This window comes from Primulina tabacum, chromosome 15 (genome assembly GCF_025594145.1).
Source record: "Primulina tabacum isolate GXHZ01 chromosome 15, ASM2559414v2, whole genome shotgun sequence".
NCBI classification, from domain to species: Eukaryota; Viridiplantae; Streptophyta; class Magnoliopsida; order Lamiales; family Gesneriaceae; genus Primulina; species Primulina tabacum.
In genome coordinates, this window is record NC_134564.1 from 1,481,494 (window position 1) to 1,553,582 (window position 72,089).

Genomic DNA, 72,089 nt, shown 5'->3' on the forward strand with positions numbered 1-72,089 from the left:
TAAGGTTTTCATAATCGGATCGATGATCAAACTGATTTAGCTTAAAAAATGTTCAACGGTCGGACCAGTTGAACCGATGATCGGACCGAAAAATTGTTATCATATAACATAATAATATAATATCATTAATAATATATTTAGATTATAAATATTTTAAATGTGTATACAAATATAAAAAAGATATAATTATTCAATTTTAAAATCTAAACATGCATATAAAATATATAAATATACAAAAAAAATTATATTTACCAAATATTAAAAACTAAATAACTAAATACATATATTAAAAATACCAATTATAATTATATATTTTTTAAAAACAAAAACAGTAAATTATATTATTATTAAAATAATATTTTCAGTGAACTCCAGATTTCAAATAATCATGTATATATATATATAAAAATATATTAAATTTTAAAAAAATAATAAAAAATTGAAAAACCGGTTCATAGCAGGCTCTATCGGATTTTGACTGGGTTTGACCTGTTAGACCGCTAAAACGATTTTTAAGGTGTTTCGGACCGGATCCGTGATCGGTCCTCGGTCGAACTGGCCGATCCGGTTCTGAAACATTGGTTTTAAGGCTTAATGAATAGAAATTAAGCAAAAAAGAGATGGAAAAAACTCAAAAGATTGTTACATGCGCCAGGAGAGGCGCTGAGACGCCAGGAAAGGGTAGTACAATTTCTTTTTTTTTTTTGTCATTGTTCTTACAAATTACTTAGTTGTATTTGCAAGATCAGTTGTTGTATCTTGAGAAAGACTTGTCATAAACCGAAAACTAAGGCGGGACATAATTCTTTTTAATGAGAAAGTATTCAACACTTACTTCAACTCTTAACTTCTCCAGATTCCTTTGTCATTTTCAAGATTTCAGTTAACACCTATCCAAAAAATACTCTAATAAAAAAAATTAAAAATGTGGAAAATAATAAATTAATTTGTCAGATTAAGGACACATTTTGAATAATTAATTAATTCCTAAAATGATATATATTTTTTATCATTATTTATTTTTTATTTTTTGAATACAACTGTGGTGGAGGCGGGGAAATTTGGGTGAGTTTTCTTTAAACAGGCATCCCACGTTTTTTTTTTTTACGGGACAAGTTACATTATATAATAAGGTTTATGTATTATATATAATACACGAGGGGAGACAATTGGCCCCGGACCTCCGCCGATGATTACTAAAATATCACTCTCTTCTTGAAAATCTGAACTCAGCAACGTGGACTAATATAATTTTGATTTATTATTGACAAAATAAAAATAAAAAAGTAATAATTTGCTATACAATTATATCATATTTATATATATATATATGAAATTGTTCGGATTTGAGGAAGATATATAAGTTTATTAACAATCATTGTTTTATCTGATATATGATTCATATTCTACAAATAGTTAGAATTATAAATCGTTATATTTTTCATATATATTGATTTGTCATCTATATAGTATTTGTCGTCGTATCTCACGAGCGGAACAAAATTTTAAAATATAATTCTATTCTTCATATTTCTGTTTTTCTTGTACTGTTGAGATACATGTAAGTTTAGATTTCACTAATTGATATATAAGTTGACCTAATTCTTACGCGAGACAGATGCACTGTACCACTATATATTATATATTATACAGTTTCTGACGTTTAATAATCAATTTCTTGTTTGAAAAACATAATTAAAGTTTGAGTTTAAAAATTGGAAATCATAGGATCATGCACGTTCCACGGTTCCCCATTTCTTCCATTGTATGCAAAAAACAGGGTGAGCCACAGGATAAAGAAAACACGGTAGGTGAAATATATATATATATATATATATATAGGTTTTGATAGCTGCTCGTACATCGTGTTCATCTATATATCATTATTGAGGTGATACTTATATTTGACGTAAAATTTTTATATGTTTGAAAAGTGAATGTAATCTCCACGATGACTGTGATGGATGGACACGGTAGATAAAAATATATCAAAATGACAAAAATTTGTGTGAGACGGTCTCACAGATCGTATTCTTGTGAGACATATCTCTTATTTGAGTCATCCATGAAAAATTATTACTTTTTATACTAAAAGTATTACTTTTTATTGTGAATATCGTAGGGTTGACTCGTCTCACAGATAAAGATTCGTGAGACCGTCTCACAAGAGACCTATTCTATCAAAATTGTATATATTAAATGTCATGTTATATCAAATTGTATATATTAAATTTCATGTTATATATATATATATATATATATATATATTGTTTTACAAATTAAATATATTATAAAATATTAAATTTTCAGCACACTCTATTATGTTAATTAAACTAAATAAATGGATTAACCAACAACAATTCAACAAACAAAATATAAAATTTTAAAGATTATAAGATATAAGAAAACATATTTTTTTTTGAATGGCAAAAACTTGTGTGAGACGGTCTCACTGGTCGTATTTTGTGAGACGGATCTCTTATTTGAGTTATCTATGAAAAAATATCACTTTTTATTGTGAATATCGGTAGGGTTGATCCGTCTCACAGATAAAGATTCGTGAAACCGTCTCACAAGAAAACTATTCTTTCTGAAAATTTCTAATCTAAGAAAAATTGAAGCTAAAATGTGAAGAAAAATTTTGATTAGGACAAAAAATTCACAAAAAATTAGATTATTTGGGTCTCGTATTTTGTTAATAATAATCATCCAACTTAATAAAGTAATAAATAACTGCATCACAAAAATAATAAATAATAAATATTAAAAATATAAAATATATCTTTTAATTTATTTATTTTTACATAAATGCATTTAATACTAAAATATTATATTAAATAATAAAATAGCATTAAAGTATTGCCGAGTCAAGAAAAAGTGGATGAGGTCTTTATTTGAGCTTATCGTGATCCGAATAAGAGCTACGAAGAAATGGGTCCCACACATTTCGCCCATATATTAAAATTCAATTTCATTCGCTCTTTACCAAAATCCATTGCGAAATACGACACTCAAATTTCTCCATTTTTTGATCAACGCTCCACCGGCTGCCATTTGCCCACTATCATCTGCCACCAAAGCTCGCGGAGAAACCCAGGAGAACGAAGAATCGAGGGCTTTCTAGGTGAACGAAGCAATTTTTTCCCTAAATTTTGGAATCAATGCTGTTTTTGGTTGTTGATTCGATGGCTTGTGCTTTTTTAGGCGATTTGATATGATTCAAATAGTATTTTGTTGTGTTATTTGTAAATTTTCCTTCGGATTCTGGGATTAACGATTCAAAGTATTGAATTGTGAGTATCGCGATGACAACAACGACTTTGATGCATAATTAAAATTTTCTATTGAGTCTTATAGATTATAATTGACTTTTCAGTCTTCTTGTTAGCTGTCCGGAAAGATACCTTTCTTTATAGCTGTTTTATATTTGGTCAAAATGATGAGATTACATTGATTTGATTAAATGGTGACTTAAAAGTATTGGGCAAACTGGAAATTCATTTAGTATGAAATATGGATATTTTTAGCTTAATCGACGTTTCCCTCTGTGCTTCTATACTATTTTTGTAAATCAAGTGGCTGAATCAAGTTTTGTGTGTCTGATTGTCTGCTTGAAAGTGGAAGTTGATTTTTTGCAAGATTTAATTGCATATTTATGTACAATTTACATGTAAAAAATTGACTTGCTACCCTTTAACAGAGTTCGATACATTGAAAGTTGAAACATCTCTTTCTTGTTCAGTCAAAGTCTTGGTTCGAACAGAAGAGCTATGCATAGGAGTAAAATCTTTGGTTCTACTGTATTTTTAACTTCCGTATTTATTTCAGTCTTAAAGAAATGTTTACAACTTTCTTGTGAATCAAACTAAATAAGTCTAAAATTTAATCAATTGTTTATTTATGATTTTTTTTTTCAACTTTTGTGGTGTGATGATTTCAAAATCCTGAGTTATTTTTCTTGGTTTTGTGTTTCAGACATGAGAATGAAGGGATCCATTATGTCTGAGGTTGATTTGATTAGCAATCTACCTTGTAGCATAATTGAGAACATTCTTGGGTGCTTGCCTCTACGAGACATAGTCAGAACGAGCATTTTGTCGAGAGAATGGAGGTATAAATGGATAACATGCCCTGAAATCGTGTTTGATTTCTGGTTTGACCAAATGTTTCTCGGAGGTCACAAACTCGAGACCCTTGTTCACCAAATTCTTAAACTTCACAGGGGGCCTCTGCTTAGATTTGCACTCCAAGTCCCCGATCTGAAAAGTAGCCCCCATATTGATCAATGGATCCATCGGCTTCCAAAAAATACCCTCCAAGATTTAACCCTCCATGTATCTAGGGGAGAGAACCATAAGCTACCTTCTGATATATATACTTTCCAGAACTTGAGAAATTTAAAGCTCTATAACTGTGCATTCAATCCTCCCTCGGGTTTCAAAGGATTTAGTAAACTCGAGAACCTTGATCTTCAAAATGTTGTACTAGTACCCGAAACTTTTGGAAAATTCTTTGCTTCCTGCCCCGCAGTTGAAAGACTAAGGTTGGTTCATTGCACTAGCTTCGATTGTCTCGAAATCGTCGGGCCGAAGTTAAAATATCTTCAGTTTCATGGTTTATTCAGATCCATTTCTTTTGAGAAGTGCCCCCTTCTTAAAGATGTTAAAATATCTTTCTCCTCCATGGATTTCAAAAGGGAAAACCGATTCTCCATCGATTTGGTTAAGTCCCTAAGCTCTCTACCTGCACTCGAGGAGCTACAACTGCAGGCTTACGCCTTGGAGGTGAGGAAATTTACAATGTGTTAGTTGACACAAAGTTTGAAAATAATAATAATTAAGTTAAGTATTGTGTGTGATCTTAATTAATGAACTTTTCTTGGCACATTTATAGGATCTTGTCGAGTATGGTGCCCCGAGGAAACTGCCAGTGGCCTTGAGAACCCTGAAAACTCTTCACCTTTCAGATATGTATTTTGAAAAGATTCAGGAAATCGCTTGTGCCATTTGCTTCATCAGAAGCTCCCCCAATCTACAAAAGCTTAAAATTACTGTAAGTTTATATCTAGTTCTGGAATTATTATTATGTTTCCAAAATTTTCAATCAAGAACCAGTTTTGATGAAATTTCTGTTATCCTCAGGCCTTCACCTCAGATGTCGTGGATTCTGTCTCGGAATTTCTCCGATCCCAGAAAAGCTCGGATACATTAACACACCTTAAAACCGTTACTATGCAACTTTTCTCTGGCAACGAGTCTGAAATGGAGTTCATAAAATATCTATTGTCATCTGCTACTGAACTCGAGGAAATGGCAATTGCCCACCATTCAAGTAGTGTTCTTGATGGAGGTGAGTCGATATTAAACGAACTCAAACAGTTTCCTCGAGCATCTCCGAAGGCGGAAATCATTAATTCTGACAAGGAATAGTTTTAAGCGCCATGAGCTTGCATTACTTTTGTAAATAATTTAGCTTGGTTGTTAATTCTTCTCGATTTATGGCCTTGGTTTTTAATGGCTGTATGTGCTTATAGTTCCTGAATTTAGTTTCAATAAATATGGAACTAAGACTTGTCTAATAATATTGATGCGGGGTGTTGTGATTTGTGATGGAGAAGGATAAAATGATATATATCTTATTCGGTCTTTATTTCATATACCCTTCCCACGCTGAAAAATTACTCCACTTCATTTATATTTGTATCCAATGGGGTTTGAATTTGGGTTGCAAGCCTTGCGCTCATCTGGGTTCACCATTTTCATAGTCATAGCGGGAAGAAAATATTATTTTAATGTTGACGATGTGGCCACAAACAATTCACAACCGATCAATCAATATGAGATGTTACCAAGACGAATTAAATATGATTATTCACAAAATAAACTTAGGGTACAGTAATTGGGTGAAAATACGTTTTAATCAGGGAGACTTTTTAAAAAAATCTTCAACAACATATTAGTTCAGTTTCTATTAGATCGAAACTTTCTCTGTAGTTCCTCGTTCACACAAAAAAATGTTTCTACACTCTCTAGACCCACAATTATTTTATTTTTCAGATGAAATTATTGAAAATATGCAACATATATACCATATTGGCAAACAAATTATTTTAGATCTTGTACAAAAGATAAAAATTTGTGTATAAAATTGGAACAACTATATTAATATCAATATAGTTATTTGTGTGCTCAAATATCATATATTAATACTAAATTTGAAAGATTTTATATTGTAATATAATATATTGGTACCACATATTTAATGTCTTATACTGGTTTTCATCCGAAAAACATGTCATTAATATCAAAATTTGTTATACATGTTTGATTACTCAAAAATCATATATTAGTGTCAGATCTGAAAAATATAGTACTCAAATATCATATATTAATATTATATTTTCAAAGTTTTGTACCAAATTTTCATCCGAAAAAACATGTCATTAATATCAGAATTTTTTAAACATATTTGCCTACTTAAAAAATCATATATTAGTGTCAGATATAAAATATTTGATTTTGAAATATAATATATTTTTTTTTTCAAATTTTCAATATTTTGTACCGAATTTCATACGAAAAAACATACATTGGCATTGAAGTACAAAAACATTTTTTTGGATTGGTCAAGGATTGCAAAAAAAAAAAAAAAAAAAAAAAAATTAATTGTCCGATTGAAACTGAATGGACATTTAACCATTGAGACAGATATTTATTGATCATTTGCTTTTTCTTTTTTTATTACTCCACATTTTCACTTTTATTGGAAAAGGATAACATTATATTTCATGAAATCATCAAAGATTTAAATATTTACTTTTTAGGATAAAAAAAATATCTCCAATCTTTTCATTTCTCCTGTTTTGGTATAAAGATCGGATTCTTCTTCGGGTGATGGAAGATATGGTAGCCATATAGTTCAAATCAGTTTTAGGTCTTATTCAACCACACAAATGCAATTTGTTCGAAGGCCTTTTTTCGATTAGGATTGATTGAATTGTTACGTACAAGAAACTGTATATAAGTCTTATTACTCGAAAAATGACCAATTAAATCATGTTTTTCATTTACAAAAAAACTAATTTTATCATCGAGATTTTGCATTACACAGCATATTAGTTCAAGATTTATCTTGTATCGAAGAACAACATCTACGAATTCTCACGTCATAAAAAAAATTCCGTACGACGGAACGAGAGAAAGGGTTATACATTTTATAATTATTGTTTTTAATTAAAATTAAAGTATCCGAGAATGGTTGTTATAGGTGGAGCAGAAAAGTGACACTATAAACGTCACTAGTAACCTCATTCTTCCAACAACTCCGAGATATGAATTGGGCGTAAGCACCATATTATATGTATATCTATATTACCATATTAAATCAAACATTTATTATTTATATAAATAATATCGTGCAAAATAAGTATATATAATCAAAATATAATCATGAATTTAATTTATTGACTGTAATTAAATTATTTGATCGATATTCGAATGCTTCCTTCAAAATTTATATCCATATAGTTTTTACTCCATAAAATTTTAGATGAAATAATTTGATAATCGATATACTTTTCACGAAAGATAAACTCAAATATTCAATGTCAAAGAAATCATTTATATTTTAAAACCTACTATTTCAATTAGTTATTTTTCCTGTAAAAATAATTATTTTATATAAATGTTCAATTTATGTTGTGTAAATTGTATGTAATAGACCCCTTTATTATGTTTATTTATATATATATATATATATATATATATAGACACACATCCACCTCTTCTATAAATACAATGTAATAACTCATATTCGACGATTGTCCTAACTGTACCAAGACGAGTCTTTTCAGCGTGCTTATATCCTCACTCACACACATTCTATGAAACTTCTCAAGTGTCACCCATCCCAGAATTGCTACGAGTCAAGCACGCTTAACTTTGAAGTTCTTGTGTGATGAGCTCTCAAAAAGAAGATGTCACCTTCTTGATATGAGTAATACCTATCAAATCTTTTAAGCACTCCTCAATTGCACAGTTCCATACCTAAACAGTTTTGGAATCCTTCTCCTTCCGGTGTAAGATCTGTTCATTAATGTTCTTTTCGTCTAAAAGTCTGTCCAGGAAGTACCGCACATTGTCCACGCAACTTGATGGCACCGACAATCACCCCGTCCTCTTCGACCACGGGCCTCACACATTTATAACAAAAATATCCACGTTCAACTATCGCATGAAATTACGTTCAACCATCACATAAAATACAGAGAATTTTAGCTCATTAAATACTTTTTACACGATTGTTTTAAACCGTATAAAACACAAAAACTTTTTGAAGATAAACATGATTAAAACTTAACCCAAGTAGAGGGCGGGCCACCAATTGTACTTAGCCACACTATTACGAAAAAGTCTCTAGTTTCTCATTAAAAATATATACCTATTGCATCTCTCACCCAATCTGCTAAATATTTTTGTCGAATCTCCTAAGCCGACACTTGCCCAAATGACTACATTGACAATTTTCCACATAAAGACAAAGCATTCCAAACAAATCAAGAAACAGAAGAAAATCTGCAAATAAATCCAAAGATTAAATCAAAAATTAAATAAATTATGACCCTATTAAGTAGAGTGGTTGGAGTAGTTAAAGAAAGCATGTCCTCTCCTTTGATTCCTCATGCATTCTTCCTTAATAAAGCCATTACAAACTTCTCAAATTATGGATACTTGCAAATATATTAGTTATTTTAAAAACCCATTTTATAAATATAAGTTTCTAGCTAATCCCATTAATATTTAATGATCCTAAAATTTCGAATTTTTTAATAAAATAACAAATTTTAATCCAAAATAGACCCCATTAAATTAAATTTCAGGTGAAACTTTAATCAGACCATACTCGATTTAACATATATATCCCTCCATAGCCACATTTTCCCACACACCAAAAGCCACAATGAGAACCACAAAGTCTCAGCCATGGAGACCCTTAACTTCCAAATGTTGTTCTGCGGATGATCACATTATTTTCCGAAGCTTTAGCCGTTGCCGGCCTTCGAAATCCGAATTCTCCAAGAACATAGCCCCATTGCCTTCTTTTAGAAAGTTTTCGTTCTCAGACGTAAGCCGTTCTTCTTCCGCTAGGATCAACGAGGATCTTGCTCAGTCTTTCGGCCAGGATTTGTATGACTTCCAGCTGAGTGAACTCCGCGGCATAACGCATAACTTTTCGAGCAACTTCTTGTTGGGAGAAGGTGGTTTTGGGAGGGTGCATAAAGGGTATGTGGACGAGAGTTTGCGGGCAGGGCTGAAGGCACAGGCTGTTGCTGTTAAACTTCTTGATATCGAAGGCCTTCAAGGTCATAGGGAATGGCTTGTAAGTCTTTGCTTATACATATATATATATATCTATATATATATATATATTTTTTATATATATTCATTCATTAATCGAAATTATAATGTGTAATATGTTGGATAATTTGAAGGCGGAAGTGATATTTCTGGGGCAGCTAAGGCACCCGAATTTAGTGAAGTTGATTGGTTATTGCTGCGAAGATGAAGAAAGGCTTCTTGTGTATGAATTCATGCCTCGAGGCAGCTTGGAAAATCATTTATTCAAGAGTAACTCTTTAATTCCCAGCTCTCTTCGTTTTAATTTTTTGAAATAATTAAAGAAAGAGTTTTAATTAAATTTTTTTTAAAAAAAGGAAAATTTTACAAATTTAGAAAGACCCAACTTTAAATTTTTTTTAAAAAAAGGTGTAGACTAATTTTAATACCAGAATTTTTTATTATTATTCTCTATGTTGTTTTATTATTAAAAAGTCAATCTATTAAAGTGACTACTTTTGGTCATTATAATTTAAAAGTGAAGGCACAAACATTTTTTTTTCCACTCGAGAATATGTTGACATCCTTATTTATATTTTTTAATACAGGAAAAATCATTTTTAATTTTAATTATGATTAATAACCAAATTTTTTTGAAAAAATGATTAATAAAACTAAAAAATCGTTGTGTATCGACTTAAAATTGATTATATATATGACAGGGTTGTCCATATCATTGCCATGGGGGACAAGATTGAAAATCGCAGTCGGTGCAGCCAAAGGTCTTGCTTTCTTGCATGGTGCTGAGAACCCTGTCATATATCGTGATTTCAAGACTTCTAATATCTTGCTCGATTCGGTACCTATACACATAATTAAACTTGTTTTTTCATCAGTAAATAAATAAATAAAAAGATGATATATTTTATTTTATTTCCTTTTTCGGCAGGATTTTAATGCCAAATTATCAGATTTCGGACTAGCGAAAATGGGACCCGAAGGATCGAATACCCATGTTACCACAAGGGTGATGGGAACGTACGGATACGCCGCTCCTGAGTATGTTAGCACAGGTAGGTGCACATGATATGAATGCTGACATCAATCGTAGGATCGAAAATTAAGATAAGCGAAGGAAATTATAGATAGTTATCGGAAATCCGTAATTTTTTTTTTATATATATAATTTATAGTATGAGACATGATAACCTATCAATTGTATGCTTCCTTGTCAACATGATGCAGGCCATTTAACTACTAAAAGTGACATATACAGTTTCGGAGTGGTTCTACTGGAACTCCTAACAGGGAGAAGAGCAATGGACAAAAAAAGGCCGAAAAGTGAACAAAACTTAGTGGACTGGGCCAGGCCATACTTGATCAATACCCGGAGATTACGTTGCATAATGGACCCTCGTCTTGCAGGACAGTACTCCGTCAAAGGGGCCAAAGAAATGGGCCTACTGGCCCAACAGTGTGTGAGCTTGAACCCAAAAGACAGGCCCAAAATGCCGGCCATTATTGAAACTCTTGAAAGCCTGCAAAATCTGAAGGATATGGCGGTCACCTATGGACAATGGCCTGGATCCCCGAAAACGGGTCGAAACGCGGGCTACCCGAATAAGATGAGGAGGGAAAACGGGTTTGGGTGCAAGAGCGCTGCTACTGTTGCTGCTGCAAGTCCTAGAAGCAAATGAGCTTTGGGTTTATATGAATTTGAGATTTGGATATTAATAATATGTTAAAAAAATTATTAATCTTATCTTTTCTTATATATATATATATATAAAAAGCAGAAAAAAGAAAATATTAGCATTTGAAAACAAGGCATGTATAGTTGCCAGTGTATGTAATTATGTGAATATGAATGTCAAATTGATATATAATATAAAAACCTCCTCTTCTTTTTTTGTTGCTATACATTAATTATATTGAGTGGTCTCATGTGAGATCGTCTCACGGATCCTAATATGTGAGACGGTCAACCCTACCGATATTCACAATAAAAAATAATATTCTTAACATAAAAAGTAATACTTTTTCATAGATGACCCAAATAAGAGATCCATCTCACAAATACGACCCGTGAGACCGTCTCACACAAGTTTATGTCAATTATATTATATATGTTGTCGTTTGCTTGATAAATATTTATTCACGAAATCGCAAAAGATGACTATGGGTTTCATATTTTACATTTCACTTGAAAAAGTCTTTGTTAGATGAAGTGAATTTTCTTGGTTTTTCAGAGAAATGTTGGACGAGTGAGTTTTCAATTCTGTTTCGACCACTTCTTGTTTCTCAAAATTGCAATCCAAACAAAATACCGAGAAAGGAAAGCTCTCGATGACGCTCGAGAAAAGGCCAAATAACTTCCACTTTCCAAATGACTTTAATAATTGAACAGAAAAGTAACGAATGAGTTTTCGTAGACAAACTAGATTTGCACAAAGAACATAGAGCCGAGGTAGGGACATGATGCCAAATTGAAGTCTGAAAGGATGTAGTTGTTGATAGCACGCCACATAAAAAATTTCGCTTTAGGTGGTAGTTTTAAATTCTATAATTAGTTCAACCATGGTCGAAAAGAGAAGAGCACGACGAATGAACATGTGGTGGATCGAAAACACCAACATGAAACTGATATCTCGAACTCACCTGTATCGTCTTTCTTATCCCATTTCCAATATCTCCGATAAGTACCACCTCGAGGGTGAATATGAATATTAAGGATCGACTCCACCTCAAAAAAGGGAAAGCCATCTTAAAGAGCTTTGTATCCCAAGTGTCCTCTGGTCCAATGAAACTCTCAACTTAAATATTTTGCGAAGCTCCAACATTGACAGAACTCCTATCAGAACATAACTGTTTGGACTAAAAATAATTAATTATGGAAGCCCAATTTAGTGTTGAAGCTCATAACACATTAATTCTTATCAATTCAAACCGATCACAGCGTGGAAGGAAAGAAATGAAGATCGTGCGAAGGTAGTGGGAAAGATCATGGGCTCATGGGGGAGTGGAGAGAAAGGGCACAGCGCTGGGAAGAAAAAGACATCGGAAAACACAGAAAAAAGAGAAAACTCAACTCAGCAAAAACTTGCAAATACTCTCCAGAATTCTATTTTCAAGCGTCTTAGTTCTGAAATATTTTTCATTCCATTTTCTAGCATTATAAGATATTTTCGTCTAGATTTCATCAGCCTTCTTTAATATATTGTTGTGTTTTGTAATTTCCTACTGATTTGTTGATACAAATTATGTTAGGGGTTTATTTTCATCAAATTCCAATAGTTTTTCATCGTTTTGGCGTCATAGTTGTTTTAGGAGACTGGAACTGACTGTCGAATTTAGAATTTACGTCGCTTGAATATTTAGAAGTTAGATTTTTATCATTTTCACATAAATCAGTGCATCTTCGTACCTGGCACGCCCGCAAATCAAATATTGTGCAAACAATAACCTTAATATCCAAGCATATTTAAATGCACTAATATTGCTTTCATATCCCACTATCCACTGTAATCCTTTGGCTAGAATTCCTTACTCCACAAAATTGATTGCCAAATAAAAGATGGTCTCGACCCCATTGGTGCATCCATAATGTCCATATTTTTTAAACGCCTTGAGCATTCGTTCCATAAGAGATTCGCCTATTCGGGAAATTCAATTAAACGTCGCACTTGTTTTGCTAACAAAGCTGCTTGATCAAACTCAATCGTACTCCGAAATCCAATACCACCAACCTGTGTTGGCTTACATAATAAATTCCAAGTAGTACAATTCAAGTTTCTTTTTCCACAATTCTGTCTTCACTAGAATTTTGTGTATAGTTGTTCAACTTCTTTTCAAAATGAAGATGAAATTTTAAAACACGACATAGCGTAAGTGGGAATGGCCCTGTAAAACCGATTTGATGAGAACTTCTTTACCTCCTACTGAAAACAATTTTGAATTCCACCCATTGATCCGCTTATATACTCGGTCACGAAGATGTGAGAATTGGATACGTTTGCTTCAGAGAGAAAAAAGTTGGTAATCTAAGATAAAGATCATGTCCTCGAACAATTGACATATACAGAGCTAACAGGTTTTACACAAGATGATAAACCAGAAATCCTTGGCTGATTAGAGGCTCGTCCACGTTCGGGCTGACGCCTTCGATGGGTGTATCTCAAATGTTGCGTTACGTATCTCATAAGAATTAAAAAGGGCCATTAAAATTGCGTGCATAGGAATATATGATAAAAAGTTTCCATGGATATTTTTTTTATATAAAATTGCAAAATTTTGTAAGAGAAAAGTTCATAATATTTTTTTAAATATCTGCAAATGCTACGCATATATTAATATTTATATATATATAAATAAAAATTATATAATTATACCAGATGAGAAATATTTTATTTTAAAGGAAAACCTCAAGACATGGCTTTTCGGGTTTGGTTTGTCGGATCCCAAACCCAGACCCTTAAACCCGAAACTCATTCAGGTTTGTTTCTTGAATCATTCGTGGCCATTTTAGCGTCGCTAACCACCTCGCATGTACTGCACAGAAATATAGATTTTTTCATATGGACGCGAGAAGGTTGACGGTGTCCAAATCCGCCGTCACCACCGCCGCATTACTATTTCAACCTATCAAACGCCCGTTTACTGTCTCTTCCTCAATCGCTCCGCAGCCCTTACAAAAGCCCAAGAAGCCAAAACCCAATTCACAAGAACTGGGGCCATCAAATCCAGCTCCAGTTCCTGCGGCAGCAGCTTCTGATCAGAGTTTTCACGGCAAGAAGAAGTGGGTATCCTCCATTCTTTCAGGACCGCATTTGAGTTATTTCCATTGTAAAGATTTATTAGCCAATTTTACGCCTCACCAGTTTGATGCTCTGTTGTGGGAAATCCATCATTTTGTTGACCCTTCTACTGTATTGAAGTTTTTTTACTTTTCCTGTAATTATTGTGGTTTTAGATTCACTCTCAGATCGTATTGTCTTTTGTTCCACTTGTTAGTTGGTAAGAACATTGATTCTGCGGCACGGTTGCTCTTGATTAGATTGATTGATAGGAAGTTGCCCATCACTATGGCTCATGGTGTTTTGAATACACACACAGAGATTGCGATTGTTTTGGCGGATACATATTCGGGTTTGGCTGACTTTAAGAATGAGACTAGGGCGTTTGATATTTTGGTTCATGTTTACGCGAGTCAGTTTGCCAGTTTGGGATTTGGTGTTGCATTGGATATTTTTAGTATTTTAACGGGTCGAGGGTTACTTCCCTCGTTTAAGACCTGCAATTTTTTTATGAGCTCACTTGTCAAGGCAAATGAATGTGGCAAGAGCTTACGAGGTTTTTGTTATGATTTCTCAGCATTATTTGCCAGATGTATTCTTGTTTACTACTGCAATAAGTGCATTGTGCAAAGGAGGGAGGATCGACGATGCAGCGGCATTGTTTCAAAAAATGGAAAACTCAGGGGTCACCCCAAATGTTGTTACTTATAACAATCTCATGCATGGACTGTGCCAACAGGGGAGTCTGGAAGAGGCATTTCGACTCAAGGGGAAAATGGTAGAGAATAGGGTGAACCCAAGTCTTGTAACTTACAGTGTGCTGATAAATGGTCTCATGAAACTTGAGAAATATGAGGAAGCCAATTGTGTTTTAAAAGAGATGTTGGAGAAGGGCTTTGTCCCGAATGAAATTGTATATAACACATTGATTGATGGCTATTGCAAGATGGGAAATATGATGACTGCGTTGAAGTTAAAGGATGAAATGATATCACAAGGTGTTGTTCCAAATTCAGTTACATTCAATACACTCGTAAGTGGACTCTGCAAGGATAGACAAAATGATCTTGCTGAAAAGTTCTTGAATGAGATGGTAGAGAGGGGTTTATGTATAAATCTCGGTACTATTTCCTCTGTTATAAGCGGTCTCTTAAAAAATTCTAGATTCGACTCTGCACTAGTATTGTTTAAGCTAATGATCTCTAAGAACTTAGGACCTAATGACAGGTTGCTGACAACATTGATGTGTGGGCTTTGCCGGAACAATATGCATTTAGAAGCTTTGAAGCTATATAATATGCTGAGAGATAAAGGATTTGCTTTTAATTTAGTGACCTCAAATGCTCTAATTTATGGGCTGTGTGAAGCAGGAAAGATGCCAGAGGCTAAATCAGTTCTTAAGTTTGTATTAGATAGCGTTGCTGAGTTGGATACATTTACGTATAATGCACTCATTTATGGATACTGTAAAGAGGGTAGATTTGAAAGTGGCTTTATCCTCAAGGAGAAAATGTCAAAGCAAGGAATTTCACCTGACATTGTAACCTACAACTTGTTGACACATGCATTATGTGGTAAGGGTAAAATGGACGAAGCTGTGACACTTTGGCATGAAATCCAAAGAAACGGCCTCGTTTGTAATGTTCATTCATATGGGATCATGATAGACGGTTTCTGCAATGCTGAGAGAATTGAGGAGGCTCATACTTTTTTTAATCTGTTGCTCAAGCAGAAAAATGAGACAAATTTTGTCATATATAACATACTCATTAGAGCATATTCCAGGATCCCTAACAGTGCTAGAGGCCTTTAAACTCTTTGATGACATGAGAAGCCGAGACATTATGCCCACGTGTGTCACTTATTCTTCTCTAATACACGGAATGAGCAATGCTGGGTTAGTTTCTGAGGCAAAAAATCTTCTCGATGATATGAAAAAGGTGGGCTTGCCACCGGATGTTATTTGTTATACAGCACTGATTGGTGGATATTGTAAGATAGGTAACATGGGCGAAGCAAGGAGACTCTTGGTGGAAATGTCATCATTTAAAGTGCAGCCTAATAAAGTAACATACACTGTTATTATCGATGGTTACTGTAGGTTGGGTAACATGAAAGAGGCTTCCGAGCTTCTTCGCGAAATGTTGGGCAAGGGAATTGTCCCCGACTCTGTGACGTACAATACATTGACAATGGGATACTGCAAGGAAGGGAAAGTAGAAGAACCCTTCAACCTTTGGGATCACATGTCGGATAGAGGACTAAATTTAGATGAAGTTGGGTGCACTTCTTTAGTTCACTGTATGTCCGAGCAATTCAGTATCGTTGACGAAAAATGACTAGCCAGGGTACTAAGTCTGTTGAAGCGATGCGATTGTTAAAAGGTAAAAGGTCACCAGGGTACTAAGTCTGTTGAAGCAATGCAAATGTTAAAAGGTCTATTCCTATTCTTCTCCTTGTATCATTTTATTATAAATCCTCTTCAATTCTGTTTTCAATGACCTGTGGTGCTCTATCCACCCTATCAGAGTCCTGAATTTGCTTCATTAATTACTCTGGATTATTATCGCCCTTCCTTCAAGTTTTACAGCTTACAGTCCAAAATCTAGAGAATATGTTACCCATGAAAGATCAGGCATATAGATTTCTGGTTATTGGTTATAATAGCTATTGCTTGATCTTTCAGGAATGTTACTTTCCATGATTAACAAGTGGTCTTGATCTTCATGTGCAGGTGGCCTGAAGATGTTTTTACTGGAGATGTGACTGTCATGGTAATTATAAGTTCATCACATGACAAAAAGGTGAATTCCTTGTGTCAGAGAACAGGTCAAGCCAGGCGCATGGATTTAAGTTCATGCACATATTTTGCTGGAATATACAGTAAGATGATTTTACTTGTTCCATTGTTAAGATGTTTATATATTTAATTTATTTGTCCTTTAACAAAAATTGGCTATAAAATTAGGTGTATTTTTTCCGTTTTCCGTTTCTTCCCTAATGTCAATGAATTTGGGTGTGAAAGAATCTGCATCCATGTTGTTTAGAAGTACTAAATTAAGCATGCAGAGTTTTCTAGAGAAAATTTTGTGCTAGATGATATGGTTTTTTGATAAGAGTTGTAAGTTCTTCAATTCTTGGAATATAAGTGGGTTGAATACTTTGACCTCCTTTATGGTTAACTAACCGTTGAAACACTGCCTTCTCCCTGCAATTTGAAAATTTTCGACCTACTAATTACTGTAACGTTAATACAGAATTCCATCTGCATGCCTTTAGAGCAACAATCATTAAATGTGTAAAAAGATATGGTTATATATAAGACAAGGGTTATAGCTTTTAAATAGTAGGGGAGCATTTCGTGAGTAAGCCTAGCCTGGAAATGTCAGCGGGACTTACTTTTCTGTTATATGGAATCGTGTTCTTGCTTGTTAACAAATTTTTGATGATGTGGTGGTTTACAGTTCTCTGAAAGAATCTTTGCTGTCATTATTTATGCCACAGTCACTAGAAGCGCAGGGCACACTAAGGCTCGTCGGTATTGTAGAGTCAAGATACAAGACGAAGGGTGAGCCCAGCAATTTATTGAAGTGAAGTCCCAATGTCCCATAAATGATGCTATGACAAAATCTAAATATCTAAAGAATAAAGAAATTGCAACATACATTGGAATGTACATTGCCAACCGCTAAATGATGGTAAAACAGATACTCATTAACTATAAACAAAAACGAATGCCTCTTATTTTTCATTTAATCTTGAATTTATTAACCCACGCATTGAAGAAATGCTTAAAAGGTGTCTAGAGTCTTTAAGCGCACCATGGTGGTTCCTTTATGATTAAGGGTGTGCATTTATTGATGTCAAGCGCAACTATGAAGCAACGATATGAATACACTTGCGCGCTCACACTACTGCATGCACTTGTCTCGAGGTGTTGACATGAACAACATGCGTAATTTGTCTTGTTATGTGCAGGGAAAGATCCGACCTGGGAGCGATCGTGCCCTTTCTCGTGAAAAAAATTGAAATTTTATTAAAAAATATTTGTTTCAACCTCCCTTAAATAGACGAAATTACCTCAACCGGATTCCTAGATATATCTCTGGTAATGTGGTCCAGATCTCAAACTTGGCATCCATTGTGAAGGTGAGAAACTACACAAGGAATGATGCATGGGGTAAAATAGGTGAGGGACGCTGCAGCTGCTAGCAAGGAACGTCATTTGTCGCCAAATGAGGCTGAAAAGCAGGTACTCGCCACACTACGTCCCATAACCCAACCTTGGTTCGAATTCTTTATAATTTAATGTCTCATGCACGCGTTTTTCACTTAACAGGTGTGCATATATTGCTATTAATTAAGGCTATTGGAAACTCAGAAGTGAAATTTTTGATGTGTATTTTCAAGTCACTAGGCCATGGATATAACAACTTTCTGACAAGAAACAGGGATCCAAATTGCTCCATTTTCTGGGCACCACCATGGCGGGGCGACTGCTCCGACCCCAACCGCAGTTGTTTGAAAGCCTGGATGCTCTAATTTTCTTTAAAAAAATTATATATAAATTTTGGATTAATTTGATATTAGTCCGGGTAGATCAATTTAAAATATTAAAATATTCTAGAGTTTAAAATTCTAGTCCAGATAGAGCCATATTACTAACTCTAGTTTAATATTAATAATTTGAACATTTTCAATACTTACTTATATTGAATGAGTTCCCTCATTCAATTATTCATTTTCTTAAATCATTTCCGACTAATATAATTTTCACACCTCTTGGTTGCCCCTTCATTTACTCCAATCTGGTTTCATCATTCATTCAATATTAATAGTTGAATTAACATAAATAAAAAAAAAATATTTGAATTAACTTATCACTGTACTATATGATCAATTTATTTATCTATTACAGTATTGATATATATTTTGTTGGAGAAACAAATAAAGAACCTCCAAATGAACTGGAACATTTTATTTTAGTCATGGTAGAAAATATTATTTGGACGATTACATCATATATTCCTGGTCTTTTACATCTCGATTTTTTTAAATTAGAACTTGTCTCATTTCATTTTTTTAATACATTTCGGTAGTTGATAATTCTTAAATTTATTTATATTTGGAGGTGTCTTTGGAAATGGATTTACTACACAAAGAATTACTTATCGCGACACTCAGTCGACCAAGCATTTGCTTTAATGTTACTATCAAATCACTCTGTTTTCTATCAATGTAGTTTAGAAGGTTATCAACACACACTCTATATAATCACATACAATTTTTTAAGAACGTGACATGTCTGGAACATCCGATATGATATTCGACGATCCAATAGCGATTTTATAACATTGTCACATTTATCTCAGTCGTCCAAAATACAATATAATAACTATTGTAGCTAAAAAACGAGAAAGTCTTGATTCCAACACATGTATTGAAATCCAAAATTCGACAATAACGACTATTAGAGAACCCTCTCACTTGATGGAACATAGTTTAATGATGAAAATATATCTTGGAAGTCTTTATGGGAAGTATTTTCGAATGGTTGTAATTAATACTTTCTTGAAAAAAATCAACTTGGAGGGGTGGATGGAGTGAGAAATAAATTCCTGATTTTCTTTATTATGCGGAATCTGGAAATTCAGAATCGAGTTCCACAACATTTGGAAGGGTAAAAGGGATGGGTTTTAATCCTATTGATGAGCATGAAATTTTGAAATTGACCATGAAGAATTTTCTTCAAAAGGATTATTGGTTACCAGTAACAAAAATACCTTATGCTTCCAGGGCTTTGAAAATTTAGATTTTTTTAGGAAAATAATACATTTTCTTAAGTATTTATATAGAAATATTTTTTTTAAAGAGCATAAATATCTTGTAAGTTATATTTATTTTTTCATAAATTAAAATGTTCTTGATATACGTACTTTTTCTATTTTCCATTTGATTGTATGGTACGTGAGCAACTCACAAACCAATCAAGCTTCTTGTAGTTATTGAATTACATGTTTTAAGAGTCGAGATATGAGAAATATTAGAACATATATTTTATCGACAATAATTTTTTTAATATTGTGACTTCTCATGGTAGCTTTCACGTGTTTGTGCTTGTGTCTGCAATCTACACACATATATTAAGAACTCAAATGATAGTGAGAAACTGAATCAGAAAAATTGGATGATTACAAGTGAAATTGATAGCCAATTAATACTACTCATCTCCAAGAATAGATGGTCCTGATTTATTTCATCATATGGTTAAGATTATAGTTAACGAAAATTTAGAAAGTTCAAGTTCAAATTTATTTAAACAATTCTAAATTTTTCTAGAAATCAGATGGAAACAACATAGAACATACAAATATGTTTCAAAAAATTCTTGAAGGCAGAAACCTCAGTCATGCTTTTTAAAAGTATTTTCAAAGGTGGGATGAAGTTGAAAAGATGTCAGAGCTGATAACTTCCTCTCATGTTCTTGCAGTAGTGGATGAAGTTGCAGATCAGAATTGTTGAAATATGAATTTTTTGTTCAATTAAATAATTTTATATTTAAAAACAGAATAATTAAAAGAATTACAAATCAGACATAATTAAAATATACAACTACACATAATTAAATTTTAGAACATAATTAAAAATTACAAATACATAAACGGAAAAAATACAAATAATTAAAATTTGACGAATTCAACTATACTTCATCATATAAACTTCGAATATGTTTGATCAAGTCCTTTTGAAGCATGTAGTAATTAGAAAAATATATATAATTATAATTGGGACCTTTTTCCTATAATTTATTGATTTATTATTAGTTTTTTTGTATTTTTTTTTAAATATTTTTAAATTTTAAATCGTTATTTTAAACAGAATTTGTGATTTCTTTTTATTTTTTATGTCACAAAATATGACGTGAACTCATCACCATGCAGAAGTTATGCTAGACGTAGTCCAACCAACCATGATCAACTACTTCTTCAATGGCCGCTCAAATAACTCCATAGTGATGCCTTTCATCGTATGAACGAAGCGACCGAGGTATCTATCGACAAAATCCCTCCACCACCGATCAAGTCAAGGATCGACTACAAAATGTAGGCAATGGGCAAATTACATTTTTGTCTTGTAATTTTAATTTTTTTTTTCTATTTTGGTCATGTTAACAATACATTTGTATTTTTAGTTTTGTAACTTATATATTTTTTTCTATTTTTTGTTCTCTTTTTAGGGAATTCTACTGTGTTTGCCAATAAAAAAGGACAAAAATGATAACAATACACACGTTACATGATTAAAAATGAAAGTAATAGTTGGATGACTAAATTTGAAAATCCATCGCAACATGATCAAAAATGGTAAAAAACACGTAAGTTACAAGATTAAAAATATACATTCACTTTTAACATGATTAAAAGTGCAAAAAAAAAAAAAAAAAACAAATTAGAAGACAAAAAATGTATGATACCCAAATGCAACAAGGGGTGCCAAAATCAGACACGACCCACCAACTCGATACTGTTCAACCCGAAAAAATCAGGTTTGAGGTTTTCGGATTCGGGTCAGATCGGGTTGGGCTCGATAGCTAATCCGAAAAAAATGATCGGGTTGGGTTGGGTTGGGTTCGATTCAACCCGAGTTGACCCGAAAATTTTAATTTTTTTAAAATATATAATTAATAAATATTGACTATATTTTAACCCGAAAAAAATGATCGGCTTAGAAGAAACTTGATATGGACATTTAACCAGTTTATCTAGTATTTGGTTAGATTTTTAATAATTCTACTCAATCCATTCTGCAAAAGACTAAGTCATATTAATTTAAAGAAAATAAATATATCTCACCTCCTTGTACTAACTAGCATTTTTTTAATCACACCCTTGTTTCCAATTCTATTTCTTCCAAACACAAAAAGTAATTTTAATATAGTACAAGGGTATTTTTTTCTTCCAAAAGTCAAAATATTCTTAATTTATTTCAGAATAAAAAATCATACCAAAACAAATATTATTTTATCACCATATATTATATTTTTGCATCAATCATTTTTTTTATTATTTACGTATTATAATCATTCAATAATCCTAAACGCAGCCAGGATAACACATTGAAATACATGAAGAATGTACAACTCAAATTACTGTACAACTTGAGTCAAACAAAAATTTTAAAATAAAAGCTTACCCAAATGCTGCCTAGAAATTTATTTAACAACAATGTACAACTTATTTCAGACTTCATGCCTATGCCAAGTTAAGTAGAGGTAGCTGGACCATGGGCCTTGGTCTTTCAGAATGGATTGTACTGATTAAATGACTTTGGTATTTGGGCCACGTGATAGAGCTCTTAATTCAAGGCCCAAATGTTTTGCTTATAAGGTTGCTCCCACCGAAACCTTGTTATTGGACTGGCCTGGCTAAAATTCGCCGGCTTTCTTGTTCGTTCAACTTTGTTTGCGGAGACATCAAAATTCTGGTCGTCCAGCTGCTTTCCGCCGCCGGCAGTGTTATTATCGTAATACGATGTAGGTTTTCTGCATGATCAATTGAATTTAATGTCTAATTGTTGTTTTGACTTGTTTGAGATACCTTCTGGATTTGGATTCTGAACCTTACTGGCTTCTGATCGGGAATTGAGTTGTTATAGTTGAAAATTTGAAGATTTTTCTGAATTGTTGTTTGATTAACACGATTCTGGATTTTGGGGGTGGGGGCGTGTGCGTTTTTACAAAAGTGCTGATATTCTGATTAGCCTAGCTCTTCATTTTGTTCGCTTTCACTATGATATTAGCTCTGACTACTAGATTTAACACTTTATTTAAATAGTAGGAAAATACATTAAGAGAATGGTTAGCACTTTTTTTTTTTTTTTTATTAAAAAACAGCACTTTTAAATAAACATTTAGGACCTAATATTCTGAAAAATATAAGGAAAAATCCCTCCTCCACACTCGCTTCACGTAAAAAGCAGATCGTTGTGGAGGGAAGGGTTAACGCCTAGGGCTTGCAAAGGAGGTCCGAAATATTCAATCCAGAAAGCCGATTATTCACACTCGGGGTATTTTCCATCCAGGCGGAGTCCTTTCGAACCTTCTACACTCAAATCTAAGCCCAGTTAAATGTGTTTGTTTGACGTAGTGATAAACCTATATTATTTTTGAATGATATTGCATAGATGTTTATTAGGTTATTATTGTGATCTATGGACTTACGAAGAGATGGCATGATTGGGTAGGAAAATTTTTCTGCAAGTTTCTTTTTGGCATGTGTGTATATATGTGTGTGTTAAGAGCCGCCCCAACTCAAGCCTTGTCGTTGTTTTTTCCCAATCTTCGCCCCTCATATTCAAATTCATCTCTTGTCGGGTGCAGTAAAATTCAGATTTTTTATGGATTTTTCTATAATTGTGTTGTACTCTACAAGATATACAATGAAATTCAGATTTTTTTGTTTGGTGACTTTGGTCTCTCGTTTCTTAGACTTGATTTTGTTTTTTAACTTTTATATGAATATGGAGATTGTTTGGCTTGTTTCAAACTTTGAAACTGCTCTAATCTAAAAGTTTCAGCTGGTCAAATTTGAAATTGAGCTTTGGTACTTTAGTGCAATTTCTCATGAGATCATGGCCGCGGTTATTTGGATCCGTGTACATTTATAGAACTTAGTGCTTTATGAATCATAAATTTCTGTGTTCGATGGGAAGTTAATGGATATTTACTAAGAGATAAAAATCCACGAGGAAATCTTTGCATCTATGTGATCTATGAGGAACTAAAGTACAAAGGAGAGTCTATACGGGTTTGCTATTATTCATTGTCTTCCCTTGTGCTAAAAGAAGTTGTTAGCTTTCAGGCTCTATTTACCAGAATGATAGCAGCAATTTCCTGGGTTCCAAAAGGGGCATCGAAGTCAATCCCTGCTGTTGCTGATTCTCCCTCTAAACAAGAAATTGAAGAGATCGTGAAGAATGATATCTTTAAGATACAGTAAGATTTGTTGTTTTCATCCTATAACTGGTGATTTTTCCATTGAATGGTATTCTTAAAGTTGAAACCAAATCGGCAAAGCTGATTTTAAAATTGGAGTCTTATTGTCTTACATATTTTTCGCATATTTTCAATTTAATGTTATAAATGTCGATCTTTTCTAGTTTTTCTGCCTTAATATATGTATGTTTTTTTTTCAAACTTTTAATCGGTTGCAGCAATGATAATGGAAGTGATGAAGAAGATCACGATATGGATTCCAATGCATCAAAGAAAGATGATGAACTTGTCAACGCGCTAGCTGCCGCTGATGCACTGGGTAAAGCTTCCAACAGCACAAAGATGGAAACTGATGGCTTAACTGATGCATTGAAGGAACTTGATATGGACAATTATGACGAAGAGGATGATGGTATCTTTTGTTTCCCTTGATACCATTCAATCTAACATCGACTTGATTATTGTTAAATGTTTACACCGTAAAAATCCTGAGGAAGATCTGTGGTTGGGCGTCGTATTTTTTTATGGATGTTTCAAAATCTTATCTGCTTTGAGATGAGGCTGCCTTATTTAAACAGGTGTCGAGTTGTTTGGTTCGGGCCTTGGGAACTTGTATTATCCAAGTAATGAGATGGACCCTTACTTAAAGAATCAGAATGTACGTTGCTTCACCATGCTCTAGCTTCCTTTAAAGGTCCTTTGTGCTCTTCTTTATTGAAAAATGAATTTTGCCATGGTCTACTTTTTTCACTTGTTCTCTGAGCTTTTTACTTATCTATCCTTGCGCTATTTTTGCACTTTCAGGATGATGACTCCGAAGAGGAAGATGATATGACTATAAATCCAGAGGATGCAGTCATTATTTGTGCTCGTAATGAGGATGATGTCAGCCATCTTGAGGCATGTGACTGAAGTAACTTTTAAAGACTACAAATGCTTCACATTCTGTTCAATTGTGGCCTCACATTAACTGGTGAAATTCTCATCCCAGGTTTGGATTATTGAAAATCCCACTGCAGGGGATGTCAACATGTATGTACACCATGATATTGTCATCCCAGCTTTTCCACTTTGCACAGCCTGGCTTGATTGTCCTATCAAAGGTGGAGAAAAAGGTAAAGATGCCAAATTCTTATGTTGACTTCTAATATCGGTGTTTCCTCACTGGTTTTAGCCTTTATCATTCTTTTGTAGAGTTCTGAAATTATTAATCTTTCTACACCTCGTTTCTGTTTCCTTTTCCTTCTTAATTTGATCATGTGAGAATGATACACGTGGAGACTAATAGTTCTCCGTCATATGTTACTAGTTTGTCATTGTTATTGTGATTCTCAGAGTGAATGTGATATTTGAGCTATTTTTGCAATTGAACAAAGATAATAACTTATTGCTTTGGATGCCACCACTGTGTGTCTGTGTCCTTTTAGAGTAAGGATACTCTTTCGAGGAATAGTTACAGTGTGTACTTTCTTCTCTGGTATATGTTAACAATCCACATTAATTGAAACTCAGTTATTCGAATAATGAGGATATTTTAATGACTGCCTGCATCCATACATGAATTTGCCATTCTGACATGGGATGAAAATTTAGGTGAGAGTTGGAAAAGTGAAAATATTTGGATATGTTTGTATATTTTGCTCTTAAAAGAAATGTTTGTGAGTTGATCATGTAACACTAAAGGTATGTTTGGAGAGAAATTTGTCATTTCGGGATACATAAATTATTTAGGGATGTCCCATAAATAAAAATGGTAGAGCAAGTAATACACATGTAAACTGCAGCTTGTATGTGCAGTAGTGTATGTGTATTTAACATGGTTCACGTTCAACGACAATATTATTTTTGTTGGTTGTGAAATTTGTAGACTATAAATTATAGATCATTGTCTCTCATTCGATGATTTTATTGTTGTATGGTATTTGTGGAATGAGTATAGAGTATGTACTAAATGATGTGAAATTGCAATATTTGTAAATAATCATACAGAAATGATGTGTATGTATAGACTGTAAACTGTAGATAACTTTCCCTCCTTCGATGATTTTATTGTTGCTTAGTATTTCTGGAAAGAGTATAGAGTATGGATGGAATGATGGTGGTGAAATTGCAGAGTTTGTAAATAAATTATCATGCAGATGTGTTGTGTTAGGGATCTTTAACCTCATTTTCTTTAGCAAAATTCTTCAACTTAGTTTCTCTTAAACATTACTAATATGTATTTTCCACTGGAGAAAGTACTTCAAAGGTGGCGTCTTTTTACCTGGCTCTCTTTGGATGTGAACTTTGCTTGATTCTATATTGTTTATTGTTTTCAATTTCATCAATTTATGCTTCCTGATAGGCAACTTCATTGCTGTTGGATCAATGGAACCAGCCATTGAGATATGGGACCTTGACATTGTATGTAGTTTTTTGTCATTTAGTTCTTATATCATTGATTCTTGAGTAGATGAACAGATTTAATGGATCTCTCCATTCTTTTATGCTTTTAGATGGATGAAGTTCGCATGCTCAAAATCCATGATACTGTATGTTCTGCTGTTTTTCTTCTCGTGTGGTGTTAGTAGATCATTACTATTAGGTTTTACTTCATGTCCATGACCACTGCATCCAGAGAAATTTTTTTGGGTCAAATCCCTTGACTGTCCGATTTTAAAAATGAGTGTGTACCTTGCAATTGGCAATTTTGATGTGAAAGAGAGAACTATTCCAAACTCCAAACTCCAGAGTATATTATGGATGGGAGCAGTTCTACGCTTGCAATTGTCTCCAGAACATGATAATTATAAGTTTCTTACATTGAACAAGTAAATCAAACGGAGCTCTTCAATCTATATTTTTCATAAAATATACTCTCTTTCTTGATGGGCAGAAATCTGTTAAATATAAAGCTGGCAGTCATACCGATGCAGTTCTTGGACTTGCTTGGAACAAGGAGTACAGGTATTTGGAGCTTCTGATGATCTTTAAGTGTTCAGTTGGGATAGAATTCTAATGTTCTGTATCGCTCAAATTATGTATACATCCAGGAACATTCTTGCAAGTGCAAGTGCGGACAAGTTGGTTAAGATTTGGGATGTGGCAACTGAAAAATGTGATATAACCATGGACCACCATGCAGATAAGGCAAGGCTTACCTGCATCCATTGTGTTCTTAACATAAGAAATTCCCGCTCTTTATTTTCTCAATATTTTCGATTTGTTTTGCTCATAGTTGTTACATATGTGCACGACCCATGCACTTCAGAAACTGTCGGGTGCAACCCTTGCAAGTGGCACGAGCCTTTTGCAGGGTGCCATAAGGCATGATTATTCGAGCCTAAGGAAAATGGAACCCAAATGCTCGTTTCTGCTTAGAGAAAAAAGAAAACCCATGGCCAACACACTTAAGTCAGGCCCAAGAACACAGCCCACCATAGAGCCCAAATGTTAGTTTCTGCATAAAGAAAAAAGAAAACGCATGGCCAACACACTTAAATCAGGCCAAATAGCACAAAGCACACAACTTTTGAATTGATTAATTAACCCAGAATGCATGGTGTAGTCTTGACTCCCCAATCCTGCAATCCTTGATTTTTTCCGGTAATAAGAATCAGCGTAAGTGCTGACATTATTGTTTAATTCATTCCATATATCTGCGTTCTAAAAGATCATAGCTGATGCCCCTCACTTCAGTGTAGTGCGCAGATGCGCCTTATGCCTATGGCTCCGTGAAACCTGTGAAGCTTGGCATGTGTTGCACCTTATTTAACTACGGTTTTGCTGAGTAACTTCAAAGTCAACAACTCATACGAACTAATAATCAAATTGTACATGCAAGTATCCAAAGTTTTTTTGTGTTTCATTTAGAAATGAGAATCCACATAATGTCGGATAAGCTTACGGTTCAAAATCTATTTTTGAATTGATAACAGAAGTGTTTGGCAGAAAAATTGTGGATCTAGGCTAATTTCCTAATATTTTCCTGAATTCACTCTTTTAATGATGTGATTTTGTTTTATCCAGGTACAGGCAGTTGCATGGAATCATTTTTCCCCGCAAGTTCTTCTCAGCGGTTCATTTGACCATTCTGTAGTTATGGTATATTTCACGAATTCTTGCACAACCTTTATGCACTTTTTTGTTTGGCGGTATGCAGTTGTAGTTAATTCGGCACTGTTTGATCAACAATCTTTTAAATCTCAGAAAGACGGCAGGGTACCTTCTCATGGTGGATTTAAGTGGCCAGTTGTGGCTGATGTCGAGAGCTTAGCATGGGATCCACACACTGAGCATTCATTTGTGGTTTGTCCTCCATCCTCGCTCAACCCCAACCTATTTATTGCATAACACCCACATCCTAAAATCCATTTCTGCGATTGCAAGTTTCCCAAAATGCCTGCTTTTTTTAATTATCTTGGATAAATTATCAACCAATGCCTGTATTTTGATTGCTTTATCAGGTCAGTCTTGAAAATGGCATGGTAATTTGTTTTGATGTCCGTGCTGCTAGCTCTGAATTATCCTCGGAGCCTAAGCCAACCTTCACACTCCATGCACATGAAAAGGCAGTTTGTGCAATTTCCTACAACACTGCAGTCCCAAATGTGATTCGATTTCCTCCCTTGTCATTTTCACATTGCACATTTTTCCTGTACTAACGTTAGGATAAATTATTTTGCAGCTTCTTGCTACTGGTTCCATGGACAAGATGGTAAACGTCTTTTCTCTTTGTTTTCTTTTAATTATTGTTCGCCTCCACCATACTCATCAATTTTTGTACCAATACTTTGATCAGGTTTAAACTATGGGATTTGTCAAACCAGCCATCATGTATCGCCTCCGAAAATCCAAAAGCTGTAAGTTACATTTTCGTAATCTGGTGGACTTTCCTTCCATATAACGAATGATACAAATTTGATTTATGATTTGTTTTTGTATTTTTTTTAAAATAAATTGATGCTAGCTTAAGTTGTTTGTGAGATGCTGCTTCTCTTGGTCATTTTCTCCTTCCAGTTAATTGATGACGTTGGACTTATAGTTCAAACTTACATTATTGATTATTTTTTGTTGACGTACACAAAGTAACTCTTATGCTCGAATTGTATTTAGGGAGCTGTGTTTTCAATTTCCTTCTCGGATGATTGTCCATTTTCCCTGGCAATAGGAGGCTCCAAGGGAAAATTGCAGGTGAGCAAGAATCATGTTTCTCTATTCTTTCTTTTACCTTATATAAATGTTGAACTTTGTTTTATGAAAGAGCTTGTGTTGGAATTTTTGTGCTCCTTTCATCTTATAAAAAGCAGTTGAAGACTTGTGACATATTTATTAATCATTTTACAGACGTGGGATCTGTTATCGATACTGCGGTTGCTGGAAGATATGGAAAGTATGTCAACCAGCTCAAATATACACCTTCCTGATCATGGAAAGCAAAAACGAACATTTTGTTATCTGGTATATATATTGAAATAGTAAGTTGAAATAGGCTTATTTATTAATTTACCTGTTTATTTTGCTAATGTGATCAAATTCCTGATGATCCCGAACCGTGATTCCTGATATTTGGTTTCCTTCGCTATGAATGAGAGGCAGAGTCCACAACCCGATTTTGTTGGCGTGAACTATTGTAGGGTTACCCTCGGAAAGCTACTTTTATTGAGAAAGATTCTGTAGCTCTAAGCCTTTAAGTCATAAATGTCACAACATTTTAAATTATGCTCACCCCTGAATGCTATCTGGGTCTTGTTATGGCGAAACTCGTTGAAATCGCAGTCGTTAATTTATCATTTTTGGAGATTGTACACCAAACGACCTTTCAGTGTTTTTTAGAATGTGTGTTATAGTGAAGTACCGGAGAGAGTTGTGATTTGTGAGCGAAGATCCCTATGAAAGTGCAGCAATAATTCCATCTCTTCTTCTTTAGTTGGTGAGAATTTTTGTTTTGAATGTTAAACCTCGCTTCCATTTTGAAATTTATTTAATTCGTCTTCATGTGTGCAAATAAATACTATATATTAAATTAAATCGAAATTTATTTTAAGATCTAATGCCTTTTATTGATATAAATGGAACCTGGAGCTGAATATTTGGAGCCAAAAATATGGACACGAAAATTATGGTAATGGATGATGCTACTCTTTGAAGTGAAATACATGTATAATAATTTTAAAAATGTTTCACCTATTTTATGTTTATCTAAAACCAGTTACGTTTAAGTTTGAACAAAGATGTTTTTATATTGGATAAATATTGTAACTTAAACAAAGATGTTTTTATATTTGATAAATTTTGTATTGTGATATGATGTTTGTTATACGGTATATTAAAAATCCCTCGTAAAATTTGATTAAAAATCATTTAATTTTTATGTTATTAAACAATTTTAAACGTTTTTCTTTAATATATGGTAATTTAGCACCATCCTAATATCTTTTTCTCCTCAAGTTTCTCTCAATATTAACTAGTAAACAGCATCAATATTTTTCATGTGTGTCACTCTTAGTTTTTAAAATTTATATTGCAAGATAATAGAGGAAAAGAAGTTTTCAACTTCCATTCATTTTTTTTTTGTTCATGTTCGTGTAGAAATGGTTTTGATTGCATGCAGAATGTTTTCTTTTTATTTCAAAGACTTTCAGTTCATGTATGTTAATTTTTTATTCAAATCGATTCAGATTCAGCTCATGTATTCTGTAGCCAACAATCATCGGCTGACTTTCAGAAGAACAATGTCGACTATCTACTGAAATAACCAATCTGATGCCCTCATTCTTGTTACCCAGCACCATGGACCCCAAGAGCATCGCACTTAGGCACAACAAATTCATTCCTGTAATGGAATGTGGAATCGCTTTCATTTTGTAGTTAGCTTGAAGAAATATTAGTTATATTGTTTAGCTCAAATCTTTGAAGTCCAATGACAATGAAAGCCCGCAAAATGTGGAGAGTCCCAGTAGACAAGTCCAAGAAGAAGTCAGTTGAAGATGACGATGAAAGGAGTTGACCCACGATCTACAATGATGGATCGTGGAAGATGTCCAACTGTTCGGTGGAGTGGAAAAAAAACTGAGAGAAAGAATCAGAAAAAGCACACGACAAAACATTCAACAAAGCAGCAACAAAGCTTCTCCAATTTTTTCAATAGTTTATCTGTATATTTTTCAATTTTCAGTATCCCAGTTTCTTTAAATTTTGGCATATTTTTCTAACTTTCTTGTAAAAATGTTGTTCATTTTCATACCAACGTAATTAAATTTGATGTTGTTAATAGATTTTCTCTATAGTTTTATCATATTCTTCCATTTATATTTTTTTTCTTTGAAGCCATACCGAGGGAATTATAACTAACGTTCGAATTGAGGCACACAACGCTTGATAAAAAAGTCAGATAATTCCATATTTGACACGATCACATGCCTGACACGTCACGCAAGTTTTGTGATAAACAAATTGGCAGGCCCAGTGAGACACGATGCCTCCAAAGCGTACTGAGAAACATGAAGGAATTCTTCAATCACAAGGAAAAGGACATCATTCACAGGAAGAAAAGACCGATGCTGATGGAAGATCAGTGGAACGACCGGTACACAAGTTTGAACAAGAGGCTACGAAGGAAGGAATTTCATTTTCTGGTAGTGAGGGAATTCCAACAAACATTATGTTGTTCATGGAGAAAAATATCAGTGTTGATCTCAACGAAATGACCAGAGCTTTTACTGCTGTTATGATGGACTTTATGTAGAGCCCAAAATTTGTACACGTAAACCCATGTATTTATTAAATTGTTAAAATTATTTATTTAAATTTTTAAAATGATTTTTAACGAGTAATGATTTATGATTTACATTATTTTAAATTATTCCATGTTTATTTGATGCACGTTAAAACATTTTCATGAGTTTATGTTTCAGGCGAATATTTGATACGCTATCGAGAAAAGAAACCGGTGACGATTTAGGCAATTTTTGAATAATGTAGTATTTTATTTCAAGTCAAGAAAATTGGTATTTTAAATGATTTATGAAATTTTAGCATTTTAAAGTCTAATTTAATTTATTAGGTGATTTTAATATTTTTAAAGCTTTTCAAAAATACTAATTTGAATTTGGGGATTTTAAATCTTGAAAATTTGGTACTTAATTATTTCATTAAATCTTTGAGTGGGTTTAAATAATTAGATTAGTAATATTTTATCACTAATTATTTAATTAAGCAAAATTTTTATCCCTAATTAACACCCACACAACGCGCACACACATACACGTTCACTTTGGAGGAGAATAGCTAGGGTTCTAAGCCTTCTTTCAGCAGCCATCATCTCTTCCTTGCAATTTTCTGGAGATTTGTGTTCTTTTTCTAACAAGAAACGTGCAGCAATCGTCTCCCGGTCATCTCTCGTCACCGCGTCGGTATTCGTTATCTTCGTGCGTCTTAACACAAAGAAATGTATAATCTTTTGTTTTTCGCATCGATCTTGTCATAGTAAATATTTTGATGTATATTGTATGTAAAAATCCGTGTATGTTATGCAAAGGTTTGAGCAATAATGTTTGAAACGATTTTGGATCAAAATTTTAGATCTCAAAACCAAAGCTGCTGTCATTTCGAGTCCTGTGAATTTTCGGTCGATTTTCTTGAAAAAATTTCAACATATAAAACGTATTAATTTTTGATACCTTCGATTTGACAGTAAATTCATAATTGTTGGACAAGAAACGAGTGAGTTATGATCATTCTTGTGTGACTGCTCAAACTATGATGATTTAAAATTTTGTTCTTTATGTTTTCTTGAGTTTATTTGGTTGCAGGCTTCGTTGGGAACCGCCGAGTGGTCACTGCTGCGTCTAGGTATGTCGAGTGTGGTGGTCATATGATATTTGGTGTGTCGTTTCGGGTCGGTAAGAGTTTGGTTACAATAGAAGTCGTAGGAAAGCGATTTATGCCGAATGTCGAGTTTTTGGGATTGTGACGCGTTGTGGTTGCGTGTTATTGTTTGGTGATGTTTGGAGCATTTGTATGGGTTTGAGTCAATACCATAGCGTCCTAGGATGGGTCTCGATGTGTTGGTTCACGGTCCGTATGATCGAGTTAGGAGGATTAAGCCACAAGTGTGTGTTGTCCGCTGGTTATCTTTTGTTGCAGGTCGGGTGCCGCGGCGCTGCCACTGTGGCGCCACAGCGCTAGAGTTTCGGGGCTGGTAGCGCCACGACACTGCTCTTGTGGCGCCGCAGCGCTAACAGTTCGGTGCATGTAGCGCCGCAGCGCCACATGGCACGGCGTCTAGGCGTTAGTTCAGGGATGTTTGAGTTATTATTTTGGGTAGTATTGGTATGTGTCTTCCATTACTTGTGAAATGTTTATACTCCTTATCAAGATTGTTTCGGGTTGCGATGGCATGGGTTAGTATGATGATTAAACTTGGTATAGTCCCGAGTGGTCTAGAAAGTCATAAGTTATTTAATTACTTGGTAATAAGTACGATTGGTATTATTAAGTTATGTAAATTAAGTTGCACGAAATACGTGTTAGTATGTGCAACAGTAGTCCAAGCAAGATCCAATGAATCCCTCAACGCTATGTGAGTATGTTCGACGTGGAAAAGAAAATCTTTTATGTTTTTGAGGTATGCTAATTGTCTTGTGACCAATTATGAACGAATTTGGAAGCCGGAGAACGTGTCCGGAGACCTCTCCACCCCAGTAAAGCATGATCGGGTTTTGATCAGGATTGGAAAGCGGTAAAGCAAGACCATGGACCAATCCACCCGGTAAAGCATGACCGGGGATCTTATGTATGTGGTATTGGACATCCCTGCCAGTCCAGTACTGTGGTTTAGTCTGATCAGGCGCATTATGTTATAGGTCACTTGCTTTGAAACAAATCTCTACGTAAAATGATGATTATGCATGTTTAATTATGTATGATGCAAATACGTTTAAGAAAAAGTTTATGAAGTAATGGCTATGTTTATGTAAGTACGTTCAAATTTTAAGTATGTATGCGCTACTTTAAAATGCATGTGGTTTTATTATACATTACTTGCTATTCTCAGTTTATACATGTTGAGTCTTTAGACTCACTAGACTTGATCGATACAGGTGAGGACGAGTATGAGAAGGAGAGAGGCAGGGACTAGTGAGTTGGCTCGGACGGTGCGGAGGCCTAACCCGAGGACCGCTTATGTTTTTCAAGAATTTTTACGCATGTTGAATTTATTTACTCTGATTTTAGTAAAATTACTTCTTGTGGTTTAAACAAGTACTTTTGCAAACTCGTTTACATTTCAAATATTTGGTCAAACATTTTATTTATATTGCATTTTTAAAGATTATTACTTATTTAAGAAAAATTTTTATTTTCGCAAATTTTAAGTAGTTTTAAAAGTGCGGTACGTCATAGTTGGTATCAGAGCGGTGTTCTTGTAAATGGTTATGCCTACTGTCAGTTGCGAGAAGCTCACGAAGTCACGCCGCAAGTCTGTAAGTTTTAAAGTTTTATAATTCTTTCATGTAATAAGCATCAAGATTATGATTTCAGCACATGCATGTTTAAGTTTGATTTACGTTCATCTTATGATATGGATATTATGTTCATGCATATTGATTTACGTTTTGGGTAAATTTTGGAACAATTGCCTCCTAGACGTATGATCGCACGTGGAGCAGGGGAAAAGGATAGAGAAGCTAGGGACGGGGAGAGGGCCACTCCTTCTCGTCCACCACCAGATATGCAGGCACATATGCTTGCAGGGATGACACGGTTCTACGTATAGTTTGCAGAGAACAATGCTGGCGTAGATACGGGAGCAAGGCCTAGGCCGGAGGCGGTGTATGATAGGTTCAGGAGGATAGATCCAAAGGAGTTCTCGGGGACTATTGACCCGATGATAGTTGAGGGATGGATTAAGTCCATCGAGGTGATATTCACTTTTATGGAGTTGCAGGATGCAAACAGGGTCAGATGTGCCACTTTTCTACTAACAGGGGACGCTAGATTGTGGTGGGAGAGCGCGTCCGTGTCAGTAAATTTTCAGACTCTGACTTGTACTTGTTTTAAGGAGGTCTTCTACTCCAAGTACTTCACTAAATAAGTACGCTCTCGCCTTATCAGGGAGTTTATGACTTTGCGACAGGGAGACAACAACGTTGCAGAGTTTGTTAGGAAGTTTGAGAAAGGGTGTCACTTCGTGCCCCTAATTGCGAATGATGCCCGGGAGAAGCTGAAACATTTCATTGATGGATTACGACCGATCTTGCACCGTGATGTTAGAGTTGCTGGTCCTACCACTTATGCTATTGTCGTGTCGAGAGCCTTGGCAGATGAGCAGGACCAGATGGACATCGAGAATGACAGGCAGGGCAAGAGGCCCTATCAGGCACCCCAACAGCATCACCCACAGCAGCAGCAGTTTAAGAAACCTTTCCAGAGACAACAGAGAAGGCGGCCGTTTCAAAGACCGCCGAAAGGCAAGGGTTCTATGCCGCAAAATAAGGCTCCTCAGAAGCCTGGTGAGTATCCAGCGTGCCCGAAATGCAACCGTCACCACATGAGACAATGTTTATGGGGTTCGGGCAAATGCTTCAAGTGTGGAGCCAGTGGTCACATGCTGAAGGACTGCCCGCAGTGGAGGCAGCCGGCCCATGGGAGAGTGTTCTCCATGCATGCCAAGGAGGCGAACCCAGACACGACTCTACTGATTGGTAACCTATTTAATTCAGCACCGTATTATTTTTTCCATTCATGTTTCGAATTTTACTTGGGAATATTAGTAGGTTGTTTTCGTATTTTGGACTTTGGATAGAGATGTCCAACTATGCATGGGGTTAAGATTAGTATTTTGGGGTATAAGTTTATGTGTTGTGCTAACGTCCCTCATGAAATATCTTCATAAAGAGAGTAGCCACGAAGGCCTTGTTAGATTCCGAGGCCACTCTCTCTTTTATCTCAGAGACGTTCGCTAATTATTTGGGTGTCCAGTCCATTGGACTCGACGTGAACTACTCCGTGACAGTCCCATCAGGGTAGGAGCTATCAGCTACTAGCGTGGTCAGAGATATCGATCTTGAAGTACAGGGCCACCTAGTTTACGTCGATCTGATTGTGTTGTCAATGCCAGAGTTTGATATTATCTTGGGAATGGACTGACTGATGAAGAACAGAGTCCTAATTAACTTTCAGAGAATATCAGTGTTGTTAAGACCGTTGGGCATGGAACAATTTCTTTTTGAGCCGAACAGGTGGAGAAGTTTCCCTCGCATGATCTCTTGCATGCAGGCACGAAGACTTATATATAAGGGGTGTCAGGAATTCCTGTCCATTATTATTTCAGCACCTGACACACCCACACCAACGATATCTGATGTACCAGTCGTCAGAGATTTTCCTGATGTTTTCTCTGACGATGTCACAGGACTTCCACCAGAGAGAGAGGTGGCGTTTGCCATTGACCTTGTGCCAGGCACTGTGCCAATCTTTAAGGCACCGTACCGTTTGGCTCCAGGAGAGATGTTAAAGCTCAAACAGCAAATTCATGAGCTCCTAGACAAAGAATTCATCCGCCCTAATTTCTCACCATGGGGCGCAACAGTGCTCTTCTTAAAGAAGAAAGATGGAAGCATGAGGTTGTGTATCGATTACCGAAAATTGAACAAGGTAATGATCAAGAACAAATACCCTTTACCAAGGATCGAGGACTTATTCGATCAGTTGCAGGGAGCTACGGTGTTCTCTAAGATAGACCTACATTCAGGGTATCATCAACTGAATGTAAAGAATGCAGATGTTCATAAGACAACCTTAAGAACGAGCTATGGGCAGTACGAGTTCTTAATGATGTCATTTGGACTGACGAATGTTCCAACAATTTTTATGGACCTAATGAATCGAGTATTTCAGCCCTACCTAGATCAGTTCGTCATAGTATTTATTGACGACATTCTTATATACTCGAAGAACCATGAGGAGCATAGTCAGCATTTGAGTACTGTTTTGCAAGTCTTGCATAGTCACAAGTTGTTTGAAAATTCAGCAAGTGCGAATTCTCGTTGGAGAAAGTAGCATTTTTGGGACATATCATATCTAGCAGTGGCATTGAGGTGGATCCAGCTAAAGTGGCAGCAGTAAAAGAATGGGTTGAGCCGAAGAACGCGTCAGTGATCCGTAGTTTCCTAGGCTTGACAAGCTATTACAAGAAATTTATTCAGGGGTTTTTCTCGATTGCAGTGCCACTCACTTCATTGACTAAGAAAATTATAAATTTGTATGGAGTGAAGAATGTCAGAAGAGCTTCGATACTTTGAAGCAAGCTCTTATCACAACGTCAGTTTTAGCCATGCCATCAGGACAAGGCAATTTTGTGTTATACACCGATGCTTCTAAGCTCGGTTTAGGCGCAGTATTGATGCAGCATGGTCGGGTTATAGCATATGCCTCCAGACAATTTAAAGTGCATGAGAAGAACTACCCGACTCATGACCTCGAGTTAGCTGTCGTTGTCTTTGCGTTGAAGATATGGAGACATTATTTGTACGGCGAGAAATGCTAGATATTCACTGATCACAAGAGTCTCAAGCACTTCTTCACGCAGAAAGAGCTGAACATGAGACAAAGACGGTGGTTGGAGTTAGTAAAAGACTACGATTTTGAAATTAGCTACCATCCAGGGAAAGCTAATGTTGTGGGTGATTCTTTGAGCAAGAAAATAGCAGTCGTAGCACATAGATCTCTTCAATCAGAGATTCAGAGGTTTGGCCTAGAAGTTTATCCTAAAAACAGAGCTCCCAAGTTGTCCAATCTAACAGTCTAGTCTTCCTTGCTAGACCGAATCCGTAGAGGTAAGCCTTCAAATGAACAGTTACAGAAATGGAGACTGAAGGATGAAGCCAAGGGCAGTGTACTCTACACAGTGTCCGAAGGTATTGTGAGGTACAGAGGAAGGATGTGGGTGCCTAGTGTCGATTTGATTAGAGTCTAAGTGAATTTTGTGAGTGCAAATTAGTGGATTAATGCCCTTGAGATCTTTTAGTGTCCAACCAATTGTATTTTTATGTCTTTTAAGCATATCAACTAATTTACCTTCTTGATCACTTTCTAGTTTGAAAGAAATTACCACCTGATATTTTCATCTTCTCCAAGGAATGCATACTTCAATTCTTCTGGCAAGGGTTTTAAATCCAATATGGGTTGTTCATCTTTGTTCTCATATTTTGCCTCAAATTCTTTCTCTGATCCTAGTAACGTGTGATACCTGATAAAATCATCCAGATTAATTTCAATATTTTCTTTAATAGTATCAATTGAACAAATATCTAATTGGTCACGAGTACTCTCTTCTTGAATGTTTTCTTCCACAAGAGTTTCAATAAGATTTCCATCTCCTTTGTCATGTGGTTGCTTACAAAGATTAAAAACATTAAGCTCCAAGGTCATGTTATCAAATGACAACTTCATTATTCCATTCCTGCAATTTTTTAGAGCATTAGAAGTTGCTAAAAATAGACGACCCAAAATTACAGGAATTGCATTGCAAGTTTCGATAAGTTGTGTATCTAAAACAATGAAATTGACAGGATATACAAAGTTATCAACTTGGACCAACACGTCTTCTACCATACCTCTTGGCACTTGAACAGATCTATCAGCAAGTAAAAGTGTTACCGAAGTTGATTTTAACTCGCCTAGATTGAGTTCTTGATAAATTGAATATGATAGTAAATTCACACTAGCTCCAAGATCAAGCAAGGCTTTTTTAATCTTTCGTTCTCCAATAATACATGAAATAGTAAGACAACCAGGGTCTTTGTATTTCAAAGTATTATTATTTTGAATGATTACACTTACTTGTTCGGCTAAAAATGCTTTCTTTTTCACATTCAATTTTCTTTTCACAGTGCACGAGTCTTTCAAAAATTTGGCATGTGATGGTACGTGCTTTATTGCATCTTATAAAGGAATATTAACTTTTACTTGTTTAAAAATATCCTATATATCAGAATTCAAATTTGATTTTTTTTTTATTTTTCAATGCATGAGGGACACTGTCTGTTGAACCTCCTATTCGCAATTTATGGGTTCCACTTCCTTGACCTTTGGAGTTGATTTATCATCATTTTCACAAGGTTCAAGAATGAATTTTTCCACAACCTTACCACTGCGAAGGGTAATAACAGATTTTACATGATCCATCGGTTGAGTTCCAGAAGTTCCATTTTGTGAATGATGATCCTTGGGATTAGCTGTGGTTGTGAAGGAAATTTACATTTTTCATGAACATTAAGTGCATATGCAAATTTAGCAAGAGTATCTTTCAAATTTGTCATGGTTTGAGCAGTTTGAGTATTGATAGACTCTTGCTTTGCAATGAAATAATTCAATGTATCTTTCAAATTTCTTTTAGGTGGAGGAACATAAGGTGCATAATTTTGAAAATTTTGTTGATTTTGGAAATGTGGTTGTGAAAATTGTGCAGCATTATCATTTCTCCAACTAAAATTTGGATGATTTCGCCAACCTGATTGTAACTTTGAGAAAATGGTTCAAAATTTGGCCTTTTGAAATTGTTCAAAACATTGGCTTGTTAATGGAGACATTCTTTAAAAGAGGACAAAGTGGGACAATCTTTTGTAGAATGATCACTTTCATCACAGATCTGACACACAATTTCTGGAACAGATTTTAATTGACCATTCTTTTTCAATTCAAGTGCTTCAAATTTTTTTGCCAAAGAGGTAAATCTGGCTTGGAGATCATATTCATCCTTGAGTGTGTACATACCTCCACCAGATATGGGAGATTGAATCTTGTTTGATGGTTCGATTATACCTATAGTGTCCCAATTTTGAGCATTTTCAGCTAATGAATCGAGATACTCAATTGCCTCATTTGGATCTTTATCTTCAAATCTTCCATTACACATAAATTCAACCATTTGTCTATCTTTAGGTGTTAAGCCTTCATAAAATTGATAAACAACTCTCCAAGTTTCAAAACCATGATGTGGACAAAGATTAAGTAATTCTTTATATCTATCCCAACACTGATAAAAAGTTTCTCCTTGTTTTTTAGTGAAAGTGAGGATTTTTCTTTTGAAAGAATTTGTTCAATGAGAAGGAAAAAAGTTTTTCAAAAATTGTTGTTGCAATTCATCCCAAGTTCGAATGGATCCCGATCTAAGATTTTGTAGCCAAGTTTTAGCTTTAACTTTTACAGAAAAAGGAAAAAGCTTAAGTCGAATGATGATCATGCTACAATTTAGATCACTATATGTGTTGCACACTTCTTCAAACTCTCGTAAATGCATGTATAGATTTTCAGAATCTAAGCCATGAAAGTTGGGTAAAAATTGGATAATACTAGGGTTAAAATTGAAATGAGATGCATCAGGGGGAAAAACTAGACATGAAGGTGCATTAGTACGTGTATGATTCATGTGATCTCTAAGTGTTCTTCGTCTATCATGATCATGTTGAGATTGAATTTTATCTTCACTTTCTTGGATGGGTTCTTCCGCCATGTTTTGTGAAAATAAAGGGTTATTTCGAATGAGTCGACCACTAAATGTACGTAACCAAATGCTCATGCAAATGCAAAAAATAAGAAAAACACACAAAGGAAATAAAAAATTCAAAGAAATAAAAATAAACTATAAACAAAATTAAATAGACTTGAAATTAAATTATGCTTCCCCGACAACTGCGCCAAAAACTTGATGTGACTTTGATTGTTGCACTCCCAAGAGCAGGTTGTCCACAAGTAGTATAATTCGATGATTTCGAATATCGTATCCACAGGGAAGCTAAGGTAATTACAAATCCACTACACTGTTCTTTTGTTTTGCTTTTTTTTATTTTAATTGTTTGAATCTTTAATTGGTAATTTTTAATTGTTCAAATTTTAATTTAAGTAGTTGAGATTAAATGATCCACTCTTGGTATTTTATTAAAGTTAACCTTAATGAACATTATTGAAATCCACTTAATAAAATGGTTCCAATATATTAAATAATCATATTTATATTATGTTATTTATTATTATCTTATAAGTATATAATATATACCAAAACTTATAAATGTTGTCAAGTATTTATTGTGCTATTTATATATTTGTAAACACTAAATCAAGGTTTTCACTTTAAATGGTTGGTAAAACCAAACAAACATTTAAATGGTGCCAAGAAAATAATATATTCATATATAATAAATCAAGGCATCCGCTTTAAATGGTTTGTAACACCAAACTAACATTTAAATGGTTCCGAATTTAGTGTAACATATAGCAACAATAAATCAAACTCCCACTTATAAGTAGGGTATAATAATGCTTAAAAAAAAATAAATATAACATACACAATAAATAATGATTAAATAAAATAAAACATAGATTATTACCTTTTAATAACATTAATATCATACCAAGAGTTTTACTTTTTCATCTCAATTTTGGGAAGTTAGCTACTCATCATTCAAAGTATAAAACTTTGAATATGAAATTAACATGCTAATTATTTAAATGAAGAAACAAAGGAAAAACAAAGAGAGAAATATTATGAACTCAAAGTTTTGTTCATAGAATGAGAGATATCTCAATATATTATAATGCACCCCTATTTATAGTCAAATTTGAGGAGACAACCACAAATAAAATATTATTTTTTTTCACAAAAGTCTTCATTGATGTTCCAAGAAATTATGTCATCATACACATTACTTTTGAAAATCTTTCCATCTGATTTTCCTTTTCCACACAAAACAAAATATGTAGATAATTGAGTTGTTTGAATTGTGGTATTTTATTTAATCATTTGACCACGTAATTTGAGAGATATGGTCAAAATGCTCTAGCATGATAAAAATGACACTCATTTGGTAAATTTATTTGTTGCTTAATTTGATCTCAATTGTGAAGATTTTTATCTCATGCTTGCCACCAATATTGTAGATATTAAAATCAACTTTCTACAGGTCCAAGAATCACCTTAATCTCATTTCCAAAGCCAAGGTTATTCTTGTTTTATCGAACCTGTAAGAATAGTAAAAACTTATAATTACACAACAACTTATATTTTATACAATTTATTATAAAACATATAATATTTAAACATTTAATAAAACAAAAACTATAAATTTATATTATAAAACATTTAATTAATGTACAATATTTTATGTTTATCAGTATGCGAAGTTTAAGAAGTGCGAGTTCTGGTTGGATCATGTAACATTTCTAGGTCATATTGTTTCTAAAGATGGAATTGCAGTGGATCCAGCAAAGATAGAAGCAGTGAAGAAGTGGCATATTCCTACGACAATTGCTGAGGTACGAAGTTTTCTTGGTTTGGTAGGTTACTATCATCGTTTCATTGCTGATTTCCCAAAGATAGCCCTGCCACTGACCACTTTGACAAGGAAGACGGTGAAATTTGAATGGACAAATGAGTGTCAACAAAGCTTTCATGTATTGAAGGATAAATTGACATCAACTCCAGTGTTGTCACTTCCTGAGGGAGATGAAGACTTTGTGGTGTATACTGATGCTTCTAAGAAAGGGCTTGGTGTTGTATTGATGCAGCGTGGTAAAGTGATTGCTTATGCTTCTCGTCAGCTGAAGGATTATGAAAAGAATTATCCGACTCATGATCTTGAGTTTGCAACGGTGGTATTCGCTTTGAAGATCTGGCGACACTATTTGTATGGAGTGAAGTGTGAGATTTTCTCGGATCATACAAGTCTTAAATATATGTTTACTTAGAAGGAATTGAATATGTGTCAGAGAAGGTGGTTGGAACTTGTTAAAGATTATGATTGAACTATTAGTTACCACCCTAGGAAAGCGAATGTGGTTGCAGATGCATTGATTCGGAAGTCAGATGTTTTGTTATTCGATCTACTTTGATTGATAGGATTAAAGATGAACAACAGAATGATGATCAATTGTTGGAGATGAGGTCTAAGGCTGAGCTGAAATGGAATTCTGAGTTTGAGTCAAACAGTGATGGATTGATGACTTTCAGAGATCATATATGTGTTCCTATTGGTGATAATATTCGACAACATGTTTTGACTGAAGCTCATACCGTGCCATATTCGATACACCCAGGTAGTACCAAGATGTATCAAGATCTTCGTCGACTCTATTGGTGGCCAGGTATGAAAAAGGATATAGCATTGTTTGTTTATGTTGGGATGCAACCAAAGTCCCACATTGGAAGATCTAGAGAAAGATCATGGGTTAATAAAGATGGATGATATCTCCATTGGTATGAGGCCTTTTGGGTGGTTCCAAAAGCAAAACCATGAGGGTTAAAACCCAAAGTGAACAATATCATACCGGTATGGAGATATCCGGATTCCATTGGTCCTACAAGTGGTATCAGAGCCATGGTCTAGATCGAGCCGTGTGGGTAGAATCCTCGATACCTAAACGAAGGAGGTGAGGGCTCCCGGTAAAAATCCTTGATTAAAACTCTCGAGGTGGTTGATGCTCCCGGTATTCATGTAAGGCGTGCGCTTCAACGCAGTGAAGTGGAGTAACCTCAATTGGAGGACGAATAAGGCTTGAGGGGAGGCTCGGACTATGAGAATAATGGTGGAACTTCGTTTGAGGGGAGGATTGTTGAGATGCAACCAAAGTCCCACATTGGAAGATCTAGAGAAAGATCATGGGTTCATAAAGATGGATGATATCTCCATTGGTATGAGGCCTTTTGGGTGGTTCCAAAAGCAAAACCATGAGGATTAAAACCCAAAGTGGACAATATCATATCAGTATGGAGATATCCGGATTCCATTGGTCCTTCTAGTGGTATCAGAGCAGTAGGCATGATAGTAGTATTTCCTGAAAGTACATAAAGTCCATTGATAAGATTTCCTCTCATCACCACAAGAGATCTTTTGACACTTTGAGCTTCCCATTTTCGGATTTAAAAGTACATCCCCTTTTATCCAATGCTCCAAGAGAGATTAAATTTTTATTTAATTCTGGAACATGTCTCACATCATTTAGTACCATCTCAGTGCCATTGTGAAGTTGGAGTCTTATGGAACCGATCCCTTCAACCTTGCAGGTCTTGTTATTTCCAAGAATTACATGTCCTCCATTCAATTCTTGGTATGACTCAAAACTGGTCTTGTTGGGGCACATGTGATAAGAACAACCACCGTCCATTACCCAACACTCATCAGTTTTTTGATCTGAGACACAGAGTACCTCTGCACTCTCATAACCATCTTGAGCAACTTCTAACTCACCATGATTTCTGAAATTTTCTTGACCTTTCTTTCTTTCTGGACATTCTCTTCTATAATGCCCTTCCTTTTGACAATGGAAGCATTTGCCCTTAGTGATCTTATTCCTTGACTTGCTCCTAGATTTGCTCCAAGATTTCCTTCTGTCAATTCTAAAATCAGGCCTTCCCCGCACCAGAAGACTGTTTGCAATTGGTAGAGATTTGTTTTCAGTAAGTGCATCATATTCTTTGGATCTTAAGGCCTTCTGTACATCATTCAAGGAGAGTGAATCTCTGGCATATTTTAAAGTTTCAACGAAAGTGGAATAGGATTTTGGAAGAGAGTTCAAAAGGATAATGGCTTTATCCTCATCATCAATCTTGATCCCAATATTTTCAAGGTCAAGTAACAGCTTGTTGAACTCATCCATATTATCAGTAGTTGTCTTTGTTTCATTCATCTTGAATCCAAACAATTTGCTCTTCAGGTAAATACGATCTTGTAGAGATTTGGTGAGATACAAGTCTTCTAGTTTCTTCCACAGGTCGGCTGCAGTTGTCTCAGATGAGACTTCTCTGAGCACTTTATCATCAAGATGCAGGGTTAAGATTGAGCATTAGTGACCGGCAGGATTGTTGCAATCATTGCCGACACCTCAATGGAAATGGGAGCAGATCACAATGGACTTTGTTGTCGGACTCCCAAGGACGCAGAAAGGTTATAATTCGATTTGGGTTATTGTTGATCTTTTGACTAAGTCATCGCATTTCTTTCTCGTCAAAACAAATTATTCGATGAATAATTATGCTGAGGCTTATGTCCAAGAGATTGTTAGACTTCATGGGATACCAGTATCAATGGTTTCAGATCGTGATCTATGGTTTACATATGAGTTCTGGAAGAGTTTGCATAGAGCTTTGGGTACAAATTTGGCCTTTAGCACAGATTATCATCCTCAGAGTGACGGACAATCAGAAAGAGTTATTCAGATTCTTGAGGATATGTTAAGGGCATGCATTATTGATTTTCCTTGTAGTTGGGATTTGAAGTTGCCTCTTGTAGAATTCACTTATAATAACAGGTATCAGTCCTCGATTGGCATGGCATCTTATGAAGCTTTGTATGGGAGAAGGTGTCGATCACCTTTGTTTTGGGATGAAGTAGGTGAAAGAAAGATGTTGGGACCCGGGTTGGTTCAACAGATGGTCAATGTTAAGAACGTTGTAGTTTAGGTCAGATGTAAGTTTCTTGATAGATATTAAGCTGGTAGATAATATAGGCACTTGAAAAACATTTTTAAGAGTGATTTAGGAGTTAATTTGGATATCACCAATCCCAAAAACTGTTGAGAGCGAGCCATCGGCTACGGTATTCTTTAGGTTACTAGGATCTGATGTGTAGTTGGTGAATTTAAGTGGGGAGTACTATGTCATATGATTTGTAGCTCCTTAGTCGACAATCCATGAATCTTTAATAGTAGTACGAGACATTTAATCCAAGATATATAAGAGACGTACCTGAATGAACAAGATAGCAAGTGCCGTTGTTTTTCTCCATGGGTCCAAGGAGTCCTCGTAATTTCTGAAATTCTTCCTTACCGCGAGTTCATTAAATTTTAGACTGCCTTATTGACTTAGCTGGTTAGTACTGAGTTTGGCTTGACTTGTGCTGCACCCTTGCTGATTCCCTACCTTGTTTCTACCATGAAGTTTCCAGCACTTGTCTTTAGTGTGTCCAGTCACTTTTGACCAGAGGCAAACACTGGGCCAAAAAAAATTAATACTATTTTAAATTTAGTTGGGCCACTTTTATTTTTTTTAAAACCCTCTGCACAAGCCTCCATGCATACATGCACATGACTTGGAACTTTCCGTTGGATTTACGTCTTCAAAGGCAATAGAAATTCGATAAAAAGTTCTCGCATATATATATTTTCTTTCTTCCGTCATTATTGGTATTTTTAGACCATCCTCTCATATCGTCTGGAATTTGAAGTCAATGCATTGATTTTAGGGACGAAGCTTATTAGAGTTTTGTTGATGCTTAAAACAAAAGGGAACAAGAAGACGGCTTCAATTGATTAGCTTTAACTGCCTAAGTTAGGTATAAATTCAGAACTTTTAATTTTATGCTTTAATTTTCATTTTATTTTCTTTATAATTTCAAAAGTGGTGTTTGTTATTTTAATATTTGTTCGATGTTGTTTTTCCCCTATTTAGTGTGTTCCGTTTATTTCTAATTTGCGTCTCTAATACTTTTATATAATCTATTGGTTGTTATTTAATAACGTGGTGATAGATATTGATTATGATTTATATGTTGATAGCTTCGTAATTGTTTCAATCTTGCATTTTCTAATCATCTTGGCACATTTTGTAAAGTATTAAACTAGCAAAAAAATACATAAACAAATATAGCGACTTTAAAAAGAAATCATTGCGATTTGTTTTATAAATATATATAATATATATATAGCTAAATATATTATAATTTTTTATTTATCAAGAAATCAATATTTACAATGCATAAATTTTTTAAAAGAAAAGATCCAGAACCAGAAGTACAAAGCATTGGAAATGTTAGGGTTGAAGAATTTGATTTCTCACAACTACCGGCAGATCCTGGACTTAGGACTCCAATTTTTGCATATAATATTAATATTAGGGATCAAGTTCGAAGGGCATATTTGCAAAAAGGTCCATGTCAACCTTCAGGTTATGAATTCCCAAAAAGAAGATTTGGAGTTAGCCAATGTAGACGGTTCAATCTTTCATGGTTTAATGAATTTGGTGATTGGTTGGAGTATAGTGTGGAAAAAAATGCCGCATATTGTTTGTATTGTTATCTCTTCAAAACAACTAAGGGAAAACAAGCGGAAGGGGAGGCTTTTGTTAGTGAATGATTCACAAATTGAAAGTGTAAAGATAGGTTAAATATTCATGTTGGCTAGCATGACAACGAACATCATAAAGCTCGAATGAATTGTGAAGCTTTGATGAATCAAGATGAGCATATTCAATCAGTTTTGCACAAGATTTGATATCCTCACACTTGATGTTCAACTTGAAACTTATATATGTGATATGCGTTCTAACAAAGCATTTCAAGGATTGAAAGGGATTGGTAATCTTTAGGAGAAGTTAGTTATGTCAAAGAAAAATATGGTGTACCTGTTGGTTTATAAGCTTTTGACATTGTCATTAATTCTACCGGTTGCAACGGAGACAGTAGAGAGGGTGTTTTCTGTCATGAGAATCGTGAAAGACAGGTTGCACAATCGAATAAGTGATAATTGGATGAATGATAGTCTCATTGTCTATGTAGAGAAAGATATATTTCTGACTGTTGGTAATGAATATTTTGTACAAAGATTTCAAAATATAAAGACTCGAAAAGAACAATTGTAAGGTAGTTATTTTGTTATGTTTTATTATTAAAATATTTTTTTGTTTTATTAATTATAGTATACCATAGCCTACACTGAATCAAAATTCTAGCTCCGCCCCTGCTTTTGACATTCCTTCCTTTCTATAATCCCTGAATCTAACGATCTAGAGTTATTATCATTGCTGATCCTTCTACATTTTTAGACTCAAGCATCACACCTCTTCGACTTTCTTCAGCATACGATTGATCAAAAAATTGTTTCTTACAAGGACAATATCTCATCCTTTCAAAGCATTTGGACCCTAACTTGGTCAAATTCAGGGTTCAATCCAGCTAAGAATTCATAAACTCTATCCTTATCAATAAAGTTTTTCAGGGTTGTGGAATCTTCATGGAATTTCATGGCAACGACTCGATAATGGTCGAGCTCTTGCCACAAATTTTGGAGTTGGGTTGCATACTCTGTGATGGATTTTCTTCCTTGTTTGGTTGAAAACACTTTTATCTTGATTTCATAGACCGAGTCACTGATTTTGGGATCCATTGAATCCCATAGCCATGACGACATGAACAAAAAATCAACTTCATCCCATGCTTCAAAGCCTTTTTCTTTGGGTTTGTGCCCTGCGTCGAGATGGCTGAGTCTTCCTTTCCCTTTCAAATAAGTCCTGACAAATCGAGACCACTTCATGCAGTTCTTTCCGTCCAAACGATGTTTGATCTGAATGTTTTAAAAATCACCAATCGTCGGACTGAGATTCACATCTTGCAATGGGGCAGATTTCATCGAGACGACAGATCTTTTTGAAGTTTCAAAGACATGTTAAGAGACTGAAAGAGACGTGAGAGTTTCTAGAAAAGAGGAAAATATATAATTTAGGTGATGAAAATATTGATCCTGTGGCATCGTGTGAAAACTCAATGTGTTTTTCATCAAGGATATAGCGACGGAAAAACTGCCGCTAATTAGCGACAGATTTCGAAAAACCGTCAGTCATATGTAGCGACGCTGACTTTACCGACAATTTGTTGATCCGTCGCTAATTTTTTTTTTTTTGTAGTGTCACTTAAAGATGCGTAAGAAACGATCATCTAAGATAATGCTAAACATATTCTTCGATTCTAATAGGTAACAAAATGAGTCTTAATGTTTCAAAATAATCTAATTCCAAACAATATTCAAAATCATTAAATCATGTAAATCTCTCATATTTTAATGAAATTTGACATAAGGTGTGTTGATAATCCAACGACCAAAATTTCACCACATCAGGAGAGTAGAAATATTTTAGGTGTAGTATAGAAAAATCCGAAATACAAAGCAATAATCCACGTAGGAACTCGAATGAATATTTTAAGAAAATTAAATGATCCAATCATCTATATTTAATCAACATGGAGATGTATATATCTGTATGTTTTATTTATAAATATATATAATGTTGCGTAAATAAAATATGGTTGCATGAGTCTAGGCATATTACAGGACGTGACCGGATTTCGGGTTATAAAATAATGGAACAAGACCTATCTGGTAGTATATTAGATTACCCGTTTTGGATTTACCGAATTGAGTCTATAATCCAATCCAAAACCGAGTAAACACGAAATTGATTGCACCATTTTTTATCGGATTGTTAACCAAATTAGAAAAAAGTAGCACCGGGTAAAGATCCGATTTAACCCGTTTCATATTATAAAGTATTTGTAGGGGGGAAACAATGATAAAAAATTTGAAAAAACTAATTACTCATAAAAAATAAACATTGCTTAAAAATTATAATTGCAAATTTAGCCATTGCAATTACCTTCAATTTGATTTTGATTATCGTTGATATATTGAAATATGTACATCAGTTTGGTTCTATTGGTTTCATTAATTTTTTTAAAAAAAATGTATTGCATCAAACTATTTTCTCATAAGAATTATAGTGCAATAAGTAATTATAATAATAAAAGCAGCTATGAAACCGGGTCTAAACCGGTTCCGGACTAGCAGGAGTCGATTCCGGGTTTGAGCGGACCGGATTGGTTCAGGTTCTAGATCAAGTTTTTAAAAAACCAATCTAATTCAATTAGAATATCAAATTTTGATCGATCTCTTACCGATTTCGACCAACACGTACAACCCGTTAAACATGACTAAATGAATCTAACAAAACTAAAGAACGAGAATCTGATTTTCAATATGATTTAGATATTAATAAATATGTAGAAAAAAAATTAAACTGAACATAATGTTCTCCTCCTATATATGGACGAGTGATTAATATATGATGATAATTTGAATGGGGAGAAATGATTATCAATTGTTATATTATTGGGATACCTGTAAAATTCGCTAAATTTAAAATATATTTGAAAAAATTTTATTAAACCAAAAAATTAATTATATATTCTATTCTATATAATTTTTAAAGTTTTTCTGAAGAATATAAATTATGTTTCAAATAACATACATGGGAAAAGTAATAAGCCACAATCAAAGTTCTAGGCATGCCATGTTTATAAATACAATCGTACGTAATTTGTAAAAATGTTTATTGTAATCCCTAGGTAACCACATGTTAATCCTCCTCAATTCATCGTAAAGATTTACAATTTTTTTGGAGTTAGAGGAAATATTTTTGTTATAATTAGATCTCGAACATGAAATTTCGTCTCGGTTTCTTTTGTATATTAGGTGTTATCTTGTTAAATCCACTTCGCTTTTCAAAATTCACCAATCTATTAATCTCCATCTATAATATATGACCCAATAATTTGCTAAATAAAGAAATGATAAAAGCAATCATCACATACAAATTCCAGCAAACGAGAGGATTCAAATTTCACAATCTTTTAACTATTTTATTTTAAAATAAATATAAACTATAAAGTAGTGTGGCTTAGTGGATTGTCCCATGCAATTCTCAGGGGAAGAAGCCATGAGACCACAGGGAAGGATTATGATTACCACCATCACTAAACGGCAGCATCATCCCGTCTCCGCCACCGCCACCACTCGCACCACCACCGCAGCCATACCCCAGCAATCCTCCCATTTGCTGCTGCTGATAACTCGTACTCCCCATCCAATCCGGAAACCACATTGGCTGCTGTGCCCGCTCCATCCCTCCTAACTCCTCCACTGCCGGCTTCTGCTCCAATGCTGCCCTCTTAGACGGAGGCGCCTCCTCCTTCTTAAGCATCTCAATCCTCTTACAAATCTCCTTCAAATTCTGATCAAGCAACCACCCCATATCATTCAACTCCGGTACCGCCAATCCCTGCAACCCCTTACCCGTCAAACACTGATACATAAGATGAGTAATCTCCTTCTCGCGGTTATCTTTCTGCAGTTTCTTGATCTGCTCAGCCGCCTTCGCGATCCGGCCTCGGATAAAAGACTCTTGGTTCACCATTTTCTTGCTTTGCTCCATCTCCGGCACCTGCCTGAACTGCGCTATCACACGTTGCGCTGCTCGTGGATCAGCTGGCCAGACGTCGGGAGTGGACTCGTAAGGACTGTACACGATGGCGCATGCGTCGATCCCGCACAGGGTGCTTAGCTCGCTCACCTTCTTCATGAGCCCTTTCTTTCTTTTCTTGTACGTCGCTTTTCGGGACGAATCATTTGTGATGAATGAGAGCTTCACCTTCTTTCTTGTCATTGCAGTAACGGAAGAACAAATGGTGGATATGGTAGTGTATGTGATCTGTGAGGAAGGTTGGGTTTGGTTTCTGAAATGGGAAATGGTGTTGCTATATATAAGGGTTCGTGGGATTTGTTTGAGATTAAGAGGGGAGATTTTGGGAGTAATGTTTTCCAAGATTTTGGTAAGAATTTTAATATCTTCATATCATTCAAATTATTGCTCGAAGATATGTGTATATATCTATTAATGTATCGGTTAATAGACACATGCATGATGTTAATTTGACACTGTTAATTCATTTATTTACAAATTAGACATAATTAAAATATACAACTACACATAATTAAATTTTAGAACATAATTAAAAATTACACATACATAAAACGAAAACAAAAATACAAATAATTAAAATTTGACGAATTCAACTATACTTCATCATATAAACTTGGAATATATTTGATCAAGCCCTTTTGAAGCATGTACTAATTAGAAAAATACACATAATTATAATTGGTACTTTTTTATTTTCTATTATTTTTTGATTTATTATTAGTTTTTTTTTTTTGTATTTTTAAATATTTTTAAATTTTAAATCGTTATTATAAATTTATTAACTTTACAAAATTGACATAAATAGTGAGTCAGTTATAATTCTCGTTGATAATTTACGTTGTATACATACAAATAACATATAGATTTATAATTTATGCAGGATATATATCATATCGTTAATGATTTAAAATTCAAAATGCAATAAAAAATTGTGCTTAATATGTAATTTCTTTTTATTTTTTATGTCACAAAATATGACGTGAACTCATCACCATGCATAAGTTATGCTAGACATGCTTTAACCATTATCAACCACTTCTTCAAAGCCCGCTCAAATAATAGTAATGGCTTTCCTCGTATGAACGAAGCCACCAAGGTTTCTCTCGATAAAATTCTTCAGCCGCTCAAGTCAAAGATCGAGTACAAAATGTGCAAATTACATTTTTGTCTTGTAATTTTAATTTTTTTCTCTATTTTTGGTCATGTTAACAATACATTTGTATTTTTAGTTTTGTAACTTGTATTTTTTTTTTACATTTTTTGTTTTTTAGAGAATTCTACTATGTTTGCAAATAAAAAAAAGTTCAAAAAATAAAAACAATACACAAGTTACATGACTAAAAATGAAAAAATATATAAATTACATTACTAAATTTGAATATTCATCGCAACAGGATCAAAAATGAAAAAAAAACATGTAATTTGCAAAATTAAAAATACAAATTCACCGTCAACACCAAAAAAGAAAATATAAATTAGAAGACAAAAAATGTGTCATATCCCCATGCAACCAACAAGTAGTAACGAATCATTTCGAATACGGTCAAAAGATGAAATTTCCTTGTGTCGGATATGGCAGTCAAATTTCATTTGTTAAACAGATACTTCTATTAAAACTCGTAGAAATATCTGACAATATCCATAACATATCCATTACTTATGTATTATTTACAGAACTCGATTTTTCATGGAGAATTCTGAGCTGATATATTGTGGCAAGCCTCTCTACCAATGCACCAAACTCGGCTTCGACTCGGTGTTGCAGTCACAGAAGTTATTCTAGCTTCTTCTTCATACTGAGTTTCAACGTTGGAATTGCGAGATTTTTTATCAGTGCTATTCAACTGATGAATCAAGGAGTGTCTTACTCGATCGAGCACAGGGCTGTCTGATATTCCAGGGATCTTGGCTCCAACAAGGTGAGACATTGCCACCGGCGAATTTGGGTTACTGATGACATCTTCTTGTAGAATATCTCCTATTCGGGACAGAATGCTGAACGCCAAGTTGGCTAAAACTCGGGAATAGGCTTCAAGAATAGAGTGCCCCACGTCCTACAAATAACCAACTAAATAGTTTCAAACTCTGATGATAAATGAGTCAAGAAATTTGAAAATTCTTGGTAAAGTAAATCGTAACTAACCTTTCCGTATTGGACTTTTGTGACATCAAGGAATGTTCGAGGAAGATTTGGGTATCTGTTCTTGAGCTGCTGCAGAAGCATTTCCGCCCGGTTCACCAATGACTCTGTCTTATCCAGCTCAGATAAAGAATCTTTGACAAAAGACCATGATGTTCGGACCGGAGATTTTTTGCTGTATTGCTCGTTGATTCTCTCTTTCCATGAAAGTATAGCTGCTTCTAATCTGTTAATAGCTTCCAGAGCACCTTGGTCGGATTTCAGATTTAAACAATCGATCATCTCATCGACTGAGGTTGAATCTGCAGTCAATATCTTGAAGAGTTCCTCACTAAGATTTGCCTTTGCTGACTGAAACGATACACAAGAGAATGGGAGTCGACATCATTGAAAAATAAATTAAAAATTTTCAAGCTACCGTCGGGCAGATCAAGCATAAAAGAGAGATGAAGACATCGAAAAGGTATACGAATCAATTAACAAAAGAAATCAAAGAACGTGTCATGCAACAGCTATAAAATCTCAAGATTTCTAGAGCTTCCTTGCCTTTGGAAGTGCATCCTTGATGATAGTAGGAATCGGCATTTCTACCAAAACATTTTCATTGATCGATCTTGCAGCCTTGAAAACTTGATAGACCAATTTACCCTGATGCAATAATCTCTTTCTTTCTGTGTCCGAGAGTCCAACTTTAGGTACCCGAGGAGACGGAAGCCACCATCTTTGACCATGCCCACCACTCAGGCTTCTTCCTTCTGCTTGGCTACCTACTTCTGAGTACCAAAATTCTGTATTGGTCATTGAATCAAGTGTGTCCTGGAGGGTTAAGAAATCAAACAAGTGAATTATAGGCGGAACAAACAAAAGAAGATTGCTTTATGAAAGAAGAGACTACATACAATGAGCATGGAATCCAGCTTCTGCAATGCTGGAAGATTCATATGGATGTCTGCTCGAGCTTTTGGGGTCATTATCTACACCAAAACCAGTGATTTTATTAGCAGGATGAACCAACAAGGGAGGACATGACCTTTGACTCGGTTAAAAGATGAAATACCTCCAGTGTTCGGCCATTGGTGCCTCTTTGTTTGGCCGGAACCAACTCAACCATATAGCTAGTCGGGGACAGCAACCAATTCATTTCTTTATGCCAGTTATTTTTCCTTTCCTCAGGCAGTGGCTCCAACTTCCAAAGCTCGCCAAAAACAGAAGCTGCGATAAACCCGATGCGAACGAAACGACATTAAGAAGATTAAACTGATTATAAAGATTGATTCCAGATGAGTGATAAGTAGTTAGGCACCTGCTAGATTTGTTATTCCATTGGATAAAGCTAATGCAGAGGACACTCCCTTGGTACCTCCAGTAAGATCCTCCCCAAGCAGTAGCTTGGCAAAAGTCTCTTTCAATGTTTCAACATCCCTAAATCGATTAGTATAGTCTAGTTTTTCTTTTTCGCGGAGATGTTGTGATCTTGCTGAAGATTTCCTTTCATCTTGACACTGATCATCTTTCTTCATTATCTCCCAGAGAGAAGAGAATGATCCAAAAGCATTATTGCTAGAAGAGTAGCTAGAATCATCGTCAAAGGAATCTGTGACGCACCCTTCTCCTCTGCTAGTGACACTTTCATTATCATACGGGACATTGTTGAGAATGCAGCTCTCGAGACCATTGTATGTCATTATTCCTGAATATTCATGCTTCAATTTAGTAATTCATGATGGAGGGGCTTACAGTTAGAAAACTATCATGTCAGAGTAGTGCAGATACAAATTTTCATGTTCCGGCGACTGCAGCGTGAAAGGATTGAAGATAATAAATATCTACTAGTGGTACTACTATAGATTTTAAATAAACAAAACCATTTTCTCATATCTAGTATAAACTAATCGATATTCCAGTTCATTCAACAGGCGTTCAATTTCCAACTATTTCTAACAGAAGTCATTGATTATTTGTAAAAAAAGATTACTAGTTAAATGGATAAATATGATAATGCTGGGTGGACCAATTTTCTTGAGGCATCCAGCATCAAAGAAGCAAATCGAACGCTAAGCAAACAACATTATAATTGCCTGAATCGCAATGAATCAACATACACAGATGAAAACACCAGAAACATTGCCCAGATTCTTACATAAGAAGTCACAAAAGCCTAAACATATGAAATATTATCCACAAACATTGCCCGGATTCTTACATAAGAAGTCACAAAAGCCTAAACATGCAGTAGTGAGACATGTCATATAGAAGGAGAGATAAAGTTGATGTCATATTTCTACGGAGAGACAGGAAGATTCAGTTTGAAAAAAAACTACAAAAAACAGAGCTGGAAAGTCAACTGTATCCACAAACTTCTGTATTTTGTCAAGAAGTTAGGCTGACATCTCAACATCTAGATACCAAAGGGCAAGGGCAACCATGAAAGAGTAGACAAACCTCTTCGTGTCATTATTCTACTCTTTGGATTTAGTAGTCGAGTCACTTACTAGAATAAAGAAAATAAAAATTAAAAGGATCTTAAGGAGGGCATTATTTAATCATATTTTCAACTTAAAAGTCAAAACTTGACACATAAACACAGAGAACGTGAAATAGACGGAGAAGTAAGTGAATCTATATTACATACGTATTCCATTATTTAATTAAGGAACAATTTTTGTGAATACATGTGGGAGGACAATGACTTTCTTTATTTGAGAAAATATAAGTATAGTTTCAAATGAAACAGTAATGGTGATTTTAATCCAATATTATTTAAGTGTGAGGTCCACCACTTATGTCATTCAAATTATAAGCAAGGGGCCATACAAGCTCCCTCCAGCCTCCATCACGGACAATTATTGACAAATCTCTATCACTTTACAATGGTATCTATCAGAAAGTTGTGAAAACTTTTTCCTCTTATTTATATTTCAAAAACCATTTTGAAAAGTTAAATTTGAAATGCTGGGGGCCTCACTAGTTCATTGCCATCAAAATAAAGGGTCCCTCCACCAATAATTGTCATTTTAAAAACAAGAACGAGAAATAACCCTTTAGTAGATGAAGTAACTCAAAAGCTACAAGTAAATCAAGATCGATTTAGTATAAAAATAACCTCTCGAATAATATTTTACTCGTATTTTTGAACTTCTTTTTAATGGTCAAAGGGGGGACATACAACTACTTCTGACTGTGAAATAAATGTGTAAATTTAAGAATATAAACAGAGTTACCCCACTTGGAAAAAAATGCACATGGAGCTGTAGCCTGTAAGGTAGGAAGCTTTCACCAAAAATAAAAAGGGCATTATGTAGCATATATACCGTAGAATATAGGCATCATCCTTCACCAAACAAATATTCAGATCTTTCTTGGTCTGGACCATTTAGGAGAGGGACGGACTTGCAATATAAAAAGGCTTAATACCAATAAAAGTCTCTCTTTATATCCATGTTTTAGCATAGTAAACATCACCTACGAGCATCAATTAGTCTATTAAAATGAAAGATTTTCTTCCCAAAAAACCACATAGCCATACACCATTCTTGGTCTTGCCCCCATCCGGATCCTAGGCCCGACTTCGAAATGTATACTTGCCCTTATAGGATCCGTTTACTACTAGTTTGCCGTTGTTACCTTTGTAATAGAATTTAAGCCAAAAACTAACTTTGTCCATGACTAAGAAAGATACAAAGAATCAAACATAATCATTCATTTTATTCACATTCTAAATCACCACCAAGTCAAGAGACAAGAAACAGGAACGTACTCTCTTGTTCATCAAAATCAAGGCTAATTTCCCTGTCTCTGGAACAACAAGCAAGTCGCCTCCTCATGATCATTTTTGAATCCTGTTTGGTTAATTATTTGTGGATTCAACGCTATTCAGTACACACCACACCTAAGTTTAAAAAAAAAGTAATATCTTTAATGCACATATAAGAAAGTGAAAAACACAATGCAGGAACTGAAACCAGAATTAGGTTGACAAAAAGGACACAAGAACCAATCTTTTACCAGCAGCAATGTGCATTTGTGAATGTGAACAAAAATAGGACCACAAAATTCTTGAACAATAAGAATTCGTTGATACAAGGGAAACTTGGGACAATGGCGTTCCAACATATGAAATGCAATCACATGCAGTGCAGGTGTCAATAAATATTCTATAGACTTTTCATACTAGATAGATAGATAGATAGACTAGGGAGACTCAACAATAAATACATTGAATACAAGACATGACATTTGCCAAATTTTGTAGCATTTTAGTAGCAAAACGTTTAAGAGAAAAATAGTGCACTCTTTTTCATTCATAAAGAATCAAGAAAGTAGCAATATTTTAGGATTTGTTTCTCTTTGAAACCTGCAACGTCTCTATGAAAAAATAGAAAAATAAAATCCAAATCCCGAAGCCATTTCTCGAGTTGACTCGGAGCAGAACGAACTTATCCAGTCCGAGTTAGTTAGGAAAAAAACAAGTGGGCATCCATAGAATATAACAAAAAAAATTCCAATGTTAGAATTAATTTGCAAGAAAAAGATGACTTGAAAGAGGCTTTGACGGAACGGAAATAGTTTTTCTTCAGGCAAAAAAGAGTGCAAAAGGAGGCTTTGTTTAAATGTCAGCCTCTGCATTAAAAAACTACATTTGACTGTGTAAGAGAAAAAAAGGGCGAAGGTGAAAAATATTGGGAAAGAAAAGGAACGCATACTGCTTACAAAGCGTTTTCCTACGTGAACATCCTGGTGCTTTTGTCGACATGGAGAATGGGAAAAGTTTGAAACTTGAGAGAAGAAAAAAAAAAGTTGGTCGAAAAATCGGTGGATCATGAAAGAAACAAGCAAGAACCAGACATCTTTCTGGAAGAAAAATCTTGGATTTTCACACACACACATACACACACAAACACACTCGGGAAGAATGTTATAACTTTACACATGTAGAATTGGAAGAACATCTTGGATTTTCACACACAAACACACTCAAAGGACATTCTAGAAAATCCCATCAAAAAAAGATTGAAACTTCGAAAACACTTAATCATGGAGGCATTTAAACAAAAACAAAAAGAACCCATTAACAAAAGAGTAAAATTTCGAAAAAAGAGCGCGGAGAACGGAGGAGAGAGGCTACCTGAACGCCTGATCACACAAATGAGATTTCTTTTATACAATATTAATAATAACAAGATATATAGTGATTGAATCGAATACTTTATACAGGGAAGAAGTAAAGATTGGATACTCTGAAGCAATGAGTGTGAATAAATATAACACAGGCTGAGGCAATGCTGAATGGATTATGAAATAGTATTAATGGCGTCAGAAAATTAGCAGATTAAAGGGAAGTGAAGAAAGAATGCTACTTACTACATCTGTGTGCGTGTGTTTTTTCATCGAGGAGAGATTATAATATACTAGTTATTTTGCTCAAACGATGCGTGTGTGACTAAAGTATTATTTGAATCGTTGTAATTAAAAAATATAAAAACAAAAATGTTTGTTTTAATTAAAAAATAAAAACAAAAATGTTTGTTTTAATTAAAAAATAAAAACAAAAATGTAATATTGGTATCAGATAAAAGTCAAAATTGAAATAACCAAAAACAGATCAAGACATCATTTTTGTCTCTATTATAGAGATTCTTAATAATAGTAATAAATATATAATTTTCATGTGTTAATATTGGAAATGAAACATACAAAAACTATATATTAAATAAATAAACGTCATTTTATAAGGGTTCATATAAATCGACGAGTGTTGCATATCAAACCTGATATTATATACATGTGTGTAATGAATTTCTCGGGGAAACTTAATTTCAAAGTTCTATTTTATAAAATAACATTGGCGAATAAATAAATTATAAGACTCCAAGAATAACTATTCATTAAAAAACGACGTTTGATAAAAAAAGAATGGCAAAATTTTAAATTCAAACAAAAATTACAACTCATCTTCCACTCACTTTTCTACAATAATTATTACATTAGTGTTACACGTTTCGATGTCTAAAATCATATGCGACTAACGTTTTAAATAATAGGTTGAATTAAATTATTATACAATAAGACCAAGTTTAGCTTGGCATTAGACCAAAAAAAAGATGTAAAAAAAAAATTACATTTTGTAATTGCTAAATATAAAAAGATTGATGATAATTGTTTTTTAAAATTTATAAATACTTTATTAAAGCAAAAAAGATTTCTTTAATAAAAAATATATACCTAGAAATACGTTTGCAAAATTTTAGTTAATAATTAATAGACTGCATGGGGGAGCGGGGTGAGACATAGCTATAGGTAATTAGGTATACGAGAGTGAGGCGGGAACCTTGGGTCTGTCTAAATAAGGGTGCAATTAATGGCCCTATCATCAAAAGACTAAAAAACAAGTTAATATTATAGCAGATCTCTTGTGAGACGATCTCACGAATCTTTATCTGTGAAACGGTTCAATCTTACCTATATTCATGATATAAAGTAATACTCTTAGCATAAAAAATAATATTTTTTAGTAGATGACTCAAATAAGATATTTGTCTGACAAAATACGATCCGTGAGACCGAGAGTCTCACAGAAGTTTTTACCTTAATATTAATAAGTGATGAGATAATTGATTGATTCGATCTATAACTATTATAAATAATAATATTTTTTATATTAAAAATAGAAAGTTTTTGTGATAATCTCACGAGTCTATAATCATAAGATGAGTTTAGTCGATTTATAACTATTAAGGATAAAAAAATTTGAATAATATTTTTTAATAAATTTGGTCGGATGATAGATCTGTTTCTGATTAAATATTATGATTGCAATGAATAAGTTATACTATTGTTTATTATGGAAAAATTAAAATATTTTTTTACATTTTATCATAATTTAACCTCGTTTATTTATTTCTACATTGGGGATTTATGGAAGATATACTTTTTTTTATATATAAATGTTTATTGTTTTAAATACTATAATCGTTACTATTTTAATAGTTTTATGATTCAAATTGTTTTTACTATTTCATCTAATTTTATATGCATCAAAATCATTATAATTTCACTCTTCAGTTGCACTTGCTTTAGTGGTTCAAACTCCAAATTTCTTGATTAGTTTATTTAACTCCTCTAAATTATCTTATCATATCACTTTAACTACTAAATATATGTTTTATTAATTTTATTTAATTTTGAAAATATAAGTAGAAAATAAAATACTAAACAATAATGTACTTTTCAGTCATCTCAGAAATATAAAATATTATTCACTGTTCCTTTTTTTTAGGGGCATTTTATTCTGTATTCTTCCCAACTAAAGACTTGTTCAATAAAAAATTTAAGTTAATTCTATTGAGAAATTAAACTGGCACCTATAATATAAAAAGAGTAAGTCTCATGTGAGATCGTTTCACGGATCTTAATTTATGAGATGAGTCAACCCTACCAATATTAACAATAAAAAGTAATATTATTAGCATAAAAAGTTACACTTTTTCATGGATGATCCAAATAAAGATCCGTCTTAGAAAATACGACCCGTGAGACCGTCTCACACAAGTTTTTGCCACATAAAAATAGAGTAGGTCTCTTGTGAGACGGTCTCACGAATCTTTATCTGTGAGACAGGTCAACCCTATCAATATTCACAATAAAAAGTAATATTCTTAGCATAAAAAGTAATATTTTTTCATTGATTACTCAAATAAGAGACCCGTCTCACAAAATACTGATCCGTGAGACCGTCTCACACAAGTTTTTGTCATAAAAATATCAGATTTTCGTATGCACATTATTATTTCAAAAAAACTAAACTGTTACACATCGATTTCAAAATTTTAAGAGTATTTATTATCCCTTTTTAAGTGGAGACAAGTTGAGCAAAAATTTCAAATCTAACAGCATGATTGAAAATAGCCTAACAGCATGATTTAGGCAAGCGTCGGTCGCTCGTTTCAAATTTAAGGGGCGAGGAACCACGCAGACGTATCCGCGTGTGATATTTATGGTGGGCTCTGTGCAGAGACTCTCCGCACGATGAATTTCAATTTTCTTTTTTATTATTTTTTTATATATATAAAATGAAACCAACGGTCAGATTTATCTCAACTTTTAAAAATCGAAAAATTGGAAGGGAAAAAAAACTGAATTTTTTAAAAAATATATGAAAAATTTTCAATGGCCATATTTAAAAAAACTCAACCATACTCTTTCATTTCATTTCAAATTCAAACAAGGAAAGTATCGAGGGAGAAATGATGATATCAATATACAATTACTATTTTTCTTAATTCAATTTTCAGTATTTCGACAATCAAATGATGAGTTTTATGTTTCAACCAAAGTCAATTCTCCTAAATTCCAATGAAGTCTTTCTTCCTAGACCCAAAAAAGGGAAGAAGATTGTTGCAGGGTGAATGCATCACAAGAAAATTGTGAGAACCGAATTCCAGCAGCTAACAATTCCAGCAACAGTCAATAATTCAGAAGATGATAATTTTCCAGCAGACGGATTTCCAGCAGAAACTATTATTTCAGAAGCTGGTATCTTTCCAGCAGATTAGAAGCAGACAGAATACAGCAGCAGAAGAACGAATTCCAGCAGACAGTTACTGATTCATTAACATGGAGTAAAGGCTGTTAATGGCAGATTATGATCATTAATAGGGAGGCTAACAGTCAGATTTTGGCCTATAAATAACACCCTCAAGTCTCTGAAATGGGTTACACAAGCTTTGAGATTATCACTTAAATTTCGAGTTAAGAGAGAGTGCCTTTGTCAAGCAGCAAAATCCAGTAGCGAGAACAGCCAAATTCCAGTAGACTTCAACCGAAACTTTAAGCAAATTACGGTAAGTGGGCTTACATATAAATATCTTGAAATCAGTTTGATAATTCTGTTTTAAAGTACAGTTTCTGTATGTGTATTTCTGATATATGATTTTGAAGCACTGAAACTTCCTAGTAACTAATGATAGGAATATATATTCTGAACATTTCCGAATTCTGATTCTGATTCTGGCCTCACCCCTTAGAGGAGAGAGCATATAGGGCACTGATATCAATTTAGCCAATGAAATTCACCAACGTACTCAGTGCTTACCAATTCTGATATCTCTTCTGAAACCTGTAAATTCTGAATTCTGATTTCTGTTATGAAAATACGAGTTTTATGTATATTATTGTATTACTGTTTCTGTTGAAAACGATTTCGAAAACTGAGAGTTATTGCCGCACCTGCTTACTGAGTGACGATCATATCACTCACCCATCAAACCCATCTCAGATAAGAACGAGGAAGAAAAATTAGAAGAAGAAGAAGAAGAGCAGATCCAGTTCTGGGGCTGGTGAAGAAGATTATTGTTCTCAGTTTATTTTATGTTAATTCCGTTGTACCTGTTAAGACACTGTTATGTCTGGTTTTACATTTCCGCTGTAAAACATCAGTATTCGAGTTGTAACAGACAATTGATTTATTTCGTATCATGAATAAAAGACTAGTTTCTGAATTCTGTACTCTGAGGCTGATTGTTTTTGAATGTAAATTTGAGACCAACTGCCGGTATCAACCAACTCTCGTCCCGGGGCGTGACAAAAATATTGGACGAAAGCCTGAATATGAACACCTCACAAAGCATGGTATAATACTTCAACCAATCTGACACTTGAAAATTATCAAAACAACTCTAGTTTCTAGGGATTATGTGATACTCAATTATTATAATTACAATTAATTATCAAATAATATTGATTAATTTAAAAAATAATCGGAAAAATGGTTTAAAATATTTAAAATGGACATCAGGGTTTATAAAAATTTATACATCACTTCTCCATAAATAAGACATACCAAAAATTTAAAATACATATAAAAGAAAAATGGCTCAAGAACGACGCTGATGTATTTAATAAATAGTCACAAACAAGTGTCGGTCAGACACAAAACAACAATTCATACGCAGTAGTTCAAATAGAACCGATCAGGCTCACAATAACAAAAACTAATTCAAAACACACAACATCATCTCCAAATAATCATATAGATACACGGGCCATCTCCAGGGTAAATAGACTTTGACATAAACTGACAATACTCAAAAATATATAAATAGACTAGCTGAGAGACTCCGACTTTGAAAACCAAGGATTTGATCTCAATCACGAGCTCCACTGGCGGACCCTCCGTTTGGTGCTGTAAAACTACTCGAGTAACCTACCATAGTACCAAATAACTATCACAGTAGCCCGCAGTATAAAATAGTGATATTAAAATTGCGGTATGAAACAGTTACACAACAACAACAATAATCATAAATCATACAAAATATCTAATAAAATGAAATATGCAATGCATGAATAGGGTTCAATAACAACAGGGTAAATAAAACGTTATGATAACAAGAATACTGCTTCGACAATAACGTACAAGGGAGCTAGATCATTATACTACTAAAACGCCCTATTGTAAATGTTGTGATGATGTCAAGATTTCAATTGTATATCACACATGAAATGCATTAAAAAATAGACAATCATAATTTCGGTCACATGGAAAACTCGACTCGAAAGCCTCCAACTGATTCCGAAATAATAATCTCGTGTACTAGAAATACAATACAATAATAGAAACGACATATCGAACGATATGGTTCAACATGTATGTCATAATATCATGTCATATACTAAATATTATAAATGTGTTACACAAACAAATATATCAATGAGACAAATAATTCACAATTGTCAACAAATCGCATAAACATTCACGAATAACATATAATTTGGCTTAAAAGTAATTTAAGCGTTATCATTGTATGTTACGGAACTATAACATACTTATACCAACTTTCAACAACAAACAAGTTCAACTTTGATCTCATCCACTTAACAAATAAGATAATAAGTCGAATAAAAGAAAGAAGGAAAGATACAATACTATAAAAAGAAGGATGTGAAGATTGCTCTAACATAAAAATATTTTGCAAAAGTTGAGTAAAATATGGAAATGAAGTGGGAAGTTAGATTGAGAGCGCAAGAAAGAAATGCGGCGGAGTAAGAAAATCTAGTCGCAAATATTTTAACGATCTAAACATGATCGATATTCAACATGAATATTATATGAAGATGCAAGAAAAAGTTACTCGTAATTCAAACAGTAACATATTTAGTTTGTTGTTTGTTACATTTAATTATTTACAATTTTTTAAATTGATTGTATATTTTAAAAATTGCATATAAAATTTTAAAATTTAATTATTTGTATTTATAATTTTTTATAATAATTTGCAATTTTATTTTGTTATTTTAATTTATAAGTAATTTTATTTTTTTATTGCACGTGATTTTTTAAAATTATTTGTAAGTTCTAAAATTTTGATTATGTGTAATCGTATTTACTTTTATGCATTTGTAATTTTATTATTTTATAAATACAAATTATTAAAAAATATTAATATTACAATATCTTCTCTAAAATTTTATCTCACGATTGTAGAATATACACACAGTGAAGACGTTGACACGAGATGAAGTTACCAATATCTCACCAAATTCCTCACAATTATATATGATGCTCTTAGGCTGCTCCCGGTTTGTCCCCCTCAGCGCCTACCAACGCTCCAGAGCCCCAAGCAAAACAAGGCACAACATGTGTAGAGAGATTACATATAACACCCCACCAAAGCATTATAAAATAGACATCCTACGCATTATCTTATTGGCTAATTATTATTACATCTATATATAAATAATGACTTGCATAAAATTTGTCATCCAACAATTATAAATCTTATCAGACTCGAATCATATCCCATAACAACTTTTGGACATTATTTATGCATAAAGTTGAGAGAGTTTGATTTTCGTTCATACTCAACAAATACCATATACACATCGAATTGACTACCAGGAGAGATCGTTGGGTTCAGCCCAATCAAATCTTGATTCAATAGAATTGACTTTCATTTTCAAGACAAGCTGTTATGTCTAACTCGATAATATGTAAACCAAACATATGAGAAAGATCAATCATGCTTGGGCCCTCTGAATTTGATGTTCCTGGGCTCAACGGATCAAAGTTTTGGTTTCTCATATTTGGATCTGGATTCACAACACAAGCACCAACCAAAATAGGTCGTCATAATTCATGAAATGATGGTCAAGATTAAAGGTACTACGAATCAATGCTGGCTTTGCGCCATAGCGGTAAGTGCTCATCCTTCAGGTATGGATGCCACATGAGTTTCTACTAATTAAATTAATCATATTTAACAGCCAAAAATCGATATTGATTAACATAGAAGCAAAAGCACAATTCATTTAGCACAGGTAACTATTTTCTTTCATTGTAATTCATATAATTTCTTTTCTGGATCGCAGAAAGGGAGTTAAAGCTTGAACTTAAGACCGCAATGCGAGGCACCTTTAACTTCAGCTCGTGCGATGACCCAACATAGAGATAAAGAAAGCGAGTACCTGACACACACATACACATATACAATTCCATGTCGAACGTATCAATGATCTGCTGCCTTGAGCCTGCACTAAACGAAAGTGGGGTGTTTTCAAGTTTAAAGCCCGACTTGAATTGAACTAAAATGGCAGAGTAAAAATGACACTGCTTATCCCAATATACCATGATACATATATAGATAATTAAATTTAAAACAACATATGTAAAATGGAAAGTTACCTGTTGAGAATTATTTCAAACAATTTTTCAACGGTCAAAGGGACCAATGATTATGGAACGATAATTGAAAACAGGAAAAAAGTGCAGCCCTTTGGCTAAAAGATTCGTTAACAATCAGATGCAAGGGAATCTAAAATACGATAAAGGAGGTTCGACATGACACGAAGCTGCAATCTCAACGAAGGAGATTCTTGGAATTCAGTGTAAGGTCAGCATACGAGTAAGAATCTATATGGCATAAATACAGTTCATTGCAGGCAAGTTCACGTCAGTCAAGTAGCGTTAAATGAAACCGAAAATACCAAAGCTGACGAGGAGTTGTCAAAACCACATGTTGTATCATATCTGTCATAAATGCTCCAAACCCGATTTTCTACTCGCAACTGTTCTGATACAACAAGAATATATTACTATAATTTATATACACTCACGAAAAACTATTGAATATGGCCTTATAATTAAGTTATAAACATAAATACACTATAATTTGATTGTTCTACCTGCAATATATAAGCCCTGCTTCAAAGATTTTAAGAAAATGAAAGTTATCTTATTTAGAGACTAATAAGATTACCGAAGACAGAAATGAAAAAATTATCTGCAAAAACAAATGAATCAGAACTCAATTTGCGAAAATGTCTTCTCAGAGCAAATAGCTTGGGCTTAAAACTACATCGTAATCTGCAGTACTAACCTCCATCTGGTGCTACTTACGTTAAATTCATTTTTGTTCCAGAAGTTCCGTCACAAATTTGTCTTCATTCCCAAAGACAAGTTGCTGAACGGATTTTAGATACAACATGACATGATAAACCCTGGTATATAATAATTGGAGAATAAAAATAAATCTACTAGCAAATGCATGGGTACAAATTAATGACACAAAACCCTACATTTCTGATAGATAAAGCCGAGGAATCCCGTTGCCGATGTATCCTATTCAAGCACATTCAGGCAAACAATTCAATATAACTTTTGTCCAACATGCAAACAGTCATCCAAAATTCACCCTCAATTTGATGTACCATTCAAACATAAAAGTGACCACCTATGCAAGATATTTCACCAAAGCATGATGTTAACAGCTCGTGAAAATTAAAATAGAACCAACAAGCCAATAATAACTAACGGCAAATGAACATATGTTAAATAATCACAAGTTGGAAAAACCTCCATTCTTTATATTTCATCACATGGTGCATTTGCAATTTTGCAATTCATGTGGTGGATCATAATTGATCCAATTCATGCATAGATCAGGATTCATTTGCATCCCACATTACTAATTGAAAAGATAATACATTTTGCTAATTAAAACTCTTCCTATCAAATTATGGGTTTCATGTTGACAAATAATGTTCGTTGCCTGGAACATTTGGTTCGCTTTTACAAACACCTCATTGGGAAACTCTAAATGATTCATATATAAGTATTACTTTGATAATAAGATGAGTTGATAAAATGATTCAACTCTTACTCAAGAACAAACAAAAGTAAAATGACGCATCCAAAATGCAACTTAAATTTAAAATACGTACATAGAACAAGACCTTGATTCACACAGAAACAAAAAAGTAACATAAAACCAGAAATACTAGCAAGTTTACCAATCCAATCTTGCAATTTCTCATCAGTTGACAAAAAAACTACAAATAAAGAAAATACGAAGTTCAGACCAGAAATTTCCATGTTTTACCAAGGGGAGGAAAACAAGAAGCTACGAATCATATCATAACTAACAAATAAGCTTTGGCTTAATCAAACGATCAATAAATATCCGCCGCAGGGAGGGCATCTCAATCTTTGTAAAATTCTTACAAATATTTGGATAATTCATAAAATCTTTGTGCCACCACAAAATTTTCAAAATGGAAAAGAAGTAATCACAGCTTCAGTAGGAAAAAAAGTGGCAACTACGTAAATTAGCAGGCATAATTATCTTTCAACCAGTTATTTTCTTTTTCTTGCACATGAAGGCGTTGTTTTTTAACTTCACGTGAATCTAAACAGTACTCTTCATAGCTCCAGAAAAGTTTGTCCGTTTTTCAGTAGAAATATGACGAATCAATTATACTCAACGAAGTGAAACGATACGTATCAACCAAAGCAACTGGTCAAAATAAATTGCAGCAAATCTAACAACAAATGACAAGAATCGGTTAGCGTAAACAGAGCGAAAGCAATAGCGTAACGGAAGACAACGGCGGCGAGGTGTGGCATTCACCGCGAGCTCCGATTCAGTTGATGCAAGGCGGGAACCTGATTTTCGCCAAAAACAACCCCAACAGATCACGCACCTCACGGACAGGCGATCTGGATAGAACTTGACAGCCGACAATTGCGACGCCGGCGGCGGAGGCAGTTCCCGACCTGCACCAAGCGAATTAGAGGCCGTGGCAACAGGTGAATCTCCATACATACAGAGACATGATTCTACATGTATACAAAATAAAGTATTCATTCATAGATCTGAGAGAGAGCAGCTCCTACGGATCTCATGTGAAAATGTGAAAGTGGTTTCGGTCCTTGGAATCATGCGGGAGCGGGGATTATTTATTGTTGGTATAGGCGAGTTACAAGATGCCACGTATACCTTGCACCGACGGCCTCGTTGGACTTTTTCCAAGTAGTGGTATTAAAGTCGTGCGCCAGTTTTTATTTTTGGGGCTGGATTTTCATTTAATTACGGCGTCACCATATTTTTTTTTGGAAGGTGAAAATCTTATTAACTTTATTGAAAATGAGTTTGATAGTTGATTACAAGATAAATTAATCAAAATGGAAAGTTCTTTGGCTCTGACAAAGAGAGGGAGGGAAGAAATAGTAAATGTTTCAAGTAAGTGAGCAACAATTTTCGTCCATGCGTTTTTGTAGTTAAAAGTGTATGTATGTATTGGTTGTATTCGATAAAGTTTCGAACTTGAGTGACAATTATCTCAACATACTTATGAGTTGGTTGTTATTTGTATCGCAAGAAAAGAATATGTGTTTATTTCACGGATCTCTAGCCTATGATCTTGCACAATCTGCATTCCTTATTTAATCGCTTTCAATTCTGCATATTTTAGTGATGGCGGTCTTCAGATTTTCTTCCCAAACGTCAACGTCGCTCTACCTTCATGATCTTGCACCACTCCACCTACCGTGAAGCTATTAGAGTCCCAGTTAACCGCAACATCAACATTCATCTGCAGGAAGTTAGCTGGTGGTCTAGTCCATCGATTTTGTAAAGTTTGTTTCTGGCTGCCCACTCCAATCTTAATCGCATTAACCGCAATTTAATAATCACACAATAGACGAATGCTCCGGTCCATCTCAATCTTATTGTATCGTCTGCCAGCAGAGTGAGTGATTTGCATTCTGTCATGCCAAACAGCCCAACAACACATCACAAATAGTTCGAAGTCTGTCAGCGTAATTCGTTTTTCATCCAAAGAAATACATCCCTTACATCCATGTTACGGGCATGTTTGAGTAGGGGATGAAAAATTTATAATTTCCAACACTTAAAAGGATGACAACTTTCCCCATAAGTTTGAGGCCTTGCGGGAAAACCCGAAACGGGGACAAGGATCTCAGAGTTTTTCGGTTTTGAGATCGGGTTTGGGTATTTTTTTTTTAAAATCCCCGAAGTAATTCAGGCGGATATAAGATTACTATCATCATCTCCGAACCCGGCTCGAAAATAATATTAATAATAAAATAATAATAATATTATTTTTTAAAATATTAATAATAATATTATTATTCAATATTAATAATAATATATAATAATAAGTTTTGATTTGAGAAAATTTACGAACCTGTCCCCGTCTTGTCCCATTAATATTTTTGAAACAATGATAAGGGCGGAGATAGAAATTTGATCCCCGTGGTTTCGTGTTCGGGGAAAAAAGCGGAGATTGGGACGGCTATGAGAATGAAGATGGAATTCGGGGACGAGGATGATGATGTCAAATCCGCCCCGTCCCACCCCATTGTCATCCTTACCAACACTACTTTTATCTTTAATTGGTCAAATTATGCTCTCTTTTAACTCAATTTATTGATCATAAGATTACAACCTAATTGCTTTAAATTTCATCTCATATATTTATTTCGGGACAAAAAATATCTTGTCTAAAAGATCAATTTTATGATATGAATTTTCGATCTGATCTAAGTCATGAAAAAAATATTGCATTTTATGTCTGAAAGGAATATTGTATTCCGAATTCATTTAAGATATTATTTTGATTTTGCACTTCTAGACAAATTTAATAGATTTGTTTTCCAAGATATACTGAATCCTATTATTAGGAATGATTAATTAAGTTGGAAACTTATCTATAAGATATAAGGTATTTACTTTAAATTAGAGTTTGATTCCTATTAAACTCTAGTTTCCTTGTTTATAGGTGGGAAAGATCTATAAAGATCTAGGTCAAAGAAAGGACTATATATATAAGAGGGTCAATTATCAATAAGGTGCGAGAGGCAGAAAAATACTTTGACGGCGACAGGAGCTTTGCTGAAGCATATTCAGTTCGTGAAGATTTGCATACGAAGCAAGGGTGGTCCGTCTATCGAGTGACCGTGTTGCCAACACTCGAAGAACAACACTGACGCAGAGTGTTGATCGAAGAGTGGATTCATTTGGTTTTTAAGCAATACGTGTTTGTTTTATGCATCTAGATTTGATTTGTGTTTTTTTATGCATATTTTAATTCCTTGGAGTGTCAAGGAATTTAGCTTTGTTTCTTTCACTAGTATTGTTTTGGTGTGAACAACTTACATAAGTTTTTTAGTGAAATTTTTGCCATGAGGCGTCGCACAAGTCTTTGTACTTGTGCATAATTTAATCCAAGTATTTATTTAGTAAAATCATATCTGTGTTAAATAATAAATTTCCGCTGCTGTATTGTGTGCAGTGTTGACAACACCGAGCACAACACCCAATTCTAATATACCAGTTTTTAATATTTATTTCCTGTTACTTTATGCGCAATAATTCTTTCAAGTTGTATCAGAGCCATCACTTGATACACTAAGTGATTGATTCTGGTTTATTGCCGTCTTTACAGGAAATACATTGATAGCTTAATGGATCCACTAGCGCCTAATACTGCTTTTAGACCACCAGTCTTAGATGGTTCGAAATATGCTCTCTGGAAAGTCAAGATGAGGATGTACATCAAATCTTTCGAAGAAAGGGCATTGCAGCGAGTCTTAGATGGTTGGTCTCCACCAAGGATAGTTGATGATGATGGAGATAGTAGAAGTAAACCAGAGAGTTCTTGGTCCAATGATGAAGTTCAAACCTCGAACTTCAACTCAAAGGCGCTCAATGCTATATTCACCTCTGTTGATGTCAACATGTTCAGTCTCATCACCAACTGCATTTCTGCCAAAGAAGCTTGGGATATTCTTCAAAAGTACTGCGAAGGATCTGAAAGTGTTCGCAGAACCAAACTCAGGATGTTAACCTCTAAATTTGAAAGCTTAAGGATGGAGGAAAACGAGACTATTGTGGAATATGATCGGAGATTGCGTGATATTGCAAATGAGGCCTTTAGTCTCGGTGATCCTATGTCAAACGAAAGACTAGTTAGCAAGGTCCTGAGATTCCTTCCTGAGCGTTTTAATATCAAAATCTGTGCTATTGACGAATCCAAGGACACCTCTACACTTAATCTGGAAGATCTAATTAGCTCTCTCAGAACATTTGAGATGATCTAGACCTACAGAAAAGAAATACTGGGAAGGCTGTTGCTTTACAAACCACTGATGATTCTGTGAATAGCCTAATTCAAGAGGCAAAGGACTCTGATCTTGGTGAGGAATCAATCTCCTTAATCACAAAGAAGTTCGGCGACTACCTAAAAAGAATGAGAGATAAGAAAAAGATTGTACCAACATCAAGAACACAGTTTGTTCCTTTTCAAAGGAATAAAATAACCGCCCCATCCCAAGAAATTTCAGATCAAGAAATGATTCATCAGGTCGAAGAGAAACAAACAAACTTGATTCAGTCCAATGTCGAGAATGCTCTGGATTTGGCCATTATGCAAATGAGTGTGCAAATCGACTCCGCAAAAGTAAAAACAT

At 34.4% G+C, this 72,089-nt stretch overlaps 6 protein-coding genes and 1 pseudogene across 9 annotated transcripts; 5 read left to right on the forward strand and 2 right to left on the reverse strand.

Moving 5' to 3' along the window:
• The first annotated feature begins 2,916 nt into the window (after positions 1 to 2,916).
• Positions 2,917 to 5,649, forward strand: LOC142526768 (F-box/FBD/LRR-repeat protein At1g13570-like). 3 transcript variants are annotated; one of them, XM_075631344.1, is made up of 5 exons: positions 2,986 to 3,124; positions 3,701 to 3,780; positions 3,976 to 4,784; positions 4,894 to 5,052; positions 5,142 to 5,649. In XM_075631344.1, exons 2-5 carry the CDS (start codon positions 3,771 to 3,773, stop codon positions 5,427 to 5,429), a joined length of 1,266 nt encoding a protein of 421 aa, XP_075487459.1. In that variant the 5' UTR covers positions 2,986 to 3,124; positions 3,701 to 3,770; the 3' UTR covers positions 5,430 to 5,649. The 3 variants fall into 3 exon arrangements, with proteins under 3 accessions (XP_075487458.1, XP_075487459.1, XP_075487460.1); XM_075631345.1 differs by having other exon boundaries at positions 2,995 to 3,124; positions 3,743 to 3,780; XM_075631343.1 differs by lacking the exon at positions 3,701 to 3,780 and having other exon boundaries at positions 2,917 to 3,124.
• Positions 5,650 to 8,753: 3,104 nt separating this feature from the next.
• On the forward strand, positions 8,754 to 11,243 carry LOC142526215 (putative serine/threonine-protein kinase PBL15). The gene is made up of 5 exons (XM_075630463.1): positions 8,754 to 9,378; positions 9,491 to 9,626; positions 10,058 to 10,194; positions 10,285 to 10,408; positions 10,581 to 11,243. The coding sequence occupies exons 1-5, from the start codon at positions 8,959 to 8,961 to the stop codon at positions 11,030 to 11,032; spliced, it is 1,269 nt and encodes a 422-aa protein (XP_075486578.1). The 5' UTR covers positions 8,754 to 8,958; the 3' UTR covers positions 11,033 to 11,243.
• A 2,626-nt stretch (positions 11,244 to 13,869) lies between these two features.
• Positions 13,870 to 18,788, forward strand: LOC142526214 (uncharacterized; annotated as a pseudogene).
• A 4,777-nt stretch (positions 18,789 to 23,565) lies between these two features.
• On the forward strand, positions 23,566 to 30,029 carry LOC142527084 (uncharacterized). The gene is made up of 15 exons (XM_075631801.1): positions 23,566 to 24,122; positions 24,341 to 24,534; positions 24,701 to 24,780; positions 24,927 to 25,022; positions 25,114 to 25,237; positions 26,467 to 26,532; positions 26,948 to 27,068; positions 27,155 to 27,251; positions 28,131 to 28,205; positions 28,311 to 28,409; positions 28,568 to 28,711; positions 28,789 to 28,819; positions 28,905 to 28,963; positions 29,217 to 29,294; positions 29,448 to 30,029. The coding sequence occupies exons 1-15, from the start codon at positions 24,004 to 24,006 to the stop codon at positions 29,577 to 29,579; spliced, it is 1,515 nt and encodes a 504-aa protein (XP_075487916.1). The 5' UTR covers positions 23,566 to 24,003; the 3' UTR covers positions 29,580 to 30,029.
• A 20,596-nt stretch (positions 30,030 to 50,625) lies between these two features.
• LOC142527083 (agamous-like MADS-box protein AGL80) lies at positions 50,626 to 51,599 on the reverse strand. Its single transcript, XM_075631800.1, has one exon. It carries the CDS (start codon positions 51,364 to 51,366, stop codon positions 50,626 to 50,628), a length of 741 nt encoding a protein of 246 aa, XP_075487915.1. The 5' UTR covers positions 51,367 to 51,599.
• Positions 51,600 to 52,724: 1,125 nt separating this feature from the next.
• LOC142526811 (rop guanine nucleotide exchange factor 14-like) lies at positions 52,725 to 58,703 on the reverse strand. Of its 2 annotated transcripts, XM_075631419.1 has the most exons (8): positions 58,449 to 58,703; positions 57,081 to 57,212; positions 54,627 to 55,013; positions 54,381 to 54,535; positions 54,223 to 54,297; positions 53,870 to 54,139; positions 53,327 to 53,674; positions 52,725 to 53,237 (listed from the first exon to the last, which is right to left on the reverse strand). In XM_075631419.1, the coding sequence occupies exons 2-8, from the start codon at positions 57,151 to 57,153 to the stop codon at positions 52,869 to 52,871; spliced, it is 1,677 nt and encodes a 558-aa protein (XP_075487534.1). In that variant the 5' UTR covers positions 57,154 to 57,212; positions 58,449 to 58,703; the 3' UTR covers positions 52,725 to 52,868. The 2 variants fall into 2 exon arrangements, with proteins under 2 accessions (XP_075487534.1, XP_075487535.1); XM_075631420.1 differs by lacking the exons at positions 57,081 to 57,212; positions 58,449 to 58,703 and adding an exon at positions 55,766 to 55,932.
• A 12,381-nt stretch (positions 58,704 to 71,084) lies between these two features.
• Positions 71,085 to 71,720, forward strand: LOC142527125 (uncharacterized). The gene has a single exon (XM_075631842.1). The coding sequence runs from the start codon at positions 71,085 to 71,087 to the stop codon at positions 71,718 to 71,720; it is 636 nt and encodes a 211-aa protein (XP_075487957.1).
• Positions 71,721 to 72,089: the final 369 nt, after the last annotated feature.

Bases quoted from the DNA above. Each gene is read 5' to 3' on its own strand.
- LOC142526768 (XM_075631343.1), top strand. From the start codon at position 2,932: ATGGGTCCCACACATTTCGCCCATATATTAAAATTCAATTTCATTCGC. The intron at 3,125-3,975 runs GTGAACGAAGCA...TTTGTGTTTCAG, and splicing joins AAGAATCGAGGGCTTTCTAG to ACATGAGAATGAAGGGATCC. The intron at 5,053-5,141 runs GTAAGTTTATAT...TGTTATCCTCAG, and splicing joins TACAAAAGCTTAAAATTACT to GCCTTCACCTCAGATGTCGT.
- LOC142526811 (XM_075631419.1), bottom strand. From the start codon at position 57,153: ATGATCATGAGGAGGCGACTTGCTTGTTGTTCCAGAGACAGGGAAATT. The intron at 54,140-54,222 runs GTATGTAGTCTC...TTAACCCTCCAG, and splicing joins AGCTGGATTCCATGCTCATT to GACACACTTGATTCAATGAC. The intron at 53,675-53,869 runs GCAAGGAAGCTC...GTATCGTTTCAG, and splicing joins TCAAGGATGCACTTCCAAAG to TCAGCAAAGGCAAATCTTAG.
- LOC142526215 (XM_075630463.1), top strand. From the start codon at position 8,959: ATGAGAACCACAAAGTCTCAGCCATGGAGACCCTTAACTTCCAAATGT. The intron at 9,627-10,057 runs GTAACTCTTTAA...TATATATGACAG, and splicing joins GGAAAATCATTTATTCAAGA to GGTTGTCCATATCATTGCCA. The intron at 10,409-10,580 runs GTAGGTGCACAT...AACATGATGCAG, and splicing joins TCCTGAGTATGTTAGCACAG to GCCATTTAACTACTAAAAGT.
- LOC142527125 (XM_075631842.1), top strand. From the start codon at position 71,085: ATGGATCCACTAGCGCCTAATACTGCTTTTAGACCACCAGTCTTAGAT.
- LOC142527083 (XM_075631800.1), bottom strand. From the start codon at position 51,366: ATGACAAGAAAGAAGGTGAAGCTCTCATTCATCACAAATGATTCGTCC.
- LOC142527084 (XM_075631801.1), top strand. From the start codon at position 24,004: ATGATAGCAGCAATTTCCTGGGTTCCAAAAGGGGCATCGAAGTCAATC. The intron at 25,238-26,466 runs GTAAAGATGCCA...GCTTCCTGATAG, and splicing joins TATCAAAGGTGGAGAAAAAG to GCAACTTCATTGCTGTTGGA. The intron at 28,410-28,567 runs GTTTGTCCTCCA...TTGCTTTATCAG, and splicing joins ACACTGAGCATTCATTTGTG to GTCAGTCTTGAAAATGGCAT.